This window comes from Lolium perenne, chromosome 7, assembly GCF_019359855.2.
Source record: "Lolium perenne isolate Kyuss_39 chromosome 7, Kyuss_2.0, whole genome shotgun sequence".
Taxonomy (NCBI): Eukaryota; Viridiplantae; Streptophyta; class Magnoliopsida; order Poales; family Poaceae; genus Lolium; species Lolium perenne.
In genome coordinates, this window is record NC_067250.2 from 19680123 (window position 1) to 19752211 (window position 72089).

The 72089-nt window shown below is 46.4% G+C and overlaps 3 protein-coding genes and 1 long non-coding RNA gene across 5 annotated transcripts; 2 read left to right on the plus strand and 2 right to left on the minus strand.

The window, feature by feature from the left end:
• The first annotated feature begins 18731 nt into the window (after nt 1–18731).
• LOC127311225 (E3 ubiquitin-protein ligase GW2) lies at nt 18732–23243 on the plus strand. Its single transcript, XM_051341601.2, has 8 exons — nt 18732–19340; nt 19424–19475; nt 19584–19629; nt 19750–19831; nt 19916–20069; nt 20158–20251; nt 21728–21794; nt 22361–23243. Exons 1-8 carry the CDS (start codon nt 19143–19145, stop codon nt 22907–22909), a joined length of 1242 nt encoding a protein of 413 aa, XP_051197561.1. The 5' UTR covers nt 18732–19142; the 3' UTR covers nt 22910–23243.
• Nucleotides 23244–28080: 4837 nt separating this feature from the next.
• On the minus strand, nt 28081–29448 carry LOC127311224 (uncharacterized). The gene is made up of 2 exons (XR_007857614.2): nt 28708–29448; nt 28081–28627 (listed from the first exon to the last, which is right to left on the minus strand). It is a non-coding gene; the product is annotated as an uncharacterized lncRNA (long non-coding RNA).
• Nucleotides 29449–52310: 22862 nt separating this feature from the next.
• LOC127311223 (protein IQ-DOMAIN 9) lies at nt 52311–55791 on the plus strand. Of its 2 annotated transcripts, none has more exons than XM_051341599.2 (6): nt 52311–52528; nt 53104–53262; nt 54373–54513; nt 54615–54842; nt 54968–55081; nt 55215–55791. In XM_051341599.2, exons 2-6 carry the CDS (start codon nt 53188–53190, stop codon nt 55611–55613), a joined length of 957 nt encoding a protein of 318 aa, XP_051197559.1. In that variant the 5' UTR covers nt 52311–52528; nt 53104–53187; the 3' UTR covers nt 55614–55791. The 2 variants fall into 2 exon arrangements, with proteins under 2 accessions (XP_051197559.1, XP_051197560.1); XM_051341600.2 differs by lacking the exon at nt 52311–52528 and adding an exon at nt 52587–52699.
• Nucleotides 55792–56578: 787 nt separating this feature from the next.
• LOC127311222 (3'-N-debenzoyl-2'-deoxytaxol N-benzoyltransferase) lies at nt 56579–58205 on the minus strand. Its single transcript, XM_051341598.2, has one exon. It carries the CDS (start codon nt 58008–58010, stop codon nt 56634–56636), a length of 1377 nt encoding a protein of 458 aa, XP_051197558.1. The 5' UTR covers nt 58011–58205; the 3' UTR covers nt 56579–56633.
• Between the last annotated feature and the right edge of the window lie 13884 nt (nt 58206–72089).

Below are 72089 nucleotides of genomic sequence, written 5' to 3' on the forward strand. Positions count from 1 at the left end.
TGATATTCCACCCTTCAAGGTAAAAATTGACCCAAGCATCATCTTAAACAATGAAGATTGTCCATGGTTGCGTCGCAGTAAGAAGAAAGGGAAACGGGCGAAGAAAACTCAGAAGACTAGAGGAGATGGAGTATAACTTGTGTATCTCAATATGGAAATCACTTTTGTGTAATGATGTTACTGTATGTAAGATATTAACAATGGAGATGGTTGGCTTGTTTTACTAGTTAAGTCACGGGCTTGCAGGGAAATTTTTCCGAGGCGGAACTTCCGAATATGCCATATATAGGGCATGTGCACCAAGGGCATATTCGAGAAGTTCCGCCACGGGAGATTTCCCAACCCTTTCCGCAACATTGTTAGAGGAGATGGAGTCTTCCACGGGCTTGCAGGAAAAAAATTCCAAGGCGGAACTTCCGAAGATGCCATATGGCGTGTGCACCAAGGGCATCTTCGACAAGTTCCGCCACGGGAGATTTCCCAACCCTTTCCCCAACATTGTTAGAGGAGATGGAGTCTTCCACGGGCTTGCAGGGAAATTTTTCCGAGGCGGAACTTCCGAAGATGCCATAGGGCGTGTGCACCAAGGGCATCTTCGACAAGTTCCGCCACGGGAGATTTCCCAACCCTTTCCTCCATCCATGGTGATGAAACTCTCCATCCATGTTGGCTTGTTGAGCTGCTTCCCATGGTCTATCGATGCTCCTTTTATAGGCAGAGCGTCCTTATCCTGCCGACAGCTTTAGTACCGGTTGCGTACACCAACCGGTACTAAAGGTTACCCATGCGTCCTTATCCCACCGACAGGGCGTCGTGCGCTACATACTTTATCTCATCGAGCAGGGCGTCCTTATCCCGCCGACAGCTTTAGTACCGGTTGCACCCACCAACCGGTACTAAAGGTTACCCACGCGTCCTTATCCTGCCGACAGCTTTAGTACCGGTTGCACCCACCAACCGGTACTAAAGGTTTGCCTCGATCTGTCTTCCCGCCTATTTTCTTCCCGCGCTTTCCACCGGTTCCCGCCTCTGTCTTCCCGCCATTTTTTCACTATATATATGTAGGCTTGGCCACCATTTACATATCACATCTAGACTCATATCTGCAAACCTCATCATTCTCTCCCATGGCTTCCATCGCATCTCTAACCCCCCGGGAGGCGGAGGCGCTTTGCGCCTCGAACTACCCCTGCCCGCCGGGCTACCGCGTCCCGACCGGCTGGTTGCTAAGCGTCGGAGGCGTACCGGTCCCTCCAGTCCCTCTAGGTGTGGCGCGCGAGATGGCCATCACGAACCACTACTACTTCGAGCTCACGCCAGAGCAGCGGAGGAATCCCCAGTGGCATCCCGACTACAGCCCGACTTGGGAAAGCTTCTTCATCAATCGGCGTGAGAGGGCGCTTGCCAGGCACGAGGAGGGCGGCCCGCCTCCTCCGAACTTCAACGAGGCCGGCCGTCGGCTGTGGTGGCGCGGCCGGACTCTCCAGGGCGTCATGGCCTACCGTGGCCCCCGCCTGCGCTACCCTCACTCCCAGCCCACGCGTGCTCACCCGCCGACGTTCGAGTACCGCGACCCCGATGCCAGCGACGATGATGACGGCGACTACGACGACTACAGTGGCGACTACTACAGGGCTAGGCACGAGTATGACTGAATGACTCCAACAGTAGAATTTGGCCATGTATCTTTAATTTTCAGTTAAGCTATGTACTTTTAATTCGAGTTCAATCGTAATAAAATTTCATTCCCGCCCTTTCTTTTCCGCCTTTTTTCTCCCACGCGCGGCGTCGTGGCGGGAAAGTTTCCCGCGCGACATCGGGGCGGGAAAGTTTCCCGCGCGGCGTCGTGGCCGGAAAGTTTCCCGCGCGACGTCGGGGCGGGAAAGTTTCCTGTGCGGACGGCGTCGTGGCGAGAGTAAAGAAAAGAAATAGAATAGAGAAAAGAAATAGAAAAGAAAAACAAAAGCAATAGAAAAAAATAAATAGAAAAGAAATAGAAAAGAAAGGAAAAAGAAAAGTAATAGAAAAATAAATAGAAAAAATAAATAGAAAATAAAGAAAAAGAAACAGAATAGAAAAGAAACAGAAAAAAAGAAAAGCAATAGAAAAAGAAATAGAAAAGCAAAAGAAAAGAAACAGAAAAGAAAAGAAACAGAAAATAAAAAGAAAAGAAACAGAAAATAAAAAGAAAAGAAACATAAACAGCAAAAGAAACAGGAAAGAAAAAGAAAAGAAAAAGAAAAACAAAAGAAACAGAAAAAGAAAAACAAAAAAAAACCTTTGGTACCGGTTGGTACCACCAACCGGTACGAAAGACCTTTCGTACGGTTGGTGGTACCAACCGGTACCAAAGGTGTTTCCCTAGTTAGGACTTAGCGCGGGGCAAAAATTCCCCAATTTCCTTCTTCTTCCCGCGCGCCGGACCTCGCGAGCTCCGTCGCCGACGCCGACTCCGTCATCGCCGTCGTCGTAGCGGCCGCCCTCGCCGTCGCCCTCGCCGTAGCCGCTGCCGTCGCCCTCATCGGCCGCCGCCGTCGTCGCCGCGTCGCCCGCGCTGCTCCACCTCTCCCCGCCGCCGTCGCCCTCACCGAGGTGAGCACCCGGCCCCTCCTCTCCCTCCCTCGCCTCCCTCGCCTCCCTCGCGTCGCCTCCCTGGCCGGCGCGCCTCGCCGGGAGGAGCCCGCGCGCGCGTCGGCTGCCGCGCCACGGTCGCCGCCGGCCTCCCCTCACGCACGCCCGCAGTGGTGTTCGAGGAAATACCCGACCGCCCGCCGCCACCAGCTAGCGCGCCCTGCAGCACATTCGACGAAAAGCCGCGCCGCGCCGCGGCCATCTACCCCCGGTAGCCGCCGTGTGGAGGGTAGGCGCCGGCGGCATGGTCATGGTCGTGCCCGTGCCCGTGCCGCCGTACGTACCCACCGCCGTAGCCGTGCTCGTAGGCGCCGTGCCCCTGTTGCACATACCCGTCATGCTGCTGGCCATGGCCGCCATACCCCTGCTCGTTAGCCGCCGTGTCCGTACCCGTACCCGTGGCCTTTGCTGCCACCGACGAGGTTGGACACGAACCCCTTCACCGCGGTGCGCCTGCCGCTGCCCTGCCCCTGCCGCTGCCGTGCTGCTGCCCTGCCCCTGCCCGTGCGCCGTGCCGCTGCCCTGCCGTACCCTGCCGTGCCGCTGCCGTGCCGCTGTCATGCTAGCTCTATACCATTTCAACACAAGACAACACCATTTGGGTATATGTGAGTGTATGGCCAATTTGCAAATTTGAGCAAAGGCCATACTTTCTTGGTTTGAATTCTTAAAACACAACCCTATACCATTTCAACACAAGACAACACCATTTGGGTCAAAGAAAATCAAAGAAAAAGGGAAGAAAGTGAAAAAACCTAAGTGACATATGCTAATGGTCAAATCTGCCAAAAATAATATGATGCCTACTTTGAGCCCCTTTGGTTAACTATTTCTAAACTAAACTTGCTAATCTTTTTGCCCAGATCAATAGTACTCATAAAAGTGAACAACTTGGTCAAAGTCAACCTTGCTGATTCAAAGTCAAACTCTTAATATAAGCATGCAAAGTGGCAACTTTGAAACAAATTTTAGATTGCCCCAAATTTTGGAATATTCACAAACCAACTCCAAATTGCAAACCAAGACCACCAATTGCCGCCGCGGCATAGAGAGAAGAGCGAGAGGAGGAGCGCCGAGTGTTAGGGTTAGGGTCTGTAGCGGTGCCGAGTCCGTGGCGGTGCCGCCGCGACATAGAGAGAAGAGCGAGAGGAGGAGCGCCGAGTGTTAGGGTTAGGGTCGAGAAAAAGAGAGAAGAGCGAGAGGAGGAGGGGGAACACCGTGTCCGTGGCCGTGGCGGTCCGTTAGGGTTTTTTTGCTTTCTTCATTTCAATTGTTATCCATCTAGCAATCTGTTATATGATCATGACATGATGAATGAAATACAATTGCTTTCTTAATTTTGCAGTGACATTGAGGTATGGAGGGCGACGCCTTCGTCCGAGATGAGGAGGGGGAAGAAGCGGTGCAGCAATTGATCTATGAGAGTGCCCGTGGTCCGGAACCCGACGATGGAGATGACAACGAGTTCCAAGACTTTCTGAATGATTTTGGCGAGGGACTTGAGTCTGAACAAGTTAGAAGAGACAACGAAGTGTCCATCACAAACTCCGGCGAGGTGTATATCTATGTATCAATTAGTCTATATGTTCATCCCTAGATGCATTCATTTATTTGTATTGCACTTATTAACGAATAATTTTTTGTTTTAGCCTTCTGGATCATCGAGCAAGTCTGTTAGATCAAAACGAGGCCCGACGCGGGTGCTAAAGGGCGAGGGCAGGTTAGCCCTCACGGCATTCAAGGATAATGGTGAACCAGTGGAGCCCAAGGAGTTTTGCCGCAAATTTACAAGTCAATCCGGAGTTATTGTTAGGGACCATGTACCGATCAGCATTCAAGAGTGGCATAAGCCGAAGAACCCGGAGAGTGGTGCTAGTTATGTCAACGACAAGATGAAAAAATTTCTTTGGGACACGCTACTGACAAAGTTCAGCCTACCGGAAGACATGACGGAAGGCCAGAAGAATAAAGTCAAGGAATGGACATGGAAGAAGATGGCCATACAATTCCAGAGCTTCAAGAAAAATTTATGGGACAAATATAAGAATGAAGATCCGGATTCGATGATAATCTAGTGAAGATAAAAGATCACCTGGCCGCATTTAAGGAGTATAAGAAATCGTCTACTTTTGTGTCCCGATCGAAGAAAAATACCGAAAATGCTGCAAAGAAGAAACTTCCGCATCATTTGGGGTCGTGGCTACAAGAGTGCCATTCCGAAGTGGACAGCGTTTGAGAATAAACTGATGGATCATGGAATCACTCCACGTACATGGGACTGGCCCGAACGGTCCAAGTTCTGGTTGTTCGCTCTTGGGGCAGGGTTGGACCCAAAGACAGCGTTGATCGTTGCGAAGGGAAAATGGAAGGAAAAAATTGAGGCAATTGTACCGAAGCTTGTAGATGCAATTGAAAAGGTCGAAAGGGAGAGTACATTCCCGATCGAGAGAATGACGAGCCGACACTCGCTCTGGGAACCCTGAACATGTTGGACGGGTACGAGCTCGCCCGTGTCTCACCATGAAGGAAGCGTGGCCGGACAGCGCTGACACTTATAGAAGCCGTTCGCGAAAGAAGAAGAAGGACGCCGACATTGTAACGGAGTTGTTATCTAGGGTGGAGGCTCTTGAGAGAAATCAGAGGGCACCCGATCAGCCGCTGTTTCTACGGGATCCACAAGCCGATGCTGCCCCATCTCGGCGAAGAAGCGATGTCGGTTCCTCGCATCTTGACGGATGTGGACGAAGCTACCCCGGGGATTATGTCACGGAGAAGACAGATTGCGAGCTACATATGTTAATCGGGACCGCGTACGTTAAGGTGGCGGTCGGCTATGTGTACCCAAGTGAAGATGGAGCAATGCACCATCATATGCCCATTCCACCTGGTTGTGTTCGTGTCGGGGTGGATGAAGTTGTTTCGGGTTTTGAAAAAGTGGAGCTTTATATTCCTAGAGGTGAAGATGAGAGGACACTGGCCGATGTCAAGCACGGTTTCGCCCTATGGCCGAAGAAGTACGTCGTCCTTTTGCAAAGGCCACCGACTCCTACACAAGAGCAGCAAATGCCATCGACTCCTCCCCGGTGGCAGTCCTGGTGAGCAGCCAAGTCCACACCTACCCGAGAGGGACCCCGGCGTGAGTCCACCATCTCGAGATCCTCCGCGTAAGACAGCGTCCGTTAAGCGGAACGGTACGCCGCCTAGGAAGAAAGCTAGAAAGGAGAAACAACCGCCGCCATCGAGAAGTTACCTTGGGAAAAACTCCGGAGAAAAACGCGGAGGCCGTTCGTGCCGAGGTGAAGAAATTTTTTGCACCGAAAGTGCCGAGGTACCTTTCGAGAAGACACTAGATCGGGAGAAAGTTGTGCGTACCGTTGAAAATCTATATGACCTGTACCATCGCCGCCATCCGACTATGCGCGTTCTATTGAAAGGTCGTATGACAAGATGATCGAGGCGACAAAACCCGTTCAATCGGGTATCGGGGAGATAAAAGGGATACACGGTGTCTACCAGCTCGGACAACAACCCGTTCAATCGGTCGCCCCTCTCAAGGTGTTTGACGGGAAGACCGTTCAAAGTTCTCGACAAGACGCAACTGATTACGCCTTAGCTGAACGAGCATATCAGTTTGTTCAAGGGAAAGATTTGGTCGAGAATCTCAGGAAGGTACCAACATGTATGCGTAACTTGCATTCGTGGTACCTTAAGGCCTCAAAGGAAGGGATCCAGACTATCATGGTGCGAGTTAGGGAAGAGCACTACTTCCGAGTATCTTGTGTGAACGTTGACTTCGCCGAACTCTTTCAGTTATACAATCTCCGGGCCCTCGACAAATCAATCATCAGTTGCTATTGTCTGTAAGTGATTTATTTATTTAATTTGAGAAGTCGTTCATTGTCTGCAGATTATAATCTTTTGTGCGCTATATTATGCAGATCGAAGATGCTCGAATGCAAAAGGGACGATATCACAGACATTGGGTTCATTGACTCGAACACAATGCATGTTAAAACCATAGAGAATCCCCTCTATAACAAGGATACACCGCAGACTTTGCTAAGGTTTTTGAAGCGACAACGTGACAAAAAGCTAATACTTTGGCCTTACAACTTCGAGTGAGTCTTACTGTCTTATAACACATTATATTTTGCTCACCGTATGTCAAAATTTTAACTAATGACTTATATATATGACACTACATATTGAAACGTGCGTAGGTTTCACTTTATTCTTCTCGTCATCAATTTGGAAATTGGAGAAGTTGAAGTCTTGGACTCACTAAGCAAAAAAAAGGATCTATACGTGTCTTGTTTTTTAATGCTCAGAAGGTAATTTTAATTCTTATCGGTTTGTTTCGTTAATTTTGTCGAGCAGCGTATGACTCTTTTATGCATTTTCTTTTGTCGAGCAGCGTATGGCAAACTTTCATCAAGGAAGATACGTCCCGTGAATGGACACCGAAGCTGCGATGGCGTGCGAAAGTAAGTAGTACTACCTAGGTCCACACACCTTTTAATTATCATACTTGACTATTGTTTGATTGAATTATATTCTTGTAAAGAAATGCCCGCAACAACCTCCGGGGACCGATCTCTGTGGATTCTTCGTTTGCGAGTACATCCGCAGAATTGTCAACGAGAGAACGAATAATGAAAGAAATAAAGAGGTACAAAAACAATCTTCACAAATTTGTTTTGTTATCATAAGTTGTGCTGAGTTTCAGTAATAGTTGTTTCATGTATTCATTTGTATCTTATTCTTTTATAGTTGGCAAGAAAGCGAAACAAGCTCTCAATCGATGACCGCTTCATAGCAATAGGCGAGGAATTGGCGGGATTTTTCCTTCGGGACGTCATACCACAACTCGCAGAGCACCACTATGAATGAAGATGTACATGTTACATATATAGTTGACTCGAAGAGTACCACTATGCTACATGTAATAGACATATATAGACCACTATGCATGCGCATCGATCTTCATGCATAGTGCTACTTAATTTGCGATCTCATGCAATAACATGTGTGTTATATTATATGCACCAACTTGCTATGCATCATCTTGATCTTCATGTACTACCTAAACCCAAACGCGTTTCTGGTGCATCGACGCGATATGAAACAAACCGATATCCCTAAACCTCTCCAAAACCCTAAAAAGCCAATTCTCTGCCGCGGCAGAGATTTGGGCAAATTCCCTGCCGCGGGGGGAACCTTTGGTACCGGTTCGTATTACCAACCGGTACCAAAGATCCTTAGCCCTGAGCTCTCCTGGTGGCCCACGTGGAGGCCCCTTTTATACCGGTTCGTAAGCAACCGGTACGAAAGGGGGGGGGGGGGGGGCTTTAGTGCCGGAAGTTTTATACCGGTTGCAAAACCGGTACGAATGCCCCTCTGGAACCGGTACGCATGGACGTTTTTCTACTAGTGGGGTACCTGGCTGCCCGCACGAGGGCTGCCGGGTGTGCACGTAGCTATAAGAGCGACGTTTTGTGGCTTATCTGCGTGACATCTAAATTCTACTCGCTCAACCAAATGAGCTAGACCGATGGTGAAAACGGTTGCATAAACGACATGGTTTGATAACAGTGGATTGATTAAAGGTTGCCTTGGCGGCAGTGACGGTGCACGTAGCGACGAGATGACAGTGTTTCCTGATGAAATCATAGTAATGATTCGATGACATGTAGAAATGATGACAATGAAGGTAAGTTTGGAGCATAGAGAGCTCGAGTACAGCAACATCCCATCCCTGCGTACTTATTGTCGTGTGGAACAAAATAATCCATCTTGAGTGTTTGGCCAGGAACATGATGACATGATAGAAATAAATACTAGTTTGGCATGAGTCTCAAACAAGAAACACATGATGAGACTTTAGGTCGTGTTTTAGAAGCATCATTTGGTTCTTGTGTAAATAGAGAACATTCCGGCTAGTGAAAAACACGCATTATATTCTACTTGGTTTCGTCCTGTGCCCAAACATGTGGACACCTATGATTTCGAAAACATAATCATGTTATGTTCGGTTCCATAAACTTATTTCAGCATGGTGCCTCCCTCAAAGGAAGTAGTGTATGTATGGTGTTGATAAGGATGAATACTGCCACTGTGTGCATATGCCAATTTATGCGAACGATTGCGAACGCAGCTTGCGATATCAAGTATAGAGGAAAATAATTTATGCGATGAACCGGCACTATAGGTGACAACACAAGTCCGCGCTACAAGGACTTATAATATGTCTAGTGCAGTGGCGGACCTAGGAACTTTTCAAAGCCTGGGCACATATAGCAAGCTAAATACCACAAATTTAGATAACCATATAAACACTAATGTACCACCGATAATAATAGATGTAAAAAAGAACATAAAGCATGAACCTCGCAGTTGCAGGCTGCGACTGTTGAGCAAGACGAACAGGCAGGCACAAATCGATGGATTCATTGATCGATATCACTTGGATCACTTGTGGACGAACGTGATCACCCGAGGGCAAACTGGCCTGTGAGGCTGTGACCCAAACCCCTGAATAGAAACGGGGATGTGGCCGAGTTGTACTGCTAGGAAACGTGCCCAAGCTGCCCCAGTGATAGAACTACGCGTATTTTACAGCTCTCTATGTCAATTCTTGCCGTTCCATCCACATGCATCGCCTAGAAAGCTTGCTGGAGTGACTGTAAGCAACGGCATTGAGCCTGGGCACGTGCCCAGGGTGCCCATACGGTAAATCCGCCCTCTAGTGGGATCATATCTACACACTCCCACGGCCAGGTTAGCTAGAGGAGTTCTGATCATAGTTGCAGGTATATGTATCATATATTGTGATTGTGCTGGTGTTCTAGGCATTGTTGCCATGGTGAGAATGATGGTGTGCATGAGAGCCTGGTAGAGCTCCAACACGGACTCTATTTTCAGACCCAAGAAGTCACCGATGAGTGCAGTAGTTGACTTTGCCCCTAGAAGTGTCGACGGCCTAGGGTCAATGATCAACCACCTGACGCTCTCCTAACGTAGGATTAAGCGCACTTCATAAATACAACCTAGTAAAAAACATTGTTGTGTGTGTTCTCGCTTTAAGGCCCGTACCACAAGCAGGTGCAGAGTGTGCAACTGCACAGGGCCTCCAAATTATTAGGGCCCCAAATTTTCTCCTAAGTACTCACTTTACTAGCATCAATCAAGAATATGCGTGAGGTTAAGTGCTACTGGTGCCTGCTTTCCGAGGAAGCCAACCAGACCGCCAATTTCCCACGCGGGCTCCACATCTCTCAACCTGGTGTAGGACTTCAGAGCTTCTTTTCGATCAATAGGTAATTAGGTACTGTTTCCTCGGTTGTCAAAAAAGGATAGGTACTACTTCCTGTATTCAACAGAACGTGATCCATCCTACTACCGTGTGCTTATTTAAACTTAGGCCATTTTGTTAGTAAAAGAACATAGGATATATACATATCACTTGAAAAATCTATATATATTTTAGATACTAATAGTTAAAGATAAGCTTTAAAAAAGATATCCCTTCTGTTCCAAATTAATCAACGTAGCTTTTGTTAAATTTGATATAGGTACGCATATCATTTTAGTGTTAGCATTTCAATGTGTAGGCTCGCTCATTTTGGAAAGAAAAAAAACGCGTCGCTAGTTTAAGATGGAGAGAATAACAATTCTACGGATCTAATGGTATCATCTATCTTCAAATAAATGTAGTAATTTCAAGAAAAAAATGTTACAAACTCAATTATTGATATCATTTGTCATCTCTGTGAACACTGAAGCAATTGCCTTTCTTTCAAGTTATATCAGAGATTATAATGCTGCAAAAAAAGCTTTATTTAATTAATTCATATTTGGTTAAATTTCATCAAATTGAAATAATAAGTACTGTATTATACCTGGAACGAAAACCAGAATAACCAAAATTTTAGTGATTATTTCTCAAAACAAAACTAAAAAGGTACTCCTACCATATTTAATATTGTACTACGCAATAGAGTTTTTTTCATTGTTTAATTTTCTACTACGCGTCGAGCCCAATATTAGATTTTGCACAGGGCCTCAAAATTTCCAGGTACGGCCCTGTTCGCTTAGTGTACAATGGCTTCACCATAAGTCCAGCGTATACACACCTCCTACTATAGACTATACACTTGCTATTTAACCAAGTCGCTCAATATATCTCTAATCATTCGTTGTTCAATTTCAGCAACAGCTTAAATCTAGTTTCAGACTTCGGGTTATGTTTTCTTGTCATCATTTGGTCCAGGATAAATAAATAGATGATAATTTTGTTGGTAATTTTTTTTCGTTTTGTCTTGTACACCAAACATGTGGAAACTTCCCATTATAGGATGCCTCATGTCATCTACCAACTCAAGCAGGGCCTGCTATAGTGGAGAGACATGGGGCTATATACATTTACGATCATGAATACAGAGCGAGCCTACAAAAGAAACATCATTGATGAATATTTAGCTAGATACTTTGTTTGGTAATCCAGATTTAAATGTATCTATTCACAAAATATGTTTAGATATATTCAAATTTGCGGCAAGAATTATGTAACAGATGGAGTACTTCTCATCATAGGGTGGTTTTTATCAGCCCTTTATATTCGCGTATGTTTCCTCCCTTTAGGTATTATCAACTACTTAGTTTCCATTAAAAATTGAGGCCAGCCTTAAAATTCAGGAGGAGCAAGAAGATGAGAAGGCACCCCCAATGTCCAAACCTCCCACACATTGTGGGGTGTGAGAAGTGAATTTATAGGCTGCTTTCCCCTTGTTGTTATATTCAAAGAGGTCGATTTGAATTGAAAACCTCCACGGCACAAGTGAAGATACTCTACCATTACACCAAACTCTCTCTTCAGAAGCTGCGAGAAGATGATACAAATAATTGTGATGTAGAATCGTAGCAAGGTAGGATATGTCTCGACTAAGAAATTTCCAGATCCAGAAGTGTTTAGCAATGATATGCATGGAATAATAAAAAATGATTGACGGATAGATTAGGAGCTCGAGAGGCTGGTTGGCTCCAACTTGCAAGCAAGTGGATACTCTTAATTTCCCCCTCCCCACCTCTCAGCTCGCTACAGTATCTGAGCTTATCCTCGCTCTCACCGGGCCGCTCCTCCTCCCTCTCCAACGGGCTAGCCGGCCGGAGTTGGAGAGGAGATGGCGCCGGAGTACATAGCAGTAGTAGTAGAGTTAGGTTTTGGTCCCTAGTGGCGTATGGCGTGTATGCCGGGAGAGAGGTGGCGGATCCCATCGGCTGGATCTGGCGCCGCATCGTCTTCTTCCTCGACCTCATGGAGCTCCGGCGGTCGGAGCCAGAGGTGTGGCGGCGGAGGGAGATGAGGATCTCCGTAAATAAAGCCGTCCCCCGCGGATCTGATAGCTGGCGATGCTGCGGTGGTGAAAGAGAAGAGGGTAGCCCACCTGCTCGTCGCTGGCTTCTGCATCCGCAGCAGGGAAGCTCGTTGGCTTCTTCTTGGAGGCTCTTCACGGCGCCGCTATCGCCGTATCCTATGGCTGGAAGGCAACCCCTCCATCGGAGGATTACCACGGCGCCATTGTCGTCGTACTTCATGGCCGAAGGGCGGCCCCTCCTCCCTCGTGTGACGGTGACATGCCGTCCTCAGGGCAACAGGAACCTCCGTCAAGCGTTCATGCCGACTCGGAGGATCTCCTGTTTCGTCGGAGTTAGCTCCCACCTCTGCACCTCAAGTGGTTTCATCCCCGGCGGCGTAGAGGTTGACTCCAGCGAGATTCGTCACGGTGAAGAAGGAGTTGGACCTGATCGCGTTTTTGCGTTTTACTCTAGGGTCCTCAGTGCAATTTGTAAGGGTCAGGTTGTAAATTGCTTGTTTTTCTTTAGGCCTTTCTGTAAAATGTACTCCCTAGGTCCTTCGGGACCTTTCCTATTCAAAAAAAAAAAGTGGATACTCTTAATAGTCACGACTCACGAGAATACGGGTACGTGATTCCAGTGAATGGTTCCCTTTAAAAAATTGCAACCCATTGCACTACCAAGATATATATATATTTTGGAAAGGTTAAAGAATCAAGATATATATCTTTGGGGTAATTCAAGAGTCTATTTTACAATGTTTCCATGATCGAAGATTGCATACCTACATTTATTTTATCTTTATGTACACATAGTACTACCAAGCAAGCGTGTAATTCAGTCTCTTCCACGCTCAGACGAACAATAGAATCTCAGTTTCAGTGTGTAAAACTGCAGTTTCAGTACTCGCCTCAGTTCCGTAGTACTCTACGGCTGCAGGAACACCTGGATTGCCATTTGCCAGAACGAACCTGGCCGGCTCACTGAATCTCAATCATCAAAAGCTAGTCTGATGATTTCTCTACTGCTCGCAGAATCTAGCACAGCGCAGCAACAAGCAACAAGTGCAGGCAGATCCTCAACCACTCCAAAGCCCTTGCAGTTGGGGCTAAACAAATCAAGGCCTCAGTGCTGCAGGCGGTCGTCGTCGGCGAGCAGCCTCAGATCGCTGTCGCCACCGTGCCACTCGTCGATCGGTCGGGTAAGTTCCAAATCCTGAGCTAGGCTGTCAACACCATCGACTCTCGTACGTTGCGTCTGCATTATCTTGTGTACAATGTATTCTTAGAGCATCTCCAGTAGCGTCCCCCAAATGAGGTTTGGGGGACCGCGGATAAGAAATGGGGAAAAAAGTTGTCCAGTCGCGTCCCCCAAAGCTAATTAGCGCCCCATTGTCTCTACCGGGGACGCCGGACACAAAAATAGCATCCGGACGCATGCATGCAGCCCCTAGTCCCCACATGCTAGTCTCTTTCCCCACACTTTCTCTCACCTACTTTTCCCACATGGGATGGTCCCTTCTATTAAAATGCATGCATCCGGACGCTGTTTGAGGGACGCGGCTGGGAAGGGCCTCTTTTTTTTACAGATTTTTTGTCTCTTTTTGTCCGGCGCGGTCCCAAACGTGCCCCAAATCATTTGTGCCGGATGCTTTTTGAGGGACGCGACTGGAGATACTCTTATTTCTTCCCGGAACCAACAACTTGTTTCCTGATACGCTGAACCAACCAGGGAAGAATTGGTACGATGACAATTTGGCCACCACGATCGTACATTCGTACTGACCATTTCTCATGCCCAGCCCCACAACGACGTACCAGCTTGCTACATTTCCAACGAATCGACGAACATGTTCTACTCCGGTTCCCAATTTTTGAACAAGGCATAATTTTATCTTGTAGTATTTTAAGAGCACTTTAACGGAAAAGATCGAGCAATAATATCTTGATTACCAAAATAGGCAGCTACCATGGAGGATCGCTATGCACCCACATCGATCTGGCCTTTGGATCATGCTACTGAATATTTTCTACCATAAATCGACTTAAGGTGTTAAACTTGCCCTTCCCTGAACCAACTGGATGGTGAAAAAGATGGCTTATTCTTTTTTTTTTAACAAAAAAGATGGCTTATTCTTTATGTGGATAGTGGTCTGTGCTCGTCCGGCGTTTGTGGAGGCGGCGGTCATGGGTCTCCGGATGAAAATCTTGCCCGACTTGGTCGGTGCCGACAACGGCGTCGCCTTCGGGCGCCGCTTTCCTTCTTGAAGGCGTTGTCGTGGAGTCCCGACACCCCTCCGCCCATCATTCCAGGGTGAATACCCAAATCCGGCTTGCCGGATTGGATGACGGCGGCATCTTTGGATGTCGTGACCTCGTTGGAGGCGTCATTTTTTGGAGTCTTGGAAGCCACTTGTTGTCGATGCCTGCACCACTGGTTTGGGTCATGGTCTTCGGGTACCGTCGGTGTGCGAGTGCCGGTGGCTTGCTTTTTGCGGCTTGCCTCTCCCCGCGAAACTTGAAAGGCCTAGCCGTCTCTTTCGGCTCTGACTTCCTTTCCAGGGACGTTGACCGGGCAGTCGTGGTGCTCGCGCTTTCCGTCGTGCTGATGTCATTCGACGGCGCTCCATACCTAGTTGAGCTAGGTCGTGTGGCCACGCCGGTTTTCCTTAAAACTGTGCCGTGTAGGTTTTCTTTGTCTGGTTTTCCTTATAAACCGGACACGGGTGTCGAGTTTGTATTGGTTTTCGGTCGGTTTTCCTTATAAACCGGCTAAATTTCCCTCTTCTTAATGAATAGGCAGAGCTCCTGCCAGTTGCTCCAAAAAAAAAAATCTTTATGTGGATAGAGGAATGATGTGAAGTGTTTTTATTTGGTACCGTTGGAAAGATGCCTTGTTCTAAATTAAATGGAGGAACTATGCGTTATTTTTATCCGTACGGTGGAAGAGATAGTTTTTTTAAATCCTGGTGGAGGAACGATGTGTTATTTTTTATCCACTGCGGTTGAAAAGATGGCTCGTTTTTTTATCGGGACGAGAGAAGCGTTAACAGACTCCCGAAGTGTGTAGCTATCTTCGGGTAGATAATCCGTGTTAATTTTAATTATATAGTACTCTATAATTGGTATAGTTAGATTCGTATTAAAAACACTTTATAATGATACCAATTATACAAATACATATTTCCTCCATTTCATAAATGTTTGCCATTGTTTTAGCGCAAATTTAAATTAAAACTACAACAAGAATTATTGAAAGGAGGGAATACTTCTTATATATATATATATATATATATATATATATATATAGGATAAATACTTCCTACTCCTGGGTGTAACTACACACATGTCTCATATACTACCATACGGAAGTATGTACCATACTTTATCGGTTTGAGTATGTTCTTACACTATATCTAAGATATTCTAAACCAAGTTTGGTGAAAAAAAATGCAAGTGAGCATGTAGTTTGCACTATATAGCCGAAATACATGCATATGTATACGTAAAAATGAGTCTACGTAAAAAAATGTACATACTGCCTACAAAGTATTATATATACTACCAAAATACTCTAATATACTTAATACTACATGTACATAGTCTCCGGTATGATAGATACTCTCTAGATTATGATAAACACGTGTGGGTGTAACTACACCCGGGTGTAGTATGAATATGTCCTATATATATATATATATATATATATATATATATATATATCGACGCGGATTTTATACCTACGGTGGTAGCTACGCACGTTGTTATTGCCGTTGGATTCTGCAGATCTTAACGTCTTGATAGACGGCCTCTTAACACCATGTACAAAAACCATACATGTAATCAGGATTGGGAACACAAGAAAATCAAAATCAAAAAAAGGGGTAATGCAACTCCTGATCGACAAAAATAACATCGATGACCTCGCGCGTGCCTCCACCCAGGTTTCTTCTTCCTCCGCAGCGCTGCCTGCTGGATCTCACGGGACAGCCGCATCCTCTTCTCGCCTATGCCACGGTCTGAAACCCACACGACCGCCATTCACGCTAATCAAGAAATAGCCAAACATTAATCCCAACATGGACGAGCTTGTTTTTATTAGTACAACATCCAAACGGAGAGCTAGAGAGAAAATGTCACGGAGAAAGATCAAGAAAAAGGTAACGGGTCTAGCACTTGCATGCGAGATGCGACCGCTCCCTCTGCCGTCCTTGCAAAAAAAAAACTACGCCGGAGCCACCGGCCAAGCTCCCTCCGTCTCCTTGTCATGATCCTGCCAGCGGCGTGCTGAGAGATCCGGCGGACATGGAACTGATTCTCTTAAACCGTGAAGAAATACAAATCGGAAAAAGGAAGCAAAACAGATTAAAAAAAAAATTAACATCGAGCTGATTCACGTAAACGCTGAGGCAAAATCCAGATTGCAAGAAGGAGGTGAAGCAAATCTGGATAAAACAAAGATATGGAGCCGGTGGACAAGTGCCTTCGACGAGTACCGGTTGCATCTCCGGCGGCCGCGCGCATCGCCGGAGGGAGATGGGGCGGAGGGCGTCCATGGCTGGAGATCTGGGCGGGTGCTGGCCGGGGAAGAGGATAACCGGGGCGCCAAATCGGCGGAGGGGGGATGGTGCCCAATGGTGGTCACCGGGGCCAGAGCAATTTGGAAGGGGGACAGCGCCCTCATCCTTGTACAGAAGCTACACTCCTCAAATCCATGAACCTGCTAACAGAAGGACTTATCCAAGAGAGAGAAAGATAATTTCTTTTGGCTGAAACAGATCTAGATCTTGCAATTTCCAACCGCAAATCACATATATTGAAACTTTGAACGAATGGAGCTCATGTGAAACAATTTGTTCTCTACTCCAATCGCGAAAATGCGAAAGAACAGAAAATTGCAAAGGAGGAAATCTCACTGGTAATTGAAAAAAGGAACTCTTCTAGATAAAGGGAGGGCGGAGAGCGCTGGCCAGTGGATCCAGTGACCAACTCAGCCGTGATGAAAAAAAGGGCTTTCCCGTGCCCGTTCCATGCACCACGCACCGCTCTGCATCCACCATCTTCCCTGGGGCTGCGACGATGGAGGTCCTTGGCGGGCAGAGTTGGGGCGGGTGCGGAGTGCGCCGATGACGCACCAGCTCGCTGTGATGTGGGCAGCTAGGGCACCAATCGACGGAGGGGCGGTGCGCGTCGACGCCCTGGACCGGCACGAACAGTACCAGCGGTAGGATGAAGGAGAGGGGAAGGCGGCTCTCGCCATGCGGACGGGAAGAAGGTGGACATGGTGGTTTTATTTTTTACAGTAAAAAGGAGACGCGGTGGTGGTGGTTATGGGGTGCGGTTAAAATATGTCCGTGGTGGGAGGGAGTAGGAGAGAGAAAAAAAGGCTTGCTAACGGGCATGACGGAGTTAAGTTGGATGAAGGGTGGAAATTCTCTATAGTGTTCATCCAATGGCTAGATGAGTGTGCATAGCTACCACCCATGGTAGCCCACTATTTTCCATATATATATATATATATATATATATATATATATATATATATATATGTTTTAATTTTTTTGGAGCAACCGTCACGAGCTCTACCTTTTCATTAAAAAGAAGATAACTGGCCAGTTTATAAGGAAAATTAGCTGAAAAATGATACAAACACGACACACACTTGCTTGGTTTATAAGTGGAGCCAGACACGAAAAACCAACACGACACCCACTAGTTTGGTTTATAAGCGGAGCCAGACAAGAAAAACCAACACGACACCCACTAGTTTGGTTTATAAGCGGAGCCAGACAAGAAAAACCAACACGACACCCACTAGTTTGGTTTATAAGCGGAGCCAGACAAGAAAAACCAACACGACACAATATTTCTAGGGAAAACTTGTTAAAACCAACACATGCCACACTACTTACCTGAACTAGGTATGGAGCGCCACCGGATGACACCAACACGATGGCAATGACGACTGTCTGGTCCACGTCCCCCGAAAAGGAAGTCAGAGTTGAAGGAACACGCCTCGAAGGAGAGCACGGCATCTAAAGACGCCGTGTTCATCCAATTCGGGAAACGGGTTTCAGGTTTTCCTTCGCGTCCACTGCGACCCTCCCCCAATCACCTTCGGCTGCGGGAGCCACCGCGGCGAGGCCAGCGAGAACGGGGGAGGGTGGGGTGCAAGCTTCCCCAAGTCGCCGACACGAGGGCGTTTCTTTATGGTTTAACTTTTTGTTATTAAAAATAAATTATGAAAAACGTGGGCATGTCCCATAAGCATCTACATCCACTCCGGGGAGAGTAGCACAAATGACAAGCGGTAGGAGTAAACAAAGCTGGCCGGTTTTGCGGTTAAGTAAGCTTAGCCACGTCCATGTCATATGGAGCCGTCAAACCAAATCGCCAATTAATCACGCATCATCATCAGCAGCCGAGCACACAACTCTCCTACTCGTAGCGAGATCGATAATTGCTTGCTTGCTTGCTTGTGGACTTGCTTGTCCCAATCTTTGTTCTAATCATCCAACGCGTCTGACTGTCTGTTGCCGAATCAGCAGCTTATGCGGCCCCACACGCAGTGAGATTTAGCAAGAGGAATTAGCAGGGCTTGAGTGTTTGACCCGACAAAGCAGACAGAGATAGAGAGAACCAACAGAGAGATGATAAAGTCAGTCGGGAAACTAGTACAAGTCAGTCAGGGAACTCTAGATAGAGAAAGAGATTATATATACATATACATATACATATATATGTACACAGAAGGAGAGGGAACCTAATCCATCAGGCCGGGGTCAGGTCAGAGGGTGGGAGCGTGGAAGAATCTGCTGCTTTTGGCTCTGCATCTGCGTGCGGTTTCTGGCCAGACCACAGCCAGAAAGCGATTGAGAGCGATATCGTATCGTCACAAATCTTCCTTCCCCACTGCCTTCTCTCGTCGTCTTCCTCCGCCTCTTCCTCGCCGGCGCCGCCGCCGCCGCCCTCGGCCCCTCCGCCCCTCCCTGGGGGTTAAGCGGGTTGGGTAGGTGCTCGGTGGGTGGACGCGGCCGCTGACGAGGGTTTAGGTAGTTAGTCAGTACAGAAGTCGTCTCTCGCGGGGGGTTGGGTTGGAGACTTGGGAGGGAAGGGTCGCTGCGTTGTTGTTGTTGTTGCCTGCTGGTGGTGGTGGGGATGGGCAACCGGGTCGGGGGCCGGCGGCGCCGCCCGGCGGTCGACGAGCGCTACACGGCGCCGCAGGGCCTCTACCCGCACCCGGACATCGACCTCCGCAAGCTGCGCCGCCTCATCGTCGAGGCCAAGCTCGCGCCCTGCCACCCGGGCGCAGACGACCCGCGCGCCGACCTCGACGAGTGCCCCATCTGCTTCCTGGTCAGTCCCCCTGCCCGTCCTGCCTGCCTCACAATGAATCGATAGATGCTAAATTTTGATCTCCCCCCCTTACGCGCTCGCAGTTCTACCCCAGCCTCAACCGCTCCAAGTGCTGCGCCAAGGGGATTTGCACCGGTGAGTCGAGGATTCCAGATGCCTGTGCTCCTCACGCCACCGCCTTCGGCTTTATCCTACCCATTCGGTTGGTGTTTGACTGACTACCTCTCCTGTTTTTGCGTGCAGAGTGCTTCCTCCAGATGAAGTCGCCCACCTCCTGCCGCCCCACGCAGTATCCTTGCCCCATTTCCCATCGCTTCTTACTACCAGGATTACCCTATATGATGTTTGTTCTGGTGTTACGCTTTCGAGCACCACAGCCTAGCCTAGTTGTTCCTTAATGACTTTTAAGGTGCCCATACTGCAAGATGCTGAATTACGCCGTGGAGTACCGCGGCGTCAAGACCAAGGAGGAGAAGGGCGTCGAGCAGATTGTGAGCCACCCTAGTCAAACTCTTCTAGTCGCTGTCTGCTTTCTGCTCTGTTTCTGCCTTGCCAACTGGGGCAATTCTGTGCAGGAGGAGCAGAGGGTGATCGAGGCGCAGATCAGGATGCGGCACCAGGAACTCCAGGACGACGCCGAGCGGCTCAAGAACAAGCAGACGGCGGCTGCTTCGACCGACGCAATAACAATAGTTGAATGCTGTGATACCGGTGGCACATCCACCCCAGGTGTGTAGATTGCTTGCTGTAGGGCTATCTGTTCCTCTCTGATGTTTGGTGAGCGGTTGCTGACTGAACGTATCTGTTTTGTTGTTAGCTGCGGCCGGTGTGCAAGGCAATGATGTGCTCTTGTCTCAAGCACAGCAATCAGAGCTGCTACTGAAGAATGCCGAACGACTAAAGCAGATGCGGTATGTGCTGATTATCCATTTTGCGCCTTCTATCCTGTTCAAGTCGTGTTGTTATGGTTGCTTCTGTGCATTGGGGATTGTTTGTGCTTTCTAGATAAAAGGATGTTGTAGTACTGGAATTATTATTGTTGCTTCATTGTTTGATCCCTCACTGAAAGTTTTGTGGGCAAAGTAATTAATCATCTGTTGCACCTAACTGGAAAATTTGATACATTACAATGTGTACTTATCTGTACTCAAAATATCGTTGCAACCTCACTGCTAAACGTGGCAGCTTACTATATGTAATTTCTGGTAGATGGTTGGCTGCTACAGGGTGATCAATAAGTAACTTCACGTATCTGTATATACTCATTTGTTGTCATGTTTGTTGTCAAGAAAGGTCCTGGCACTACCATGTAGAAAATATTACTACCAGCCAAAGATATTTGTCTATACTCTTCTGTACCCATTAATTGGCATGTTAGAGATGCCCTTGAAACCTTGACCAGGCTGCTCTTTACTTGTACTTATCTCTAGTTAAATATCCTTTCTTAGCCCTTGTGAGAGAATGTCACAACTAACTATATGTAACTCCTGGTAGATGTTTGTGCATTCTGTATGGCTGCTACAGTAGCAATGGTCCGGAATTAATAATTAACAGCCTTTATCAGTTATATACCTGTATCTTGTCATGTTTGTTGGCAAGTAAGGTCCTGGGATTCTGGCAGTACCATGTAGGCATATTACTGCCAGTTTAAGATTTTGTCTATTCTTTTTCTGTATCAGTTGATTGAACATCTTCCAGATGCCCTTGAAACCTTGATTATGTTGCTCTTTGTTTGAAGCTAAATGGTTGTTGAATGATCAGTTAATACAGCTAACCCTGTGTTGCACCTTAGCTAAGCACTACATATATATGTTTATTATAAGTGATCAATTATTTATGCACTTGACTTTTCTAGAATATCTTCAGTTTAGTTGTGTTAAAATAATATGAGAATCTCTACCTATGCATTATGTGAAGTGGATTTCATTACTAGACAATACATTAATATGACACCCACCCTGAAGTGGAAAAAAAAAAGGTTTGACCGTCATTTGTTTTTATCTCACCCTTTTGTATATGAATTTTGTGTTTCTTGGTAGTTGGTAGTCTTTTCCAGGAAAGGTCTATTGAGTTCAAATTTGCACCCGTTTTAAGGATCATAGATACAGTTTGAAAACAGAATTGTGCTGTTTCTCACCTGTTGCTTAGTCTCCCGTATCTGAGCATCTTATTAGTTTCATTATCGCTTTGTCATTTAGAGGAGATACAATCTAGACAATGCAAGCAGTGTTTCTGTCTTAGAAACCATGAGAAAAAAAATGTGCTAGTGAGAAACCATAAGAACACACTTGCTGTCATCCCTTTCCTCTTACTAATTGTATTCGTCTATGTTGTAATTATTGTAGTATTTTGATATTATCATTACCGATGAATTCCTTGAAATGCAGGGAAGGTAATTTCGACATGGACCTTGAAGAAGTTATGCTTATGGAAGCAATTTGGCTTTCTGTACAAGTATGTTAAGATATTGCTAAATCTGTATAACTTGATTTGTTCCCTTTTTCTTAAAGAGCTCGGCAGCTAAGTTTCAGAGAGGTTTATACAGGGATAGGTCACATTTTTTGCTTCCACCTCACATGAAATGATATGTTCATTTAGTGTAGTTGTAAGGATAATGATTGTATGAAATCTTAATAATACAGCTTTGACATACTAGGTACATATTTTGCTGTTCATCATCTTGATTCACATAATAGCTGCTTTTCATTTAAAATCATCATGTGTTTATTCATGTTTCATTAGTTGATTCAATATCATTTTGAGTTACATGCAAATTAATGTAAAAATTCCTTATATTATCATAAATCAAGTTGTTGCTCGTCATTTGATGTGTGAACCTGCATATGTTACTTTAAAACTTATGCATACCGACCATTGTCGTGTCTGTGGCTAGGTGGCTTCCATCTGTATAGTTATACATTTTGTAATGAAGAAAACACCATTAGACTGAGTTGTACACACTGCTTGTGTTAATTTGGAAAGGACAATACTAACCATGTTGTTAAAATTACCATGTGCAGGATCAGGAAGCCTTAGGAAATCCAGGCAGCACAGGTGCCATACCACCAACACTTCCTCTAAGATGTAATAATGCATCTGTGTCGGTTCCAGCTGAAGCAGCGCCTTCTGGTGGATTTGCTTGTGCGGTCGCAGCTTTAGCCGAGCAACAACATATGCTTGGAGATTCTTCCAGCACTGCCACTTGCCAAACATCAAGACATGATATTCTCAGCAGGTCACAACGGTCTTTTACAGACGATCTGAGCATAGCTGGGAGTAGTTCATCAGGAACCAGAGTTGAAGAACCATCAAATAGCAGAACGCGGCAAATAAGAGAGGGTGCGGAGTACTCTAACAATGACGGGTGGTCAGAGGCGGCGGAGGCCGGTACCAGTTTTGCTGGCTCTGATGTTACAGTGGAGGCTGGGGCTGCCAATCTGGCTGCTTCAGATGTATCTAGCATTGGCACTGTCCCTGATAGCTTTGAAGAGCAGATGATGCTGGCCATGGCTCTTTCGCTGGCCGATGCTCGGGCAGTTGGGAGCTCTCCAGGGACAACTTGGCGGTAGTTGCTCTACCCCTTCTATTTATTTGTTTAGGTTGTCTGGTATCATTCCTAGATTTCCTTCTGTCACATAAAACATAGGATTAGATGGGGGTGGGTGAACAAAGATTGGCTGTGGAATTTGTGAATAGTGTGACTGGAGATAAATCTGCATATTTGCAGGTGGGCTTTTCTTTTCTTCTTAAGTGTAGAAACTAGGCTCTGTCAGGCATACTTCTGCCTGCATAAATCGCGCCTTTGATGATGTAGAAATGGTGTAAATGCAGAGAATCGCTCTCTTTCCATGTTCTGGGTTATTCCCTTGAATGCGGTGTAGAGCATCTTACACCTAAGGTTAATTCTTGTCTATCTTGTTTGAAGTCTAAACTTTTTTGCATTGGGCCAATGTTTATGAGATCGGCGATTGTCCCCTGCACGATGTCATTAGGTATCTTTATGTTTTATTGCGTCTGCCCAAACTGAAACACAATGTTTGTCAATGAAACTTAGTGGTTGTTTGGATACGTGGTGTACACAAAACCAGGTTTCTACAAACTAGGAAAACTGTTTAACGGAATAAAACTTTGTTTGGCCCCGCTAAACAATCCGTGGATATAGAAAATCTGGTACTGGGAATCCTCAGATTTCGTGTTTTTAGAAAAACGAGTATTAGCCGTTTTTCCATAAACGCGATCCCCGTGTACTCGATCTCAACAATTTCTGAAACCTTCGCCGGAGATAGCCTGACTTTTGCCGCCTCCTACAGCTGTATTCCGCCATGTTTTCTTTCCTATAACACGAGATAGACATCCTTCAAATCTCCTCGAATTTTCACAGGCCGGTGACGCCGACGAAACGGAGGACATCCGGCCGGCCGGCCGCCGGTGCCGGATGAGAAGCGACGTACCAAAACCAGATTAAAGGGCCATGAATTCCACGTCTCCATAGCCTCAAAGGTCACAGATAGCCACGCTAGAAGGTACAAGCCTCTGGTTAGCACCTCCGCTCGTCCGGCGCCGGGATAGCTTGGTTGACAGGGACGAAACAGCGATGCCGTCAACTTCGAGTAGCCGAGGTCCTCGGTCAAATCCTGTGTGGCGGCTTCGTGGGCGGCAGCCTGCGGATCAAGGTCGAGCACCAGATGTTGCTGGTCGGAGCTTGCCTGGGTCGCATCCAGGTGAGCCAGCCGGCGGCGTCCCAGCGCGCCGGCGGCGAGGCCCGAGGGGAGGCAGCGTCTCAACGAGAAGTATGGACAGGGGAGGCAGCACCTCAACGAGGCTGCATCTAACTGCCCTCCTCTCTACGGAAAGCAATGAGGAAGGTGGACGAGCCTAATACTTTTTCTTCCCCCAAACATGATTCCCCGTGAACCAATTCTTAACCGTAAAATTAGTAAAACTGGTTTTCCTAAAAATCAGCCTAATACTCGTTTTCTAAAAGCTGATTGCTAATCCTAGCTATCCAAACAACCCCTTAGCAATACTGTGTGTCATGGACGTTAAAGCAGGACATGCACGGGTTGGGACAACACATTTCTCCAATGCTATTCCTTCGTCAGTTTCAGTATCATTCCTTCCATGCTCAGCTGAAACTCGAGGTGTTTCATTAATCAAGGTTCTCGGTCCTTTGGACCGCTGTGCACAAGCTAGGTGGACCGGTGCACACAAGGGATGCGGCGACGGGGAAAACGATGTGAGTGAGCCTGTAGGAATTATCCAGGTTGTCAGGCTGAACTGAAGCGGCACAGGTCGCTGCTGGGTCTGCTGTGCCCGAGCAGTTGTACACATACAGCACGTCCTGTCTCTAGCTTCTGCTTGCAACAATCTGATGATCATTCGTATGCTTTGGGCAATGCCGGGCTTGGCAATTTGGAAGTCTAGCCTGTGCATCACAAATTCCTCAAAATTCCTGCTCTTATATCAGCCCAATCTGCTAAAGTAGAGCAAGAAAACCACGCAGGTGCTGGGAGATATACTCTCCTGCAGAATCAGCACGAAACACACGAATAGGTGTGGAATACTAAGTACGAACCATGACTGTAAAACGCTGATAAATAGAGAGCACCTCACTGCGAGAGTGCATAAGAAACAACCAGGTGTAACGTGAAAAATCATCAATAACAAAATATAGTATCGATGACCCCCTTTCAAAGGAAAGGGACCCGGACCCCAAACATCTGAATGAACTAAATCAAAAGGTCGCTGAGATACAGACGCACTAGTAGGATAGGGAAGCTGAATCTGTTTACCTAACCTACAACCCTGACACGAATGCAAAGACACGTCTCCTGAGACAGACCCCAGAAGACCACTACGAACTAATGACGATAAAAGGGAGCCACATAGGTGACCCAGCTGATGATGCCACTGCTGAAAGGATCCAGTGACAGAAGCAGCAACTGCAGGAGAACTGGCAGATGAAGTGTCAGCAGAAGGAACACGAAGCTAGTCTAACTCTCAGAGCCCCGGGGACTCAAGGATGCGAGGGCCAGCTCCAACCAGGGCCTGTGTACGGCGGTCCTGAACAGCACAAGAATCAGCGTCAAGAATGACGCGACAACCAGAATCAGTAAGCTGACTAGCAGAAAACAGATTCATCTTAAGACTAGTAACATGAGAAACATCAGGAACAGAGAAAGAAGAGGTAGAAAGGGTGCCTCGACTGAAAACAGGAAGATAGGTACCATCAGCCGTGATAACACGGACATGAGAAACAAGAGAGCGAAGAGCAGAAAGAATAGAAGACGCATAAGTCATATGAAAAGAAGCTCCAGAATCCAGATACCACGGGGATGACATACCTGACTGTGTAGAAGGTGGTGGTCGCGCGGTGCCAGAAGAGTCAGACACAGAACCAGCAGTACCCATCGAGGAAGAGCCTGTAGCAGTGAGCAGACCACGAAGACCACGGATAATATCCTGATCAGATAGCGCAACAGCAGAAGATCCTGAAGAACCAGCCTGACGACGAGTATGGTTCCGCGGCCGTAAGCTGGGATCCCTCTACCAGCAAGTAGAGACAGTGTGGCCAGTCCTGCCACAGTAGGTGCAGGGAAGTGCTGTCGAACCACGAGGCTGCTGGGGCTGACTCTGGCCCTGGAATGGAGGAGTAGAGAGTATCGGCGGTGCTGGAGACCGCAATGAAGCCAGCGGCATAGGAGGTCCACGAGCAGTCGGCACAGGAGGGCCACGAGCAGCAAGAACAGAGGGAACCTCAAGAAGACCAGCACCACGAAGACGAGTCTCCTCAGCACGAAGCTCAGCAAACACCTCAGAGAGCGGAACACGACCAGGGGCAAGCAGATGTGCACGACGCGGCTCAAACTACTTACGGAGCCGCGACAAGAACTCAAAAACGCGCTAAAACTCCAAGTCCGCGCACACAGTCAGACAACAGGGACAGGTGGTACACACAGCTGTACGAAGAGAATCAAGCTGACGCCAAATAGCAGCACTCTGAGTGTAGAACTCATCAATAGTAGAATCGCCCTGCTGAAGGTCATGCTCCTGGCGGACCGCAGATAGGTAAAGAGCATCCCCAGACGGCTGATAGCGTTGACGAAGAAAAGCTCACTGGGCAGCAGCAGTGGGAAGACCTATGAACTCAGCAGCATACTGAGGCAGTGGAGGTGAGAACAACAGCAACACGAGCATCCTCATCTATCCACTGAGTGTAGTCACTCAGATCCAGCTGGTAAGTCGCGACGGCAGTAGAGTGGTCCTGGACCTTGCGGTCATAATCAGCCAGAGCAGTATAATCAGCACTCGTGGCTGCATCCTTATCCGCCTGAGTAGCATCAGGGGCAAGGGCAACGGGGGTCGGTGCAGTAGGCGCCGTAGGAGCAACGGGGCGCGGCGGACAGGAGACCTCGCCAGAAAGCACACCCCAAAGAAGAAGACCGCGCATGTGGACGCGCATGAAGGCAGCGAAATCAGGATAATTCGCGCCATCAAAGATCACCGGGCAGCGAGGAATCGCAACATAACCCGAAGAGGAAGACATAGCTCTTTTTTCGTTTTTTTCCAGATCAGATCGGAACTAATCAGATCGAGAATGCACGCGAGCACTGAAACGCGGCGTAGGCAGAGACAGGGCCGCACGGGCGGCCAGGAGCAGCGGCGGGCGGCGGCCGGCGAGGAAGGACGGCGGTCGGCAGGAGGCGGCCGACGAGGAAGGACGGCGGGCGGCAGGAGGCGGCCGGGAAGAAGAAATCCGACCGGGGGCGGAGCGGGAGACGGCCTGGGAGATGGCCGGGAGATGGCCGGCGACCGGAGGACGGCCGGGAAGGAGAGGAGGCGGCGACGAACGGCGGCCGGAGGTGCAGCGGCCGGAACAAGCAAAAAAATCCATCCGTACGGACTAGAAGAGGAAGAAGACCAATTTTTGCTCTGATACCATGTTAGGGCAATATGCTTGTTGTATTACCAGGGGTCAAAGACCATAATATATAGTACATGTACATGTGCAAATATGCAGGAAGCCCCTAACATATGGGGAAACTACAATATACAGATATATACATCTAACAGAAACCAAGCCAAACTACGATCAAATCATCACGCGGCATGAAAATTTGCACGCCAGAGAGGTTTACGATCTCGCCACCTTAGCTGTTGCCTGCCCTAGATCCGCAGTGGTTTGATGGGTACCCCACAATGTCATGACATGTTTTGTCGGCGTGGTGTTGGTGGGTCGTGTTTGGAGTGTATGTTCACGTCGCTTTGTGGTCTCATGTGTTAGCTAGACTGCTAGAGAGGGTGTGGTCATTTTGTTTCGGGTCTCTGTCTAGCTTGGATGTGGCCATGTGGGTGTGTGAGCTTGACCATGTTGTAGATTTTCGTTCGATTTTTTCCTAAAAACTGGACACTCTCTTCTTAATTAATAGATATGAAATTCTTTTGTCTCCGTTTCAAAAAAAAAAAAAAATTGCACGGCTGCCCTGCGGTTGGACCGGACAAACTATATTCTGTATATGATTGTAGGACCGGGCTACGCGGCGGCGCCGCACAATGAGTCGTTCCGTGCGGCGGATTCTATACCAGGTAATTATCATCCCAAAACCGCGCATGCGGGCTCCTTTGAAAAAAACTAGGCTAAGACGCAGCACAACAACAGCTTGGCATGTAGCGTGTGGCAGAGCGCATGCACATGCGAAATCTAGTTAACAAAAGTAGCTCATCTAATTATGGAAATGAATTAAATATTGGTAAAAGTAGGCAGTGCTTGCATGTCTCACAAATAAGTGCAAAGCATGCATGTCTTACAAAAATGATCATGAAAAATCAACTACTCAGTTAATTCGGCTTAACTGCCAGATTAATTAGGCTTAACTACCAGATTTAAAGGAAGAATTGCCAGAGTACTAAGTAAAGTGATAATTAGGAGTTCAAAGACATGCTCAATTGTTAGTACTAATTTCTGGATTAATTGGATACAAATTGCCCGGTTAGTTATGCCTAGTTGTCCGGTTAGTTAGTCCTTGCGGAGTAATTGCAGTCTCATTAATCGGGTACGAACTGCTAGATTAATTGAACCTAATTACCAGATTGATTAAGCCTAATTCCTTAAATAATTAAGCCATATGCTCCAACCACGCACTGAGCTGTGGCAGCGGCCCCCATGGAAGCTCTGTGCTCGGCGGCAACGGAATCCTTCAGCGCTGCTCCGTGCTTGGCGGCGGTGAAAGCCTCCTATGCGACTCCACGCTCGGCGTAGCCGGCCTCCAGCGCTGCTCTATGCTCGGCTAAATCGTGCAACCACAAGTAATTAATCTGGGAATTACTGCTAAACTAATCTGGCAATTAGAAAAATGACAAACACTACCTAATTAGCAAAACCAGATGTAGTAGTAGGGGGAAAATCCGTGCTCATCCACCACAAATCTCGCCGGCGTGCTAGTCGTCGGTGTCGAGCTCGCCGCTGCGTGCTTGTACACCTCCTCCTCATGTTCGTCAGCTGTGTCTAGCTCGCGCCCGTCGACGACAGCCTGGCGGAGCCCTCCCCGCTTCGCGCTCGCGGCTCCTCCTCACGCTCAACAACAACATCCAATGATCAAACTCGAGCTCGACGGCGGCAACATCCTCCTCAAGCTCGACGGCAGCGGAGCTCTCCCCCCGGTTTGTGCTAGCGTCGGCAGCGTATCCTCCTCGCACTCATCAGCGGTAGCCCGACGGAGATCTCCCTGCGACGCGCCGGCTTCTCGTGCTCACCAACGAAGGGCCGGCAGAGCCCTCCCTGCGCAACTCCTCTTGGCGCTCGCCGGCGACGGCCGGGCGGAGCACTCCCTGGGGTAGCGGCTCCTCCTCGCGCTCATCGGCTGCGTCCAGGCGGAGCACTCCCTAGGTCGCGCCTCCTCCTCGCCGCGGCTCGCCGGTTGCATGTCCGGCGGCGGCCGTTTCCTCTAACCTCCCCAAGCAACGCTTTCCGTGCTGGTGTTCTGACTTCTGAGAGAGAGAATGAGTGGTCCTGTGTTTTTTAGAAGAGGAAAGGAGTTCTGGTAGGGGTTCTGTGGTTGAGAGCACTCCACGCGTGGCTCTTAGGGAGACGGATGACTTTTTTCCGTCGCACGCTTCCTTCGCTGGTGCGGCGCTTCCGTGTATCATTTTCCATGATTGTATCCATACCTTCCTCTGGGGGCACTAATTTTTGATTTCATATTTCAACACCCGGTAAAACTAGGAATGAAATCCACGCTAAATATTACATGTTGTAGCGTTCACAGATTTCAGAGGGGGTGGTTCGAGAAATCCTCCCCATAAAAGTTATCTGAGATTTATTTAAATTCAAATGTATCTATACACAAAATAGTATCTACACGTATTTAAGTATTATGAGATGGAGAGAGTATACTTTCCCCATACATATGCATAGCCAGGTTTCCACTCTCTCGCGATATTATGCAGCCGACAAATGATCTGTATCCAACCTTTCACTCTATTCTGCCTGTTCAGGTACCAAAAAACAAAGAAGGCTGCAATTCAGGATCAACGCGTTTTATGCAGCCGACGAATGATCTGTATCCAACCTTCCACTCTGAAGTACAGTATCATCTCAATTTCATTTCATATTGCCAGTCACGCCCACATGATTCGTATCCGTAATGCAGGTACAACACATACGATTAATCAAACCATATTTCGTAAATAAAAAATCCCAAGATGCTACGTCGTCATGCTGGCCTGTCACTCTCGTCTAATTTCTTATGCAAGCAGTACTCCTAATCCCCACCAGCTGTTCCAAATATCTCTATATCTTTTCAGTTCAGTTCATGTATATAGCCGTTGTGTTGTCACCATGATTGGCGGCAGCAAGCCAGCAACAGCTGTGTGTCCTAATCCCCACCAGTTGATCCAAATATCCAATGCAGATATAAAAGGGGATGCATGCCGCGCCCAGTAGGATCATTAGAAATGGAGTTAGCTGTAACGTAAATTAATTAAGACGAATCACAAAAACGGTTACACTAATCAAATTATTGTACTCCGTACTATAATACGGATTATCATACAGTTGGATAGTTAGATGCCAATCAATGTGTGCCCTTATGAAATTGTTGCTAACTGATTCCAGGGCCCAGCCGACGGCTCTCACTGACGTACGTACGTGCGTGCACGTAAATCAGGAGCAGGTCCGACGAGAAGATCTCGACGGTGATTGGCAACCCGACCATGATCTGCAGGCTGCAGCCCTGATACGAGCCCCACCGGCAGAGACCAAAGCTCCCCTGAGCTTTAAACATAACACCTAAGCTCAGTTTTAAATTAATAAAGCCACAACGGTAGAGTATAAGGATGCTGAGAACACCTTATAACCCAAAGAAGCTACAAGCAAAAACAACAGGAATGAAACACAGCTTGCAACACCAAGACCCTCTTCAACGATCAGCAGCCTGACGCCGGTGGAGCTCGAGAGGAAGACAGCAAGTGTGGCATGACATGGAAAACCCCACGGAATCAAGCATCAGCCTCAGCCATACCATCGCCGAAGAAGGCTCCGTGCCTCCTCGCCCTGGCTCGAAGGGTGCCGTACCGTCGGCCAATGGAGGTGCTCCCCTGAGCTTGACTGCACACTAACAGCGACGTCCGAGGAAGAAAATCCAAGCACACCGATACCATGCCACACACACTGAGAAGCACAACAACAAGCCGAAGCTCGAACACGTCGGAGACGAAACAGTTGAGCATGTAGGAGAAGAGCACAGACACACCTCCGCACACACAACCTGCGCCCACAACCTACCCAAGCTCCCCAAGACCACGCCTTCAGCAAGCTTAGCGATGCAACAACGACACCGCGGCCCAATCTAGGATTAGGTTTTCACCCAGGGAGCAAGGAGGATGGGGGAGGGACAGTACCTTGATGGCGCCCCCAGCAGGGAAGGCGGCGCCCATGGACGTCGCCGCTGTCGTGACCGGTACCACCGGTCAGGGATTTATCTTGGTCGCAGAGTCCCGCCGCTAGCAGCTCGACCGAAACAGGAGGAACTAGCACCTTCAGATCTGGTGTCGGGGACCACCGAGGGGGCCCCGGGCCACGGCCAGCACCCGCCGGCTCCGCACCGCCCACACGGCCGCAGAAGCCAGCCCGCACCCGCGAACACTGCTCGCCACCGAGTCGGATTCGCCGCACCACCAGATCAGGGCTGCCGCCCTAAGATCCTGAGCCCCACCGAGGAGGCCGCCTGTCGAGTCCTCCCGAGCCCACAACGGAGCCAGGCCTATCATTGACGCCGGAGGAAGAATCGAGCAGCCTCATCAGCCACGGCGAACCCGACGTGAGGCTCCTCCATCCATACGCCGCGCGGGGAGCCAAGGGCCCAGATCCCCGCCGCCCCCATCACCGGCGTCACGAGCCAGGCCCGCGACGCCTCAGGGAGCGACGATGAAGGGGGGACGGAGGGGGAAGGAGCGGCGATGGCGGCTGTTAGGGTTCCCCCCCCCCCCCCCCCCGGGTCGCCTGGAGGAGGCGACGCGAGGGGAGGACCGTTTCAATCCTAAGAAAGTGTATGTAGCCGGGGGTTCCAGTTATCCTTATCGGGACGTCAAAAACCTGGTGCAAATATGCAAAGCATATTTAAGTCGGTTTTGTAATGTAACTTTTGGCCTAGTGAGAATTACTTTAATTCTTAGTCGATTCCTAGACGTCGAATAGCTCCGTTCCTTATTTTAGTTGCGAGTTGCAACATAGATTGCAGCCGAGACTTTCCAGCCGAGACTATCAATTTGATCAACATAATATAAGTTATATATTACAAAACATGTATTATTAGAAACCTGAAATGTCATACTTTCTAATGGTATATTTGTGTTTGATAATTTGTATTACGTTGGTTAAATTGATAATTTGTATATGGGCTGCGATTGAGGTAACACTCGTGACCATTGAATTAATTTTAGAATTCAACCTAGTTATAAGTTACAATATGAGTTGTACCTGAAGGTTAAGTTCATTCGTCGGCTCAGAATTGATCACTTCCTTTTTTCTTAAACAAATTGGGGCATTGTGGTGTTCGCCTAATTTGATATCTGCCGTTTATACAAAACTATACATCAGGTTCCTAATCAGACGGTTAGTAACATTGTTTACTCTCAAATTTTTCTTGATTACATACCATCAGTTTCCAGCTGGCCCTGAAGTGCTAATCCCTTAATCAAATCAATGCATCGATTGGTTGCATTCCGTTGAGTACTTACGCGTGCTCCGCACATCGACTGATCGACCTGCAGACATTTTCACATTACCTTGCATTGCACTACACACATTTGGATAAATGAAACGTAACAATCATCACCCATCATAATTGTACACCCGCGATCTCGACGGCCTGTCTCCACGATAGTAACAGCCACCAGCAGGAAATCATGCAAGCGCAGCCGAATTTGGCATCATGATGCAAATTAACTTGGATTTTTATTTTGTCGTTAGCTTCTGGGTTGCATCATTGCACGGTGTTTATTCAATAGAACCTGCGCGGCACCTTAGTGTTGTTAATTGATTTTTTCCTCTCTCTAGAATCATAGTTGTCTTGGTTTGCGTCTATCTAGTTCCTTGGATCACATATTTTCAAGTACAATCCATTTTTTGTGTGTAGCCATTGTGACAACATTAAGCACATGCTTAATCTATTTTACCTATGCCTTATCCTTTAGTCATGACAGTTCTTCTTCGGTACACCATCATCAGACTTAAACACAACAAGGGGTGAGATTGCTATGTATCATTTCATAATTAAGTGTATGGTGATCACCATCGAATAATAAATAACGAATTATTAATTCGTAGTATAGCCGTGTACAATCGTGTATGGCCCGTTTGATATGTACGCATACAAAACTAGTGGTGGCCCCGTCCTCTCAGTATCGTCGCTCTACGGTGTTTACCATTACAAACGATGATGTCCTTCATCGACAGCGCACCCTCGAAACGGTAGCTTAGCGTCAAGATCATTGGCACAATCGTCAGATACGATTGGATATATAAGCTTGGATCTAGATCCGGACAGGACAACCTCATTAAATCAGGATAATTACGTGCAAATGATCATACTGCCCTTCACAAGTTCGGGGGGTGTACGGATGCGGACCACTAGTCATTGAGTTTGGGAGAAATTAAGATTACGTATGGATAACAAGATGCATAGCATCAATCCCTCATACCTTCTGTGTTAAATACCATATGTAAGCGAAAAATTAGCCCAAAGAAGAATGGAAAAGGACTATACCACAACAGATGTTGTCTAATTCTATGAATTCTGATTGTTTTTAGTACTCCTGCTGATTCATAATAAGTCTTGGTGGTTTAGTATAACTTCAGTACAAAGTCGTACTAAACCATCAATATTTATTGTAGATCAGATAGAGTACTGATTTTCAAGGTAACACAATATTTTGAACAAAACAACGAATGTTCAACGACCTTTGAAATAAATAAATTCTTGCAAAATTTATAAAAGCTTGGATTTAGATCCGAATAGGACAACCTCATTAAAATGGATATCAAGATGCATAGCATCAATCTCTCATACCTTCTGTGTTAAATACCATATGTAGGTAATTTAAGCGAAAAATAGCCTAAAGAAGAATGGAAAAGGACTACACCACAACAGATGCTCTCTAATTCTATGAATTTTGATTGTTTTAAATAGATTCATAATAAGTCTCGGTGGTTTAGTATTACTTTAGTACAAAGTCGTACAAACGACCGATATTTATTATACACCGGAGAGAGTACTGATTTTCAAGGTAACAAAATATTTTGAACAAAACAATGAAAGTGCACCGACCTTTGAAATAAATAAATTCTTGCAGAAGTTACAAAAATCAAAGTGCGGGTCCATTTTCTAAGAAGATAGACCCCATGATAGAGTTTGGCATAGAGACCCATATTTCGCGGGCTCTGCCTGGTCATGAACTTATGACAGTAGTATTCTCCCAAAAGAGAAAAACTCATGGCAGTAGTACTTATTGTCTTTCCCATGCTAACAATGTGATCTAACTGTTGATGATTATTATTAGATCGGTTAAACTTTTCGCTAAAAATAAAACAATGTGATCCAACTGTCACGTGACTGACTAGGCAGACAATTCAGACTACCCACAATGGGAGTATCATAGGTAGTATCATGCATTTCATGCATGCAAAACGCTGATGTGGCACTGCAATTATGGATGAGAGAGAGGATACTAGTATCATAGGTAGATACTGTATCATAGCACATACTTCTAGAAAAATTAATGTCAAGTAAATCTTGTACATATATTTGCATTGAGATTCTACAAAACAATTAATATATGTAGACTATGATACTAGTATATGATACCATGCATTGTGGAGATAGTAACATGTAGTAGTATCATACGCATGATACTTCTATATGATACTATGCATTGTGACTAGTCTCAAGCATCTCCATGCATACGCAGGTGCGGCGAGACCCTTCCTCCCTGTCCGGATCGGCTGTCCCGGGTCCTTTAATTTTGGCGGCAAGCAACAGCTAGTGCAACGGAGGTCTGTTGATTACTCATCAAAAGGAGTAGTACAGTACAGTCCTGCACAATCAATCAATTGTTTAAATAAGATATAAGAGTAGCAACTAAACACTGCTGGATACAAAAGCGTCAGAAACCGTGCAAACAACCGAAAGTTTGGCACGTTGTCCTGCTCAAGTGCTGCGCTGCACCATTTTGTGTTCTCCTATCGCTTTCTCAATCTTTAGCCACGCCGAATTCACAAAGGACTATCGTGGTGGCACATAGTTGTGATAAACAACGAGTCTAACCCGACAAATCTACTGCCTTCGGCTCCGTCAATAAATTAAGGTGGATTTTTTAGTTCATATTAATACGTGCAGCATTGTGGCCAAGTCTAATGCAGTTGAACGAGCTTTCGTAGAACTTGTTCGATGTTTCGCTTAATACTAAGGTTGTATTCGCAATTTTTAGGTATGACATATGTGTGTGTATGTGCTTGAAGTAGAGAATAACAAAATACAACCAGAATTGACGAAAATGCGTTCGCGCAGCTGATCTCGGGCGTTGTGGATATCTGGGCCCTTGCATGGCATAGGGATGTCCATCCCTGGGTCCCACGATTTTGACTACCCACTTTACAAGATTCCCTTCTCTAAATACACTACCAATTGAAAAACTAGCACAACTTTCACGTAATAAATTCAAATGAATTTTTATTTTCATATTCGACTTCCTCGCGACGAGCTCTTCAAAATGAGTCTAATATTCAATATTTTAAAAGTTATTTTGTAAACTGCATCTATAGAGTTCTCTATTATTGGGGCATACAGTCCGGACACTACGTCCATGTAGTCCTGCGAAATATAGTACTGATTTTATCAAGTCCTTCCAAATTTGTTTGAATGGTACATGTAGTATTTGTGAAAAGTACTTCTATTTTTGTACATATGACAGCTGCAGATTTCCTTTTCACGTGGGAACCATTGGCACGAATCTCGAAAAAGGCTAAATAGAGACGGTGGACATGATATCAGCTTCGCCCGAGATCAGCTGCGGAATCTGCGCGTCCCAGAATTGAGGAACAACACCGCCATGGTCGACGGATTGAATGTACAAATTAAGCAACCCCACCCTTAGGACGTGAATTTAGGTTTTCATCTATCAACGAGTATCGGGCTTTGTGCGGTATCAAGATTTAAATCATGGTACTCAAACGAGCACTGGGGTGCATGTAGAGGACGAGAGAAGTTTTATTACAAATTTTCTTGTTTGTGTGCGTTACATTGCAAATACCAAGAAGCTGTACACTTTTGTGGTTATATTCTAACAAAATAATAGGTGAAACAAAATTAATTTATACAGGTAAAACAATGAGAACAAAATGTGACATGACTACCACCGTCGGGAACCAACTAGTGTTTGGATGGTTGATGGTATGGTTATGCCGCTAATTATTAGGGTATCTCCAGCGGCGCGACGCAAACGGACGCTGAGCGACCGTTTGTGTCCGCCGTGACCGGAAATGCGTCTGGCACCACCTCCAGCGGAGCGACGCAAAGTGACCGGGCCGTCCGCGGAGACGCAAACCTGGCCCAAATATGCGCCAGGTTTGCGTCTCGGCGGACGCGGAAAATGTCCGCTCGGTCCTCGCACGGGCCCACCTGGCAGCGGCACAACTGCTTCGTCTTCCGCGGTATTACTTCTGGGCGGCGCGCAGTAGCCTTTGCAGGGGCCGCGTTAATGACGTGCCTCGGCTTCCGCGAGCGTGCGCAGTGATGACCCACAAGTATAGGGGGTGTATCGTAGTATTTTCGATAAGTAAGAATGTCGATCCCAACGAGGAGCAGAAGGTGTTGACAAGCAGTTTCGATGAAGGATTCACTGTAAATGCTCACAGACAAGTATTCAGGGGGTTTTGATGTAACAGTTGAATAAAGTACGAGTAAGTAAAGTGCGAGAGTAACAATTGCAGCGAGTGGCCCAATCCTTTTTAGCACAGGACAAGCCGGTTTGTTTACTTATAATGACCAAACGTTCTCGAGGACACATGGGATTTTAGTCTAGTGCTTTCGCTACATACGGCTAAATAATCTTCATTGTTATGATAAGTGTTGTGTGGGTGAACCTATGCTAATGTACCGCCCTTCCTAGGACTAATACATACTTGTGATTATACCCCTTGCAAGCATCCGCAACTACAAGAAAGTAATTAAGAATAAATCTAACCACAGCCTTAAACTCTGAGATCCTGCGATCCCTCCTGCATCGATATACCAACGGGGGTTTAGGTTTCTGTCACTCCGGCAACCCCGCAATTGGCAAACGAGTACAAGATGCATTTCCCTAGGCCCATAAATGGTGAAGTGTCATGTAGTCAACGTTCACATGACACCACTAGAAGAATAACACCACAACTTAAATATCATACCATTGAATATTACTCATCCATAGTTCACTACTAACATTTAGACTTCACCCATGTCCTCAAGAACTAAATGAACTACTCACGAGACATCATATGGAACATGATCAGAGGTGATATGATGATGAATAACAATCTGAACATAAATTTGGTTCAATGGTTTCACTCAATAGCATCAACAACAAGTAGGAATCGATACCGGGAGAGTTTCCCCTATCAAACAATCAAGATCAAACCCAAATTGCTACGGCGGTGACGAGGTGCTGCGGTGGAGACGGCGGTGATGATGGTGGAGATGATGATGATGGTGATGGAGATGATGTCCAGCTCGATGACGGTGACGATGGCGTCGATTTCCCCCTCCCGGAGGGAATTTCCCCGGCGGATTCCTGCCCGCCGGAGAGCTCTTTTCTCTCTGGTGTTCTCCGCCCCAGAGGCGGTCAGTAACTCTTCGCGAGGTACCCTCTGTGGCTTAGGTTTTCGGGACGAAGGGTTTCGCGAAGAAAAGGAGGCGAAAGGGGCCGTGGGGCCCCCACACCACATGGTGGCGCGGCCAGGCCATGGGCCGCGCCGCCCTATGGTCTGGGCCCACCCTGGGTCCAGCTGGCTCCTCCTTCTGGCTTCCTTCGTCATCTTGAAAAATAGGATTTTTGGTATAATTTCCTTCCACAGTTGATCTTCCGAAATATCGCGTTCTGACGGTGCTTTTTCCAGCAGAATCCTGGCTCCGGTGCTTGATCCTCCAATAATGATGAAACATGCAAAATAGATGAAATAACATAAGTATTGTATCCAAATATGAAATATATCAATGAATAACAGCAAATTATGATATAAAATAGTGATGCAAATTGGACGTATCAACTCCCCCCAAGCTTAGACTTCGCTTGTCCCCAAGCGAAATCGAACTCGATAAACAGACCACATGTTTATGGAGTGAATAGTCGATAAATAAAATACGGACAAGAAGCATCATATTCATTCACACAAGACATTATAGTAAACAACTTCCTCATATAATTCAACTTGAAACAAGTATAAGGTAATCACAAATAAAGGTGCATAAGGAATCATAGTTGGTGATGGCAAACTTCGTTCTTGGTCAGAGAACAATTAACAGATTATATTTATCTCATTGAGCAGCGCTCTCATGTTAAAGTTTATAAGGCACAACTTGCATACTCAATCTTAATGGTCTCCTCATGATCATTGATACTTGCAAAGCTATATTCATTCAGATAAAACTTGTACTAAACAAGGAAGAATAAAAGGCATGATGAAGCAAATCACAATATAATGGTTTGATCACAACTACTCAAATGCTTGCTTGAGATGGAGGGAAATAGGTTTACTGACTCAACATAAAGTAAAAGACAGGCCCTTCGCAGAGGGAAGCAGGGATTAAATCATGTGCTAGAGCTTTTTCAGTTTTGAAATCATATAAAGAGAATAAAAGTAACATTTTGAGAGGTGTTTGTTGTTGTCAACGACTGGTAGCGGGTACTCTTACCCCCTTGCCAAACAACCTTCAAAGAGCGGCTCCCATATTATTTTCATTTTGTGTGGCACTCCTTCCAACCTTTCTTTCACAAACCATGGCTAACCGAATCCTCGGGTGCCTGCCAACAATCTCATACCATGAAGGAGTGCCTTTTTATTTTGGTTTTATTATGATGATGACACTCCCCCCAACCTTTGCTTACACAAGCCATGGCTAACCGAATCCTTCGGGTGCCGTCCATCAATCACATACCATGGAGGAGTGTCTATTTAGTTTAATTAATTTGGGACTGGGAATCCCATTGCCAGCTCTTTTGCAAAATTATTGGATAAGCGGATGAAGCCACTAGTCCATTGGTGAAAGTTGCCCAACAAGATTGAAAGATAAAACACCACATACTTCCTCATGAGCTATAAAACATTGACACAAATAAGAGATACTAAGTTTTGAATTGTTTAAAGGTAGCACATGAAGTATTTACTTGGAATGGCAGAAAATACCATGTAGTAGGTAGGTATGGTGGACACAAATGACATAGGTTTGGGTTCGGGTTTGGATGCACGAGAAGTATTCCCTCTCAATACAGGTCTTTGGCTAGCAAGGCTAATTAGCAAGCATAAGAGTTGAAGGAAACAAACAAATATACATGTGATAGAGACAATCATGCATCTTCCTTGTAAGCACAAACAATTTTAATTTCAGAATAATAAGCTATGAGCTAACAAGAAAGAAAGACAATGAAACAACTACATGTATTTCTCTTTTCTACTTAAACCTCAAAGTGTTGTTGCTATTGACCAATGCTAAGTTTGCCAAAACCAAATAGATTCATTCAATGCTCCCAAAGTGATACCAATACTAACAACAAGGTAAATCATATAATAGGGATTGCAAACTAGAATAAGATGTGCAATATGTAAATGATAAGACTTCTCATTAATATTCCATAACGATAACTCACACCAAGGGATACATGGACAACCAACTAAAGGAGAGATACTTCCAAACTGCAACCCATCTTATATGATAACTTCCCTACTCATGATATGACACTACTTGACAATGAAAGTAAAAGGTAGTGATAATGTGATACCGCGGCACTCCCCCAAGCTTGGAACAAACCAAGGGGATGCCAATACCGATGATGAATTACTCCTTTGGCGATGGTGGTGATGAATTCCTGACAAGCTTCTTACAGATCTCCTTCAACTTCAGTTTCTCAGCTTGGCAATTCTGCACTAAGACTCGAAGATATTCATTGTTATCTGAAGTTGGCGATGATGACCTTGTGATGTGAATCGAATGGTATTCCAGTATTCTTCGGAGACGGCAATTCTCCTCCTGGAGTATCTCCACTTCTCTTCTTAGAGCCCGATATTGATCACAAAACTCATCGGTGGTCCGTAGAGCTTCTTCCAACACAGGGAAGGAGTCGAGGCTAAGAGCGGGTGGTAAAGGTCCCTGCAAGTTATGAGAAAAAGAACGTCGAGTGTCAACAGATCCCACCAAGATTTGCTTGCTCCCAATGGCTTGCTGCTCTTGTCTTGATGGCACCCTCTTCACTTCTTCCTCCGAAAGCCCCTTGCCCTTGTTGTTGGAGGCCATGGTGCTTCTAGACCGAAAACAGATCCTGGCAGAAACAGCTCGAAACAAAACACGTCGAGAAAACGATAAACGGACCTCCAGGGGTCCGGGGGATTATATAGCAAAAAATTTCGCGACATAAGGAAAGTACCAGATCGAACCAGAGTCGGAAAGGGGCGACGAGGCGGCCAGACCATAGGTCGGCGCGGGCCCAGGTCAGGCCGCGCCGGCCTATGGTGGCACCCCCTCGTGCGTCCTTTCCACTCCGTTTCGAACTCGTAATTTTTCATATTTTCCAAAAACAGCAAAAATATTGTTCGGAAAGTAAATTGCGTACTTTTCATCACCAGTACTGTTACCTATTCAAAGTCGAGTTCTGGCGGACTGTCAATTTGTCCTTTAATGAAAGCCTCTGGTGTTCCCACTTGAATAATATCAACATCAACATTATAAGAATCACCTGAGATATAATGCTTGAGTCTTTGTCCATTCACCACTTGCGTAGCATTGCCTTGGAGAGAGCTAATTTTAATTGCTCCTGAACGATACACCTCCTCAACAACATATGGTCCTTCCCATTTCGAGAGTAACTTCCCTGCAAAGAGTCTGAGACGAGACCGATACAATAGGACTTTATCCCCAACATTAAACTCTCTTTTGATGATCCTCCTATCATGCCATTTTTTAACTTTCTCTTTAAAGAGTTTAGCATTTTCATAAGCTTCACTTCTCCATTCATCAAGAGAACTCAATTGCAACAACCTCTTATCACCAGCTAGTTTAGGATCTTTATTTAATTCTCTAACTGCCCAATAAGCTTTGTGCTCTAGTTCTAAAGGTAAATGACAAGCTTTTCCGTAAACCATTTTATAAGGTGACATTCCCATGGGATTTTTATAAGCAGTTCTATAAGCCCATAGTGCATCCTTCAATTTACTAGCCCAATTCTTTCTACTTTTATTAACAGTCTTTCCCAAAATAGATTTAATCTCTCTATTTGATAATTCTACTTGACCACTAGTTTGAGGATGATAAGCGGAAGCAATTCTATGATTAATACCATACCTAGCAAGAGTTTTTCTAAAACCTCCATGAATAAAATGAGAACCTCCATCAGTCATAATATATCTAGGCACTCCAAATCTAGGAAAAATAATGTCTAACAGCATTCTTAAAGAGGTCTCACCATCAGCACTTTTTGTAGGTATTGCTTCCACCCATTTAGTAACATAATCAACAGCAATAAGTATATGAGTATTACCTTCTGAAGAGGGAAAAGGTCCCATGAAGTCAAATCCTCAACAATCAAATGGTTCAATAACAAGAGTATAATTCATAGGCATTTCATTACGTCTGGAGATATTACCAACCCTTTGGCATTCATCACAAGATAAAATAAACTTTCTTGCATCCTTGAAGAGAGTTGGCCAATAAAAACCTGATTGTAGAACCTTTTGTGCGGTTCTTTCTCCGGCGTGATGTCCTCCATAAGCACTACCATGATATTTACTCAATATCTCTTGTTGTTCATATTCGGGAACACACCTTCGCAGAATACCATCCACTCCTTCTTTATATAAGTGTGGGTCATCCCAAAAATAATGCCTCAAGTCATAAAAGAATTTCCTCCTTTGCTGAGCTGAAAAGGTTGGAGGCAAGTACTTGGAAACAATAAAGTTAGCATAATCAGCATACCAAGTACTGTCTCGCGAGCTCACCTTTATTACAGCCAATTGTTCATTTGGAAAACTATCATTAACAGGAACAGGATCATAAGCAATATTTTCCAATCTAGACAAATTATCAGCAACAGGATTATCAGCACCTTTCCTATCTACAATATGTAAATCAAATTCTTGCAAAAGAAGTACCCATCTAATAAGCCTCGGCTTAGCATCTTTCTTTGTCATAAGGTATCTAATTGCAGCATGATCAGTATGAATCGTAACTTTTGAATCAACAATATAAGATCTAAATTTATCACAAGCAAAAACTACAGCTAATAATTCTTTTTCAGTTGTAGCATAATTTCTTTGAGCAGCATCAAGAGTTTTACTAGCATAATGAATAACATTCAGTTTTTTATCTACTCACTGTCCAAGAACAGCGCCTACAACAAAATCACTAGCATCACACATAATTTCAAATGGTAAGTTCCAATCAGGAGGTTCAACTATAGGAGCAGTTGTTAAGGCTTTCTTTAGGGTTTCAAAAGCTTCCTTACAATCATCATCAAAAACAAAAGGCACATCTTTTTGAAAAAGATTAGTAAGAGGCTTTGAAATCTTGGAGAAATCTTTAATAAATCTCCTATAAAACCCAGCATGACCAAGAACACTACGAATACCTTTAACATCCCTCGGATAAGGCATCTTCTCAATTGCTTCAACTTTAGCTCTATCAACTTCAATACCTCTCTCAGAAATTTTATGTCCCAATACAATTCCTTCATTAACCATAAAGTGGCATTTCTCCCAATTAAGAACAAGGTTAGTTTCTTCACATCTCTGCAAAACTTTATCAAGGTTTCGCAAGCAACTATCAAAAGAATTCCCATAGACGGAAAAATCATCCATGAATACTTCCACAATACTCTCACAAAAGCCATGAAAAATAGCAGACATGCATCTTTGAAAAGTAGCAGGAGCATTACATAAACCAAAGGGCATACGCCTATAAGCATAAGTTCCATAGGGACAAGTAAAAGTGGTTTTCTCTTGATCTTTAGCTTTAACAGCAATTTGTGAAAACCCAGAATAACCATCGAGAAAGCAAAAATGAGTATTTTTAGACAATCTTTCTAACATTTGATCAATAAATGGTAAAGGATAATGATCTTTCTTAGTAACTTTATTAACTTTTCGAAAATCAATGCACATTCTATACCCTACAACTACTCTTTGAGGGACGAGCTCATCATTATCATTAGGCACAACAGTCATTCCTCCTTTCTTGGGAACGTAATGCACAGGACTAACCCATCTACTATCAGCAATAGGATATATAATACCAGCTTCAAGAAGTTTTAATACCTCATTCCTTACCACTTCCTTCATCTTCGGAATTAGACGACGCTGATGTTCAACAACAGGCTTTGCATCATCTTCCATATTAATAGCATGTTGGCAAATAGAAGGAGAAATCCCCTTCAAATCATCAAGAGTGTACCCAATAGCTCCTCGGTGTTTCTTCAATATTTCCAATAACCTTTCTTCTTCAAACTCTGAAAGCTTAGAACTAATAATAACAGGATATATTTTCTTATCATCAATATGAGCATATTTAAGATTATCAGGTAAAGGCTTTAAATCAAAAACAGGATCTTCCTTTGGTGGCGGTGTTGTACCCAAATCTTCCACCGGTAAATCATGCTTGAGAATAGGTTGACGAAGAAAAATTTCCTCAAGCTCATCTCTTTCTTTCCTAAAAACTTCACTCTCGCTATCCTCCAAATGTTGCTGCAAAGGATTGTTAGGAACAAGAAAAATAGATGCACACTGCTCCATTTTAAAATCATCACTAGGCAAATCAGCTTTATAAGGAGTTTTGGTAAATTTAGAGAAGTTAAACTCATAAGATTCACCAGCAAATTTAGTCAAAATTTTCTCTTTCTTGCAATCTATAATAGCTCCACAAGTATTTAGAAAAGGTCTACCAAAAATAATAGGACAATAATCACTAGCAGCAGAACCAAGTACCAAAAAGTCAGCAGGATATTTAATCTTACCGCATAAAACTTCCACATCTCGAACAATACCAATTGGAGAAATAGTTTCTCTATTAGCCAGCTGAATAACCACATCAATATCTTCAAGTTCACAAGAATCAATTTCGTGCATAATCTCCGTGTAAAGCTCATAAGGAATAGCACTAACACTTGCACCAATATCACATAATCCATAATAGCAATGATCACCAATTCTAATGATAGCATAGGAACACTAACTTGTTTGGGTTTATTAGGATGTGAAACAATATTAGAAGCATCTTCACAGAAAATAATATGACCATCCTCCACATTTTCAGTCACAAGATCTTTAACTATTGCAACAGCAGGTTCAACTTTTATTTGTTCTTCAGGTTCTATAGGTTTCTTTTCACTTTTATGAACCGCATTATTTATAACAGAGTACTCCTTCATTTTAGCAGGGAAAGGAGTTTTTTCAATATAAGCTTCAGGAATAACACGATCAGCAGTTTCAACTACAACGCATTTATTAATAGATGAATCAATTTTATCTTTATACGGTTCATGATACTTATCAAAATTCTTCTTTGGCAATTCATAATGAGAGGCAAAAGCTTTATAAAGATTTGCAGCAACTTGAGAATCAAGACCATATGTAGCACTCATATTACGAAATTTATCAGTATCCATAAAAGCTTCAATGCATTTATAATCATAAATTATACCTGATTCTCTATCCTTGTCGTTCTCCCAACCTTCAGTATTTTCTTGGATCCGATCAAGAAGGTCCCTTTTAAACTCTTCTTTGTTGCGTGTAAATGATCCAGAACAAGAAGTATCCAGCAAGGTCTTGTCTTGAAAAGAAAGTCTTGCATAGAAATTATCAATAATAACATTACCAGGAAGCTTATGAATGGGGCATTTGAGCATTAAAGACTTCAATCTCCCCCAAGCTTGGGCAATACTCTCTCCATCATGATGCCAAAAATTATATATGCGATTCCGATCCTTGTGAATTTCACTTGGAGGATAGAACTTAGAATAAAACCGGGGCACAATATCATTCCATTCAAGAGAATCCCCATTATCCAGTAATTTATACCAATGCGCCGCCTTACCAGACAGCGATAAAAAGAATAGTTTCTTCCTCACTTCATCCATTGCAATACCTGCACACTTGAATAAACCGCATAATTCATGCAAGAACAATAAATGATCTCCAGGGTGGACAGTTTCATCCCCTTCATAGCGGTTATCCATAACACGTTCAATAATTTTCATAGGTATTTTATATGGTATCACTTCCTCACCTGGCGCCTCATCCACTACCGTTGCAGTAGTAGTAGATTTCCCAAATAGAAATTGAAGAGAAGATCTCTCTATAATGACTTATGGCAGCAGGCAGAAATAAAATCAGCACAAACAGTAAAGGTTTTCCTTACCAATTCCACTTACCAATAGCGCTTCACTCCCCGGCAACGGCGCCAGAAAATAGTCTTGATGACCCACAAGTATAGGGGGTGTATCGTAGTATTTTCGATGAGTAAGAATGTCGATCCCAACGAGGAGCAGAAGGTGTTGACAAGCAGTTTCGATGAAGGATTCACTGTAAATGCTCACAGACAAGTATTCAGGGGGTTTTGATGTAACAGTTGAATAAAGTACGAGTAAGTAAAGTGCGAGAGTAACAATTGCAGCGAGTGGCCCAATCCTTTTTAGCACAAAGGACAAGCCGGTTTGTTTACTTATAATGACCAAACGTTCTCGAGGACACACGGGATTTTAGTCTAGTGCTTTCGCTACATACGGCTAAATAATCTTCATTGTTATGATAAGTGTTGTGTGGGTGAACCTATGCTAATGTACCGCCCTTCCTAGGACTAATACATACTTGTGATTATACCCCTTGCAAGCATCCGCAACTACAAGAAAGTAATTAAGAATAAATCTAACCACAGCCTTAAACTCTGAGATCCTGCGATCCCTCCTGCATCGATATACCAACGGGGGTTTAGGTTTCTGTCACTCCGGCAACCCCGCAATTGGCAAACGAGTACAAGATGCATTCCCCTAGGCCCATAAATGGTGAAGTGTCATGTAGTCGACGTTCACATGACACCACTAGAAGAATAACACCACAACTTAAATATCATACCATTGAATATTACTCATCCATAGTTCACTACTAACATTTAGACTTCACCCATGTCCTCAAGAACTAAACGAACTACTCACGAGACATCATATGGAACATGATCAGAGGTGATATGATGATGAATAACAATCTGAACATAAACTTGGTTCAATGGTTTCACTCAATAGCATCAACAACAAGTAGGAATCGATACCGGGAGAGTTTCCCCTATCAAACAATCAAGATCAAACCCAAATTGCTACGGCGGTGACGAGGTGCTGCGGTGGAGACGGCGGTGATGATGGTGGAGATGATGATGATGGTGATGGAGATGATGTCCAGCTCGATGACGGTGACGATGGCGTCGATTTCCCCCTCTCGGAGGGAATTTCCCCGGCGGATTCCTGCCCGCCGGAGAGCTCTTTTCTCTCTGGTGTTCTCCGCCCCGCAGAGGCGGCTGTAACTCTTCGCGAGGTACCCTCTGTGGCTTAGGTTTTCGGGACGAAGGGTTTCGCGAAGAAAAGGAGGCGAAAGGGGCTGTGGGGCCCCCACACCACATGGTGGCGCGGCCAGGCCATGGGCCGCGCCGCCCTATGGTCTGGGCCCACCCTGGGTCCAGCTGGCTCCTCCTTCTGGCTTCCTTCGTCATCTTGAAAAATAGGATTTTTGGTATAATTTCCTTCCACAGTTGATCTTCCGAAATATCGCGTTCTGACGGTGCTTTTTCCAGCAGAATCCTGGCTCCGGTGCTTGATCCTCCAATAATGATGAAACATGCAAAATAGATAAAATAACATAAGTATTGTATCCAAATATGAAATATATCAATGAATAACAGCAAATTATGATATAAAATAGTGATGCAAATTGGACGTATCACGCAGCTAGTAGGCGTTGCACTGGCAGGCCATTGAAGACGAGATGGCGTCGGAGCCTCTTAAAGGGACGCTGCCGGCGCCCATTTCCCCGACCAAAACCATTGGCAAAATCCCACAGTAGCCACCACACCGACGCCATGGGGAAGAAATGCTGGCCGTTCCGGAAGACGAAGAACGACCAGGAGGCTAGCGGCTCGCGTTCCGGCAAGAAGGCACGGGTCGGCCGGTACGTCCGCGTTGACCTCGCTCGACAGCTATGGGAGGAAAACCGGCCGGTACCATGGCCGGACGCGAACTTGCTAGGAGGGGGCTGGTACCTGAACTCGCGGCGCGTGCCGATCCCCCCCCCCCCCGTGCCGCGCGAGGGCCGAGAGCGGCGGGACGAGGTGCGGCGCCGCCGCGCGGTCTTGCCGCCGGATCTGCGGAAGGATCCGGCGTACGCGCTAAACTCCTACAACTAGATTTCCTTCGGGACGTGGGAGTTCGACGCGCGGCGCCGCGCTGCCTACCTCGCCGACATAGACTACTTTGAGCGCGAGATCGCCGCCGAAGAAGAAGAGAATGACCACGAGGACGCGGACGAGGACGGCGACGAGGACGAGGACGGTGACGTGACCATGCCGCAGTACGACCATGACGACGGCGGACCGGCGTGGGATCCGGAGACCCAGCCGCCGGACATTTCAGAGGAGGAGGCCATTGCCATGGCACTGGCCAACAACGAGCAGGACGAGCTCAACGAGCTCGCTTTGTGGGACGGGCTCGCAATCCAGCTCCGCGAGTCAGCCCTCGCGCAGGGGAGGCCGGCGACTCCTCCGGCCACGCCGACGCGTTCCAACGTCCGCGCTCCGCCTGCTGCTCCAGCGTGGGATCCCTGGCCACAGCCTCCTGCCCGTGCGGCGGTACCTCCTCCACCGCCGGCGTACGAGCTTCCATGGCCGACGCCGCGGCTGATTGACCTCGTCAGCGACGACGACCAGTAGACAGCGCGTATTTTAGCACGCCTTTCTGGTTTTTCTATGTCCCTTTTATTATCATGTAAATTATGGCGTATGAATGAAAAAAAAATTATGCGTCGTGCCGCTGGAGCCACCCCCGACGCAAACAGACACCCGGACGGTTTCGACTATTTGGCCCGACGCAAACGGACACGACGCGTCCGTTTGGACGTCCGAAATGCGTCGCGCCGCTGGAGATGCCATTAGGAGTAAAAGCTAGGGACCAGGATATTTCATGGGCACTCTTTCAGTGGGAGGCAACATTGGTATCGATAGCGGTTCGTCATGTATGTTTTGTCAAATTTTTTTCTGTGGGTAATCTAAAAAAAAATGACTTGTGCCTCATTTTGATGCATAGGCAGGGTGACTTCGAAAAGATATATGTTTCGTCAATCTTAAAGCTGTATGACTCCGGTCTTCAAGGCACTTAGTACAGTATATACCCAATATTGAAGTCGTATTTGTAACGGTGCACATCTATAATTAATATACCCATAATGTTTTATTTTAAAGGCCAACGGCCGTGTTTTGTTTAGAGCACCAATTGCCTTTTCTAGCCGGAAAGATAACGTTCTTATAACAAACCAGAATTCTTCTACCCTGTCAAAGGAAAAAAAAAAACTCACCATAGTTCTACGTTTCAAAACGGAGGAACCAACGGGCATAGAGCCGAAAACGTGCGACCAACCATGCATCGTCTCCGAGTATCAGGTGCGGTGAGAGCCTCCCTGATCGGCTCCGCCGTCGCTATTGGCGCCAGCCACGGTAGGAGAAGAGAGAGAGAGAGAGCAATCCAAACGCACCAACCGTTGGGGATCCAACGCGCTCAACTATCTTCTTCCTCTTCACCATCCCATCTAAATCTGCTTCTTCACACCTCAGAACGCTGGCGAAACCAGATCAGACTTCAGACAGCATAGGATTCTTCTTCTAAAGAGAGAGACATTCAGATTAGCATAGGAACCTAGGAAAAAGGGCAGTCTTGTGTGCGTGAGATACCTCCAAAGTCCAAACAACAAGTTGCTCCGATCCTGATTGTCTACCTTTCTTTTGGGCAAACAGCTGAATTATCGACATCTGGTCCACATGCATTTCATTCTGTATCCTGCCGCGCGCGAGGTTCTTTCGATTCACTGTATTTCAGATAGCTGGTGCTGATTGAAGAGATGCCAACATGGTAACTACTCGCTTTGTTCACGTGTTGAACCCCTAACATGCACAACTTTTAAAACTGTACTAGTCAAAACCAACAAAGTTGTATTGGACATATACAACATGTTTAATTTGATGATATATTTTCACCCAACGTTTGCCTTTACGTCTTTCCGGGGAGTAATAACCTACTATCTCTGTTCCGATGAATAAGCCTTGTAAATTTAGTCAAAAATTAAACCTTACAAAATTTGAATAAATTATACACATCTACAACAGAGAAAATATATTTTACGGTGAATGTACTAATATTGAACTTTACGTCTTTTCGGAGAGTAATAACCTACTACATCTATTCCGATGAGTAAGCCTTATAAATTTAGTTAAAAATTAAATCTTACATAGTTAGAATAAATCAAAGAATAAAACATACACATCTACAACATAGAAAAAATATATTATGAAAATATATTTTATGATGAATCTAATAATATTCAATTGGCATCGTAAATGTTTATTTATTTATTTGTCTATAATATTGATTAAATTTAGATAATGTTAACTTTTAACTAAAATTACACGACTTATCCATTGAAACAGGGGAGTATTTTATGCCACATAGCCAGGTACAGAATGAGAACTGGGTGGATGGTTAGAAATGCAATGATATTCAACCCACCAAGGATTAAATCCTAGGTTTGACACTTTGGTGTCTCATGAATACGAAAACAAATTAGTGGGAGGCAACGTTTACGTTGATAGCGAGGCATTTGCGGTGACTTCATCAATTTAAAAACTCGTGGGCTCAATATTTTAGACTCAATCTTTCTAAGGTGCTAATATGGGTAGAATTACCTAAATTTGATGATTGATCGTACTAGAAAAAAAGAAGCATTAGTGTATTATTGATATAGGTAATTGTATGCACAACACCGAAAATACAAGTACGGAGACTCAAATTCGGACGAGCTGGGAGCTATCACCAGCTTAGTGCCACCATGCTATGCCTTGGTTCACGACGTACTTACGTTTCATAACTTTATTGAGCTAAATACACCACTAGTGCCAATAGTTGTACGTTAGGTGCACTTTAGTCCTAATAGTTGTAAAACGGGATGAGATAGTCCCAAAAGTTGTCCCAATGTGCAAAACTAGTCCCAACTGAATGTAATGCTGACACGTGGCTTCGGTATTTTCGCAAAAGGCCCCCTATACATTTTCTATACCACATCTGGCCTATTGTTTGTCGACCCCACCTGTCAGGTGAGAGGAAGAATAATAAAAATTGAGAGTGAAGGTAGTGATCGAACACGCGACCTGCAGGTTACACGGCCAGCAAGAACAAACCACCAGCTCAAGGTATTCTTTATGTTAATGTATAGACCGTTAGCTTATTAATATTGATACAATTTTAATTTGCCTGCCCAAGTCGGATTCCTATGGACCTGTTTGGATTATGCCCCCGCGAGGCTTACCAAACCAGGGCGTGCCAAATAATTGGCGCGGCTTTCCGTCAACATTTTGCCCAACATTTAGCTAAAAAAGTGACCGCGTGACCAAATAGTTGGCTCGGATCCAACAATTTGGCCTCAATCCAAACAAAAGCCTACTCATGTGGGCAACGTCAAATTTTTGGCTGGGCAGTAGCCGGCTCCAATCCAAACAAAAGCCTCCGCATGTGGTCAACGCCAAATTTTTGGCTGGGCAGCTGGCTCCAATCCAAAGAGACTTTATATGCGGGATTATGCTGTGGACATTTAATATTGACGCGAATGATGTGGCATTCATAAAAATCTCACATATTAATTAAGCTTCTGAAAACAAGCTCCTTCTAAGAAAGTAAGTTCGTCGCTCGCTGCACCGGCATGTTGTATGAGCATGGTAGGTTGGTAACTGGGTTGTTCGTACACCGAGTGTCTCGTTCGGCTCAAGCTCAAGTTCAGTTCTTCTCTAATTCGAGTAATACGAAATGGCAGCCGAAATTCTATCAGTTTTATACTCATGTAGTAGTTAAGCTAGCGGATAATTTAGTTCGGTGTTCCGTTTAAACCGATATGCATGAGTAAACATGGTAGACAGAAAGCAGTGTAGCAAAAGTGTATGTATTATCACTGACGTGTTCTAAAATCATATGATTAAACGTAGGCTTGCAAACACCACTGACGTGTTCTAAAATCATACATGATACGTGCTTGTATTGTACAAGTAATACATGGCTAGCTAGCTGAAACAATACGAAAGCACGTGTAGCAAAAGCGTATGTATAATGTGTACTTGCACTATGTATGATGCATGTACTGGGTTGGTACTTACCGTCAAACGGGAGTGAGAAAATAATAAATAAGGTATGTTATCTATTTAGCTGAATCCGAGAGACCAGACAAAATTTCTTGACTTTCATAAACCTACTAAAACATAAACATTAAGATCTTTGGCGCGACAGAGACAATCATTTGTTCTGATGGTAACAGCGTCCGTCATTCGGCTGGTAGGTCAAGGGTTCGAATACTTCGACGAGCATGTACATTTTTATTTCTTTCCTCTAACGTGTTAGGTGGGACCCACATTCCTTAGGCATCACCAAGTTCAGATATAGTAGTATAGAAAATGTGTAGGGGTCATTTCGCAAAAATATCAAGCCACGTGGCGGCAATAGAAACAGTTTAGGACTACTTTTGCACATTGGAACAACCTTTGGGACTACCTCACCCCATTTTGCAACTATTGGGACTAAACTGTACCTAAATTACAACTATTAGGACTACTGGTGTATTTAGCTCAACTTTATTTTAACCTAGTACACCAGTTGCACATGGAAAACAGGTACACTGCAATCTGCAGAAGATCCATAACCTCCGGTGAAGCGGATCACCGTCAAAGTCAAAACGAGTTACCTCCTTGTCCCCATTTTATATGGCAGCAAGATCAGAACAAAAATATTTTAACTATGGTGGTAATCCCACTACAATAAAAGCAGTACTAATCTCACACTGCAAAAAAAAAAAAAAAAAAGTAAGAAATAGCAGGTCAGCCGAGTCATCATCAAAGAGGGGCTAAAGCGAGGCGACGGGGGAGCAGCACACTGGCGAAGGACGATCTGAACTTACACCCAACTCCAAGAGAAGACAACCCTGCACCTTTCCACCTTCCCCCTCCCACCACCTCCCCACGCGACTGCGCGAGGTCCAGGAGGAGGAGATCCGTTGCTTCCAGTGGCGGCCTCCCTTTCTTCGGCGACCACCGCGCCCGCTCCTCCGGGAAAGCAACTCCTCATCGGATGCTAGGCTGCCACCGCGCGCGACGGCCACCGCCCACCTGGTACTTTTAGTTTCTGCCCCCCTCTCTGTTTCCTGCTTCTTTCCCTGCTCTGCGCCTGGTTTCCTGGGCGTTCTTGGTTCGTGTTCTGCTCTGCACTCCTATGCCCTGTGATGGACGAGCCATCGGCCCGGTTTGATTTGATTCATGGGGAGTTCTGAAGAACTTTGTCAGGTTGGAGGGAGAAAGCTCCAATCTTTATTCTTCCAGGAGCCTTTCGCAAATTTCCATGGGGTTCTTCTTGGGTTCTGTTTTTTTGCCCTCATTATTGCTTCAGTTTCGAGTTGACCTGCCATTCTTGTCCAGTTCCTGAAGTTCCGGATGCAGTTTTCTTGTGATTTTGCACACACGCAGAAAAAAAGAGAATTCATTCCTCGCGTTCCTTGTCATTCAGAAACATGGGTTTGGTTTTTTACTGTCTGTACATGAGTCTCATAGGGATTCAGAACAGGATACTACCAAACTTATTCATCTAATTAATCCATCTTGCGCAATCTAGTACTGCGATTTTTGTCTTCTTATATAACCAAAAAAGAAGCATTTCCTAGATACTAATGTATTCTCCTTTCGTTTTCCAGGTGAACTAGGCAACAGGATTGTTTAAGGCAAGGCAAAGGGGATTTGAAGAACACAAATTCGTCTCCTGAGGTGAACTCCGGGCCATGGGGTCAGGGGACTGGTTCAAGACCATCATCAGCAAGAAGAAGTCGAAACGGGGCAAGTCAAAGCACGCAAAGGTAGGCACCCCCCTCCACTCCATTAACCCTCCTGTTTCTTCCCCTGTCTCGAGAACACAAGAAAAATATTACTGTATCAATCTTCAACCCAAACTTCCAAGTCCTGCACACCCTGACCCCCTTGCATGACTTCTAAGCAACCTGAGAAAAAGATGCCATCGATTTCATTCCATCACATTCCATCATTATGATTATTAACAAGGCCCTGGACTGCCATCACTGGCCTCTCTGCAACTTGGGTGTCTTGTTGCTGTGGTCATCATAATGGAAAGTTGGCCACAAGGAAAGCTTGAATTGTTTGCCGATGGCAATAATGGAAAGGTACCATCGACGCTGATTTGCAGAACAGTATGTCTGAGGCTTCTGTAAGTTGGGTGCTGCCTTGGATGTTGGGATAGGGACCTTCTGCCTACCCCTACGTGTGTGTGGTATTTTGGTGATCTACCTGACCCTACTCACTGCTATCAGGATATCTGAAATCGTCAGCATGGATGTTGGATATGCTAGAATCAAAATATTACTCTTTGGTAGCTGAGTCCTATGTTGATCTTTTGTGTGCTATGGTTCGGAAACCAAAAATGTTTGGCCACTCTTCACCACTGTGCAACCAACAGTTTGTGTTAGATTAATTTATCAGAATCCAGAAACTTGTGTTCCTTGGGAAAAAAATCCCACTTATGGTATTTCCCTTGTTATTGCCTCATTGTTATGGACAAAAATCACTTCTCACATCGACATCGGACTGGTCTGTGAAGGTAACTTGACTGTTGAAATGAGTTCAGGAATAATAGACTGGACTGTTGAATTGATCTTTCATAACTTTCTTTTTCTGCCACAAGAATTTCGAGACAACAAACGGCCTAACATGCATCCATTTCTTGACTCGTTCCTCGTAGTACAAAATTGCCGTATCAGTAAATATTGCTACATTCTGGTCAAGACTGACAATGAAGCTTTTGTTGTTGTTTTTTGTCATACCAGCTACATTACGTTGTTATCTGTTTGTTAGTTTTCACTTGAACATCTACACATCCTTGGATCAATTAAGTCATGAATCTTTAGAAAAGATTAAATTGCAGTCATTCTCATATGCTTCCTTTTACAACGAAGGTTGCTGCTCAACGCAATGGAGCCAACCTGCCACAGCAAAAGCCCAACAGTGGCCCTTCTTCCAGCAGCGACCCTGAAGACAACGCAGCACTAGAAGATTGGGCAGCTACTCGGATTCAGAATGCGTTTCGGCGCTACAAGGTACCAGCAATAATGTGTTGCAACGCCTTCATTTTGACTATTTAATGGAGAGAATAGCTAAGAAATAACATTTTCGCTGGATAATCATCACTTAAATGCAGGCAAGGAAAACTCTCCGTTGTCTGAAAGGACTTAAAAGACTGCGCATTGTTGGGCACAGCAATCCAGTGAACAAGCAGACTACCGCCACGTTGAGCTACATACAGTCTTGGAACAAGTTACAAGCTGAGCTAACACACCGTCGTGCTTTCATGGTTACTGAAGGGCGCAATAGGAAGAAGAAGGAAGAGAATCAAGTAAAACTTGATGCAAAACTACAGAATTTGCAGGTAATCTTCTTCATTACACTAGCTTTATTTTGTCATCATAGAGTACTCCTTGGCTACCTTCACCAAAGAAGAAAAGTAAAGAGTTCCTTGACATTTTGTTTTGTTCGTCGGGGTGTCTGTACTAGGTTGAGTGGAACGGAGGCTCGAAAAATATGGGTGAAATGCTGGCCATGATACATCTAAGGGAAGAAGCAGCAGTAAAGCGTGAGCGAGCCATGGCATATGCGTTTAACCATCAGGTTCATACTAGCTGCTAATATCCATGCCTATTATTTCGATACAGAACTGATGATTAGCTGTTCCATAGAGCATTGTAACAGTGTTTCTATATGTATCTCAACAATGTAAATCCTATATTCTACCCTTTCGCAGTGGAGGGCAAGGTCTGCCACAAGCCTTGGGAACTTCAATTACGGAGTTGGTAACGGTGGCTGGGGCTGGAGCTGGATGGACCGCTGGATCGCTGCACGGCCATGGGAGCCCCGATCTATGGTCCACCCTGAGAACCCAAAGAAAGGGCAGTCAAAGAAAGATAGCATCAGCACAAACAAGTCGGCTCTGAAGCTGCAAGGCGCAATCAGTCTAAGCAACAACACAAATGACCGGAAAGTTCCGAAGAAAAAGTCATCCCCCTCTCCCGACAAGAAGAAGCCAATTGCGAAAATGGAGCAGAAATCAAAGGTGGCTGGCCCTCCCAGTGCAAATGCAAAGGATATGAGGAAGAAGCAAGTGAAGCAGCAACAACCTCCGGTTCCTGCGATCACTGCTTGAAATCCGCTGCGAGATGGTTACTGGTCATTGTAAGATACATCCTGTGAAGTTCTCTTTCTTTTTCCACCCTTTCTTCGTTTGTCTCTTACATTGTTGTTTTTACATGAACAAGTGACCAATGTAGAATGTGTTTGGTTTGGGCGATTGCACACATATCTAATGAGAGTGGTTTTGGTTAGGATAAGGATCTCTACTATTTATTGTGTGTGGATGTGTAATATGTCTACCAGCTGGATTAAAATGGTTTTGTTGGAGCAAAATATTAAGTTCATATTTTGTCCAAAGCCTGGGCATAATGCAAAAAATGATGTCACTTCTAAAGTAATTTTCTAACAAGTGGCATCAAATAAATATTTTGTCCAAAGTAGCATTTTTACAAAATAGGGCAACTAGATGATGAGTCCAAGGAAAGGGGCAACAATTTAAAAAAAAAACTTTGCACAAATTGCAAATTAAGGGTTAAAATGTATTGCGCATTTTCACTTTCTTATTTTCCTATTTACATTGTGTTTGGAATTATTTGATCATTTGTCTTTTAGAGGATGGATATCCGAGTGTTGGTAATTGAAATGTCAAATTATTCATTTGAATATATGGTTATCTCTCTGTTTTTGCCATTTTACCAAGAGAGTAATTCCCATAGGCATTCCCTATGATTAACCATACCAGTAAAATTGGAGTTAAAGAGATGAGAATACAACGAAAATAACTACATCATCCGATCAATAATATGTGTTAGAGGTTTAGTTCAAATTTGAGCGGGAGTAGATGATTTGGTTAAGGGACAGGCCTAGAGTTTTCCCTCCTTTTCGAAAGAAAACATGATTTAGTTAGGGGCACTAGGAAGTAGGAAGTGACCATCAGCGGAGTCTATTAGTGGTGGCAGCGAGGGGTTTAGGGTTTAGGGAATTAGATTCAAAGAGAATGAGGGGACCCATTACAGGAGAAGGTGGTGCAAATTTAAATTGACAAATTTGGCTAAATATAAATTCTTGACGAATTTGTAATAATATCCAAGTTTTACAGTTTTCCAACTGAAATGCAGTCACTGTGTTCAGGCTGCAACAGTATCTCTTCCATTTCCTCTTTAAACCGGGGCACCGCCTCCTCCCGCACGGCGACGAACACCTTGAACCCACGCCGCCGCCGCTCGTCGGTGGCGCCGTACGGCAGCAGGAAGCACGGCTCCACGCTCCCGAGCAGCCGCCACGAAAGCGGCAGCACGGCGTCCGGGCCGCCCCACCCGAAGTCCACATCCGAGTGGCCCAGCCGCCGCCAGTCCGTGAAGGCGCTCACGCCGCGCCGCCCCGCCGTGACGCCCTCCCCGCGGTGCAGCTCCTGAAAGTCGACGTAGGACCGCACGTACTCTTCGTCCACGCCCCGCTTGCTCTTCTTGACCAGGGAGACCGTCTCCGCTAGCGGCTGGCCGACGAGGTCGCCGGCAGCGAGCGCCACGTACACCGGCACGCACACGTTGCCCCAGTACCCCTCCGGGAGCGGCGGGTCCAGGAGCCCGCCGATGTTCATTGAGTACACCATCTTCACGGTCTCGTCGGGGGGTGTTTGATTGGCTTTCACCCTGGCGCGCCAGATGAAGGCGGCGAGAACCTCGAAGGTCGTGAGCTTGACGCCGGCGTCGGCGGCGAGCCGCGCCCTGAGCGTCTCCACGCGCGCGTCGCTGACATGGAAGCACACCCGCGCGAGCCGCTCGTGTCCGTCGCCGTACGGCCCGCGCCGCGCGACGTCTTCGTCGGTCGCGAGGACGGCGTCGAACGGGGTCACTACCCGCGGCGGGTTGCGGGGGCCCAGGAGCTCCCGCCGCTCCCACACCGGCATCACGGCAGGCTCCTGCCCTCGCGCGAGAAGTGCCGCGGCGGTGAGGAACTTGGTGGACCCCGCGCCGTCGCAGAGCGCGTGCGCCACCCGCATCCCGAGCGCGACGCCGCCGCACGCGAACCGCGTGGCCTGGAGCGCGAGCGCTGCCGGCCCGCCGTCTCCGTCGCGCGGCGCGAGGCGGTCGAGCAGCGGCGAGTCCGGCGCGTCCGCGTCGACGTCGGCAAGCGACAGCTCGGACGCCGCGAGCACGAGGGTGACGGCGTCGTCGCCGGCCCCGGAGAAGACGAGGTGGCCGTCGTCGTGGCGGATGGAGCCCGCGAGCTGCGGGAAGAGCGCGAGCGCGGCGGCGAACGCGTCCTGGAGGGCGTCGAGAGGGTCGAGGGAGACCGGGTGCGGAGGGAAGAAGCGGACCGTGCGGAAGGAGACGTCGAGCATGTTGCGGTCGGCGTCGAGGCCGGACAGCGGCAGGGACGACGCGGGTGGCTGGTTCGCCGGGGAGAGCTTGACGCTGTCCAGGACTCGCAGCAGTTGCTGCTCCTGCTGCGGCGGTGGCGGCTCCATACAGACAGCCGGCGGCACCTCCCTCTGTGCGCGCGTCTGGCAGCGGCAGTAGCGGAAGTGATCAAGCGATGTCACGGCGGCCGGCGGTTGGAGGGAGTGGCGGCGATCTTTCACGCGTGTTTAAAAGCTGGGTGGATCGAAGTAGGTGACTTGGCTGTGTGATGAATGGGTTGGTAGAAGAAAAATCTGTGCGGTTGGAGGACGACGAACTGCAAGCAGTGACGTGGAGGACGCCGGCGCCAGTGGTGTCAGGGGCTGTGCGCCGACACGATTTTAACTTGAAAGCCCAACTTGATTTTAGACGACTTCTACAAAATTCACCGGAAAAAGTTAAACTTGGTAGTATTTTTGATTTAAAAAAATATATATTAATACTAAGATGATAGTACTAAATACATAACCTCTGCAACATTATAACATCTAACAAAAGAAGCCCGGTGACACGTCTAGCAATCCACTGTTACCATCATTGTTGGGTTAGCAAACCACATCAGCACTAACAACACTTCTAAATCACGTAGGACCCACCTTTAGCGATGGATAAGACAACGTCAAGACAACAGATCCAATTAACGAGAACCGAATCTCAACGCAGATCGTGTGGCATCTAGAGGGTGCTCACGTATACACCTAATCACCAAATCCCCTCTCTAACGTCTAAAGCTAGTCTAGAGATCAAAGATGCACATAGCCACACAAAAAAGTGACCCGCCGTAACGATTTACAACTACTGCATTTCGCCTATTGTGAGATACCTTGGGAGTCTAGTCGATCTTCAAACATGACCTTTTTGATAGTCCCCACGGCAACATCTTGATAATCGAGGCCATGGAGGTGCCAATGTCGACGTAACCAAGGTGCCGATCTTAGGACATCTCTAGCGGGCCGATGCATGTCGGACGTTCGAAATGTCCGTTTGCGTCGGCCCGCGGACGTCATGTGGCCCAGGGCGATTGTTTGCGTCTGGGGTACCTCTAGGGTGCGGACGTATTTTTTTAGCAGGGATAGCATTAAGCTCGCTAATGGTGTTTTACGTCCCGTCGAGGACTGCCGCCGGCGATTAAATGTTACCGCGCGACGACGATCGTTCTCGCGCGTGCCCAATACATTGGCAAGTTTCATCGGCATTTTGCGCGCGCGGGAAACGACCTGCGCGCCAACGCCGTTTCCTGCCCCGTCGTGGCTATATATGGTGGACACCGGCGGGGGCGACGGGCACACCTCAAGCTAAACCCTACCATCCATCCATGGCCGGGCAGAACCTTAGTTGGGAGCACGTTGTTCAGATGTGCCGCCACTTCCACCCGGAGGAGGAGGAGGTAGTCGCCGCCGGCGTTGAGGCCCAACAGTTGGACCTGGAGGCGGCGGAGGCGGCAGAGCGCGCCGAAGGGCGCCTCGCGGCGACCAGGGCGGAAATCGCCAACGCCATGGCCGAGCTCGCCGACGCCAGGGCGGAGCTCGCGGAGGCGCGGGTGGCGATGGCGGCCCCTCCGGTGGCCCCACCAGCGGACGCCGTCATCCACGACATCGCGGACGACGACGTCCCCATCCCCGACCGCTTCGACTGCTCCAGCGGAGGGGCCCTTCTCCCGCGCAGGTCGAGCATGAGAACCGGGAGCTGGCGATCGCCATCGCCGCCAGGGACGAAGCGGTGGCGGAGGTGGCTAGTGATGGCGTGTATTTCACACGTTCGTTGGGCAACCCCAAGAGGAAGGTATGATGCGCACAGCAGCAAGTTTTCCCTCAGAAAGAAACCAAGGTTTATCGAACCAGGAGGAGCCAAGAAGCACGTTGAAGGTTGATGGCGGCGGGATGTAGTGCGGCGCAACACCAGAGATTCCGGCGCCAACGTGGAACCTGCACAACACAACCAAAGTACTTTGCCCCAACGAAACAAAGTGAGGTTGTCAATCTCACCGGCTTGTCAGAACAAAGGATTAACCGTATTGTGTGGAAGATGATTGTTTGCGAAAACAAGAGAACAAAGATTGCAGAGATTGTATTTCAAGAAAGAGAATTGGACCGGGGTCCACAGTTCACTAGAGGTGTCTCTCCCATAAGACGAACAGCATGTTGGGTGAACAAATTACAGTTGGGCAATTGACAAATAAAGAGAGCATGACCATGCACATACATATCATGATGAGTATAGTGAGATTTAATTGGGCATTACGACAAAGTACATAGACCGTCATCCAACTGCATCTATGCCTAAAAAGTCCACCTTCAGGTTATCATCCGAACCCCCTCCAGTATTAAGTTGCTAACAACAGACAATTGCATTAAGTATTGCGCGTAATGTAACTAGTGACTACATCCTTGAACATAGCACTAATGTTTTATCCCTAGTGGCAACAGCACATCCATAACCTTAGTGGTTCTTGTCACTCCTCCAGATTCACAGAGGCATGAACCCACTATCGAGCATAAATACTCCCTCTTGGAGTTACTAGCATCAACTTGGCCAGAGCATCTACTAATAACGGAGAGCATGCAAGATCATAAACAACACATAAGCATAGCTTTGATAATCAACATAACAAGTATTCTCTATTCATCGGATCCCAACAAACGCAACATATAGAATTACAGATAGATGATCTTGATCATGTTAGGCAGCTCACAAGATCCGACAATGATAGCACAATGGGGAGAAGACAACCATCTAGCTACTGCTATGGACCCATAGTCCAGGGGTAGACTACTCACACATCACACCGGAGGCGACCATGGCGGCGTAGAGTCCTCCGGGAGATGATTCCCCTCTCCGGCAGGTGCCGGAGGCGATCTCTGGATCCCCGAGATGGGATCGGCGGCGGCGGCGTCTCCGGGATGGTTTCCGGTATCGTGGTTCTCGGTACTGGGGTTTTCGTCACGGAGACTTTTTATAGGCGAAAGGGCAGGTCAAGAGGCGGCACGGGGGCCCCACACCACTGGGCCGCGCGGCCAAGGGGGGGGGGGCCGCGCCGCCCTAGGGTGTGGCCCCTCCGTGGCCCCTCTTCGTCTCTCCTTCGGACTTCTGGAAGCTTCGTGAGAAAATAGGCCCTGGGCTTTGATTTCGTCCAATTCGAGAATATTTCCTTACTAGGATTTCTGAAACCAAAAACAGCAAAACAAAGAATCGGCACTTCGGCATCTTGTTAATAGGTTAGTTCCAGAAAATGCACGAATATGACATAAAGTGTGCATAAAACATGTAGATAACATCAATAATGTGGCATGGAACATAAGAAATTATCGATACGTCTGAGACGTATCAGCATCCCCAAGCTTAGTTCTCGCTCGTCCCGAGCAGGTAAAACGATAACACAGATAATTTCGGAGTGACATGCCATCATAATCTTGATCATACTATTTGTAAAGCATATGTAGTGAATGCAGCGATCAAAACAATGTATATGACATGAGTAAACAAGTGAATCATAAAGCAAAGACTTTTCATGAATAGCACTTCAAGACAAGCATCAATAAGTCTTGCATAAGAGTTAACTCATAAAGCAATAATTCAAAGTAAAGGTATTGAAGCAACACAAAAGAAGATTAAGTTTCAGCGGTTGCTTTCAACTTGTAACATGTATATCTCATGGATATTGTCAACATAGAGTAATATAATAAGTGCAATAAGCAAGTATGTAGGAATCAATGCACAGTTCACACAAGTGTTTGCTTCTTGAGGTGGAGAGAAATAGGTGAACTGACTCAACATTGAAAGTAAAAGAATGGTCCTCCATAGAGGAAAAGCATCGATTGCTATATTTGTGCTAGAGCTTTGATTTTGAAAACATGAAACAATTTTGTCAACGGTAGTAATAAAGCATATGTATCATGTAAATTATATCTTACAAGTTGCAAGCCTCATGCATAGTATACTAATAGTGCCCGCACCTTGTCCTAATTAGCTTGGACTACCGGATCATCACAATGCATTGTTTTTACCAAGTGTCACAAAGGGGTACCTCTATGCCGCCTGTACAAAGGTCTAAGGAGAAAGCTCGCATTGGATTTCTCGCTATTGATTATTCTTCAACTTAGACATCCATACCGGGACAACATAGACAACAGATAATGGACTCCTCTTTTATGCATAAGCATATAACAACAATTAATAATTTTCTCATTTGAGATTTGAGGATTGTTGTCCAAAACTGAAACTTCCACCATGGAACATGGCTTTAGTTAGCGGCCCAATGTTCTTCTCTAACATATGCATGCTTAACCCTATGGTGGTAGATCTCTCTTACTTCAGACAAGACGAACATGCATAGCAACTCACATGAAATTCAACAAAGAGTAGTTGATGGCGTCCCCGATAAACATGGTTATCGCACAACAAGCAACTTAATAAGAGATAAAGTGCATAATTACATATTCAATACCACAATAGTTTAAAGCTATCTGTCCCATGAGCTATATATTGCAAAGGTGAATGATGGAATTTTAAAGGTAGCACTCAAGCAATTTACTTTGGAATGGCGGAAAATACCATGTAGTAGGTAGGTATGGTGGACACAAATGGCATAGTGGTTGGCTCAAGTATTTTGGATGCATGAGAAGTATTCCCTCTCGATACAAGGTTTAGGCTAGCAAGGCTTATTTGAAACAAACACAAGGATGAACCGGTGCAGCAAAACTCACATAAAAGACATATTGAAAACATTATAAGACTCTACACCGTCTTCCTTGTTGTTCAAACTCAATACTAGAAATTATCTAGACCTTAGAGAAACCAAATATGCAAACCAAATTTTAGCATGCTCTATGTATTTCTTCATTAATGGGTGCAAAGCATATGATGCAAGAGCTTAATCATGAGCACAACAATTGCCAAGTATCACATTACCCAAGACATTTATAGCAATTACTACATGTATCATTTTCCAATTCCAACCATATAACAATTTAACGAAGGAGAAACTTCGCCATGAATACTATGAGTAGAAACCAAGGACATACTTGTCCATATGCTACAGCGGAGCGTGTCTCTCTCCCATAAAGTGAATGCTAGGATCCATTTTATTCAAACAAAACAAAAAACAAAACAAACCGACGCTCCAAGAAAAAGCACATAAGATGTGATGGAATAAAAATATAGTTTCAGGGAGGAACCTGATAATGTTGTCGATGAAGAAGGGGATGCCTTGGGCATCCCCAAGCTTAGACGCTTGAGTCTTCTTGATATATGCAGGGGTGAACCACCGGGTGCATCCCCAAGCTTAGAGCTTTCACTCTCCTTGATCATGTTGCATCATACTCCTCTCTTGATCCTTGAAAACTTCCTCCACACCAAACTCGAAACAACTCATTAGAGGGTTAGTGCACATTATAAATTGACATATTCAGAGGTGACACAATCATTCTTAACACTTCTGGACATTGCATAATGCTACTGGACATTAGTGGATCAAAGAAATTCATCCAACATAGCGAAAGAGGCAATGCGAAATAAAAGGCAGAATCTGTCAAAACAGAACAGTTCGTATTGACGAATTTTAAAATGGCACCAGACTTGCTCAAATGAAAATGCTCAAATTGAATGAAAGTTGCGTACATATCTGAGGATCATGCACGTAAATTGGCTTAATTTTCTGAGTTACCTACAGGGAGGTGGACCCAGATTCGTGACAGCAAAGAAATCTGGAACTGTGCAGTAATCCAAATCTAGTACTTACTTTTCTATCAACGGCTTAACTTGGCACAACAAAACACAAAACTAAGATAAGGAGAGGTTGCTACAGTAGTAAACAACTTCCAAGACACAAAATAAAAACAAAGTACTGTAGGTAAAAACATGGGTTGTCTCCCATAAGCGCTTTTCTTTAACGCCTTTCAGCTAGGCGCAGAAAGTGTGTATCAAGTATTATCAAGAGATGGTGCATCGTTATCATGAGCTCCCCCATCCATAGTGGTACTAAGGGCTTTGTCAATTTTAGGCCTATAATAATACTTCTTTGGTCTAGGCACTTTAGAGACATACATAAACTTTTGCTCCTTACCCACATAAGCTTTCTCCTTATATTTAAGAGAAGAAAATGTTGAACCCAAGGTTCCCATAGCTTTTTCAAGTTCATCAATCCTATTGATTTGATCATCATGGTCAGCATTAGTTTCTAGGACACTAATTCTTTCATCAATTCCTCCTAAGGATTTATCAAGTTCATCAGTTTTATCAAGTAATATTTCCAATTTAGCTTCAATACTTGGAAAATTTTTCTCTATGGTTTCCAATTTTTTCATAACATCTTCAAGAGAGATTTCAGTTTTAACTTTATCAACAGGGGTATTCCAAATAAGCTCTCAATAATGCAACTAGCTTCTAATGCAGGAGTACTTAGGAAGTCACCTTTTGCGAGACTATCAAGAACATATCTATTCCAGCTAGATATACCAACATAAAAATTCCTGAGTAAAATAATGGTGGAGTGCTTCTTAGTGCATCTATTATGAGCATCGCTAATTCTATACCAAGCATCTCTCAAACATTCTCCCCCTCGTTGCTTAAACGTGCGAACTTCAACTTCAGGATTACTCATTTTAGTAGCAGTAAATAAAGCAAACTAGATAAAGTAAATGCAAGTAAACTAATTTTTTGTGTTTTTGATATAGCAAACAAGATAGCAAGTAAAGTAAAACTAGCAACTAATTTTTTTGTATTTTGATTTAGTGCAGCAAACAAAGTAGTAAATAAAACTAAGCAAGACAAAAACAAAGTAAAGAGATTGAGAAGTGGAGACTCCCCTTGCAGCGTGTCTTGATCTCCCCGGCAACGGCGCCAGAAAATATGCTTGATGGCGTGTATTTCACACGTTCGTTGGGCAACCCCAAGAGGAAGGTATGATGCGCACAGCAGCAAGTTTTCCCTCAGAAAGAAACCAAGGTTTATCGAACCAGGAGGAGCCAAGAAGCACGTTGAAGGTTGATGGCGGCGGGATGTAGTGCGGCGCAACACCAGAGATTCCGGCGCCAACGTGGAACCTGCACAACACAACCAAAGTACTTTGCCCCAACGAAACAGTGAGGTTGTCAATCTCACCGGCTTGCTGTAACAAAGGATTAACCGTATTGTGTGGAAGATGATTGTTTGCAGAAAACAAGAGAACAAAGATTGGCAAGAGATTGTATTTCAAGAAAGAGAATTGGACCGGGGTCCACAGTTCACTAGAGGTGTCTCTCCCATAAGACGAACAGCATGTTGGGTGAACAAATTACAGTTGGGCAATTGACAAATAAAGAGAGCATGACCATGCACATACATATCATGATGAGTATAGTGAGATTTAATTGGGCATTACGACAAAGTACATAGACCGTCATCCAATCGCATCTATGCCTAAAAAGTCCACCTTCAAAGTTATCATCCGAACCCCCTCCAATTAAGTTGCTAACAACAGACAATTGCATTAAGTATTGCGCGTAATGTAACTAGTGACTACATCCTTGAACATAGCACTAATGTTTTATCCCTAGTGGCAACAAGCACATCCATAACCTTAGTGGTTCTTGTCACTCCTCCAGATGCACACAGGCATGAACCCACTATCGCGCCTAACTCCTCCCTCTTGGAGTAACTAGCATCAACGTGCCCCCAGCATCTACTAATAACGGAGAGCATGCAAGATCATAAACAACACATAAGCATAGCTTTGATAATCAACATAACAAGTATTCTCTATTCATCGGATCCCAACAAACGCAACATATAGAATTACAGATAGATGATCTTGATCATGTTAGGCAGCTCACAAGATCCGACAATGATAGCACAATGGGGAGAAGACAACCATCTAGCTACTGCTATGGACCCATAGTCCAGGGGTAGACTACTCACACATCACACCGGAGGCGACCATGGCGGCGTAGAGTCCTCCGGGAGATGATTCCCCTCTCCGGCAGGGTGCCGGAGGCGATCTCCTGGATCCCCCGAGATGGGATCGGCGGCGGCGGCGTCTCCGGGAAGGTTTTCCGTATCGTGGTTCTCAGATCGGGTTTTCGTCACGGAGACTTTTTATAGGCGAAAGGGCAGGTCAAGAGGCGGCACGGGGGCCCCACACCACAGGGCCGCGCGGCCAAGGGGGGGGGGGCCGCGCCGCCCTAGGGTGTGGCCCCTCCGTGGCCCCTCTTCGTCTCTCCTTCGGACTTCTGGAAGCTTCGTGAGAAAATAGGCCCCTGGGCTTTGATTTCGTCCAATTCCGAGAATATTTCCTTACTAGGATTTCTGAAACCAAAAACAGCAGAAAACAGAATCGCACTTCTAAGATCTTTTGTTAATAGGTTAGTTCCAGAAAATGCACGAATATGACATAAAGTGTGCATAAAACATGTAGATAACATCAATAATGTGGCATGGAACATAAGAAATTATCGATACGTCGGAGACGTATCAGCTAGGGACAGGGCCCGCTTCGTCGCCCAGCTGGCGGGGTTGCTGGCGGCGGCCCAGGCGAAGGAGGAGGCGGCGGCGGTGGAGGAGGCGGCGGCCCTGGCGACGGAGGCGGAGGCCAACTCTATGGCCAGGACAGTCCTGTGGGACACCTCCCTGGCCGAGGCCCTCGAACGCCGCATGCGGCAGGACGAGATGTCTGTTCGCCGCCGTGCGCGGCGCGTGGAGTGCGTGAAGCGCTCCCGCTTCGACAACGGCGCCGGCCCTTCCAGCGGCCCGTAGTAGGCCGTGTGACTGCGAGTAAACGAGGCCGGTCTAGGTCGCGCGACGGCGAGTAGGTACGACCGTTGTAGTTTTAGGTTAACTCGACTAACCATCTCTGTAAAGATGGTCCTTTTGCCCAATCAATAGTAATGAAAAAATCTTTTGCTTACCTACTCACTGCCGACCGGGCCCGGATACACCCAACACGGACACTTTGCGCGACCGCGGAGCGTCCGCGGAGACGCAAACCTGGCGCATATTTGGTCAGGTTTGCGTCTCCACGGACGATCCGGTCAGTTTGCGTCACCCCGCTGGAGATGGTGCCAGACGCATTTCCGATCACAGCGGACAAATACGGTCGCTCAGCGTCCATTTACGTCGCGCCGCTGAAGATGCCCTTAGCAATTGACATTTTTCAATCACCAAAGCACGCAACCTTCTACTGTGTCAGCAATGCATCCGCAACAAAGAAGCGCGTCATGGTGGACCAAGAGGCAGGGGCGGTGCCCTTTGGGAACGAGACACCCAAAACTTTGACGTCAATCATAAGACAGCGCCATAGAGGTTTTAGACTAACGCGGCAGAGGAACATGAATGGGCGCATAACGGCATCTCCAGCGGCGCGATGGCGACCGTTTTCGTCCACCGTGATCGGAAATGCGTCTGACACCACATCCAGCGTAACGACGCAAAGTGACCGGGCTATGCGCGGAGACGCAAACCTGGCCCAAATACGCGCTACGGATGCGTCTATGCGGACGCTCCGCGGACGCGGAAAGTATCCGCTCGCGTCTGGCGGACGTTTTGTCTGGCCCGTATGGCATGCGTCTTCTCCGCCAGTACTGGCGCCGAGGCGTCGCTTCGAAAATCTGCGGCCGCGTAAATGACGATGCCTCGCGTGGCGCGCGACCATCGCCTACCTCTGCGCACGAAGTAATGCCGATGCCACGCGTGCCGCGGCCCTCGCCTTGCCTTCGATCTATATAAACAGGGGCGGTAGCATCTCATCTCCTCTCCACTAAACCCTAGCCACCGCACAACCTCCACCGTAGCGCCGCTGCCGCTCAGACTCCGCCGCAGCCACCATGAGCAACGCCGGCCGCGGCCAGGCTGCCACGCCTCCACCTACACCTACACCTCCCACTCCACCTCCCCCGGCCTCGAGCTCCGATGAGGAGTTCGACTCCGACGACAGCACGTGCGACCTCCTCGACTCGGTCAGGGACGCCAAGTACCTGGCTGACGCGGAGAAGGAAGCATAGGAGGAGCGAGCGGGCCACGCGGCGTTGGACGCCGAGATGGAACAGCGCAGGATGGCGGCCGCCGCAGCCGCAGAGGAGTTCGACTCCGACATATCATGGTCTTCCGATGACCCTGATGCGCCTACCCCGGAGGAGAGGGCGGCGAAGCAGAGAGCAATAGTCGAGTCCTTCGAGACACTGAAGGACGACGCCGCGAACGTGAGGCTGGAGCAGTGCTTGCAAGAGGACGCGGTGGCGCACGGAGCCATAGCAGCCGCACGGGAGGCGGCGGAGAAGCAGGCGATGGAGCGACACAACGACGGGGCCGACCCATCCGGAAGCAAGTAGTCTAGGCTTCTAGATCTACATTGTATAGTTTTTATGCATTTAAATGTACTACTTTTTATATTTTTAAATACGTTGCCAATCTAAAAATGGATCGCCCCGTTGGAGCACACCCAGACGCAAACGGACGCGCGAACAAAATATGTCCGCGGGGCGACGCAAACGGACGCTCGCGACCACTTTTGGCCGTCCGAAATGCGTCGCCCCGTTGGAGATGCCCTAAGTGGAAATCCTCAAATGAAGTTTGCTCCCCTCGAAGAGAATATCACCTTGTGTAGCCCGATTAGAATCAGCCCGACAAACTAGCTAGTCGACCTAGCATGCCACATCTCTTCTTGCGAAGGCCAAGGGGCCAACATCACACACAACACGCACCACGCCGACCCAAGGGACGGGTGACATAGGCATCCCGAATGGGCCTGCCGAATAAGGTACCCGAGGTTATCTGGAGGCCCACGACTCGGAGCTTTCAAGGCCCAGAAGCCCGGTGAACCTCGATAAGGAATATAGAGTTATATTAGGAATCATGAATCATGTAATCATACGGGAAAGACTCGGATGACTTCCCAGAGCTTGTAACTTGTACGACACGAAATCCCTCGGCTCTTTCTCCTATATAAAGGGGAGCCGAGGGGAGGAGAAAGGATTGAATCTATTGCCGACATCAACCCTAGTTTCTTAGTCGAGCACCTTTTTCGGCTGAACCTTCGAGATCCACTTGCCCTCTACTTTCTACGAAACCCTAAGTCTGCAATCCGTAGGCATTGACAAGTTAATCCCTTGTCAATTGGCGTCGTCTGTGGGAACTGGAGGCTGCAAGGAGGTGATCTCGATGGCATCGTCAACATCATCTACGACAAGCAGTACTATGGACGGAGGTAAACGGATCCAACCTGATCTCGACGATTTTGTTACTCACCCTCCCGCCCGTTTGCATGCATATGCCGATCTGGAGGAGTCGATGGAGATGATGTTCGGGAGTTTCCGCTTTCGCGTCGGGAAAGAAGGATCGCATCGTCTCGTTGCACCGATTTTTTCGGGACCGTTAGCGGCCGATTCCAATTTCTCGGGATCATCATCATCATCGATCGAGTCAGGCGACGAGGAGGTTCCTCCACCAAGCTTCACCAAGCCCGCCGTCGGCGGGGGACTCGTCGATCAGTTCGGCGACATGACTTTCGGGTCGTTCACGGATTCCGATCTGGGTAGCGACTCGGAAAGCATCGGCAACTTCGACTTCATCGACAGATCTACTTCTATTAGGGAGGTCTTCGCCGATCTATACGATGGTGTCACCGACCCTGAAGATGATGAAAATACAACTACAATATATCATCAAGTCTGCGCAATCGGGGAAACAAGCCGCCAAGAGGACGAAGCGTCGGAGGCTTTTGATGATTTGAGCAACTCATACATCGATCCCGCAGATCTCACGCATGGAACAGGAAATAAATACATCGGGTCTACGCCGCGAGAGAAAATACAGCTGCCCCGCAAGCAGCTTGGGATAGAGCTCAGAGAGCCATGAACGGTACATAGCCGATGACCACCACGGCTACACCGGAGGCATTGCAAGCATATCAATATAAACTCGCTCGTGCTGGACGAGAGCTAGAAAAACAAAGAAAGTTACTCGATGAAAGAAGAGCAGCAGCTTCCGCGTCAAGTGCGCACAGGGACAACCTGAGTCGACAATCAGGAACTTTGAGAAATAGTCACAGAGACGCCCGTGCAAGAAATAGATCGCGATCGGCAAATGTTCCCGATCATGAACCAGAAAACTTGATCCAAAACCTCGACATGTCCTTTATGTCGATAGACACGAGAGGGCACATCATCCCAAAAACGTCGGAAGCAGGATATATGGCGACACATGCCTTCATACTGACATCTAAACCACCTCTGGGAGATCCGAGGGAAGCACTGTACCACATGGCTATGGCAGGAGTCGACGTTATGGGAACAACAATAGCAGGTTCGAGTACACCGCAACCCGAAAGTGCTCCACGAAGAAATAGTCCAAGGCAAAATAGTCCTCGACCCACTACGGTGGCGGAGAGAGATCCTCCACGAGAAGGCGATGCGAGAAACACGGTGAGGCAAGCACGAGTCGACAGAGCACGACAAGAGAGAGATCGGGAAAACAAAACACGAGTGCGTTGGCATTCACCTGAAGTTAGTGATGAGGATTTATGCACGCTCCATTGCTTTACCCGACGAGTTCGCAAAACTAAAGTACCTTCCAGCTTCAAGTTATCCGACAGCTACAAAAAATTCGATGGATTGCAAGATCCTGAGGATTGGCTAGTGGACTACTTGGAGATAGTGAAGCTGATGGGCGGAACCAGGGCAACGGCCATGCAGAGCATTCAGGTCCACCTCAGCGAAGCCGCAAGATCTTGGATGAAAAAGCTACCGGAAGGATCCATCGACAGCTGCGAAACTTTCGAGGACTTGTTCATGAGGAATTTTCATTCCACGTGCAAGAAACCTGCGTCAATAGAGCAGCTAAGGACCTGCAGGAAGAAGTCGGACGAATCAATGAGGATGTACATCCAGAGTTAGAGCATCATAAAAAAAACTCGGTTCAGAACGTGTCAGATGAAAGAGCGATAGACGCATTTATCGCAGGAATCTGAAGAAGATATCTAATCGAGGAATTGGGAAGGTCCAACCCAAGAACAATAGCTGACCTCATGGAGATAGCGAATCGCTGGGCTGACGGGGAAGATGTTGTTCATAACAAACGGCAGAGGTCACCCAAGGAGGATCGTAACTGGAATAACAATCAAAATAGGTGACGTTTTCGACCCTTCACAGGTTATGACGGTCCCAGCCAAGTGGCGGCTAGCTTCCGAGGAAATAGTGGAGGAAATCATCGGGATGATTACCAGCGGAACAATGACCAGCGCAACGATCATAGAGATGCACCGAGTTCCAGCAGGCAAAATAACCGGCCTAGGTTCCCAAGGCCATAGAACATATCACCCGAAGATTTGTTGAACGGGCCATGCTAGATGCACTTCTACCTCGACAATGAGGGAAAGAGACAGTCGGGTCATCTTTAGAAGGATTGCCGAACTTTTCAAGCTCTGCGAAGATACGCGGAAAACACCAACACGCAAGCAACAAACAGGGGGTACGTGCAGGGGCCAAGGAGTGAAATTCACCTGCCACCACCACCCGCGATTACCAGCGCAAATCAACATCAGTTGCAACTTGCGGCACCTCCAAGCAATGATGGTGACTTCATAGACACAACGGGAGCAGTGTCGATGATACAAAAATGCAGACCCTCGAACACAGCGCAGAAGTTAATTTCGCGACATGTGTTTATGGCAGAAAAGTCGCCTCCACCAACCATTGAGTACCTCAATTGGTCGGGACAAGCCAGAGGATTCACCCAAGAGGACCACCCACCTCAAGTTCCACGACCAGGGCAGTCAGCTATGATCTTACCAGCGGTGATTGCGGGTTTTGAGGTCTCCCGCATATTCATAGATGGAGAAAGCAGTTTAAATCTCATATACGCGGATACGCTGCGGAAGATGAACATCTGTCTAGCAAATTTGACACCAACGGATACGCGTTTTCATGGCATCACACCTGAGAAGCCAAATTATCCTCTAGGAAAGATCCTACTCGACGTACAGTTTGGAACACGAGAAAACTTCAGGAAGGAGAAGCTGGAGTTCGAAGTTATCGATTGGACGTCACAATATCATGCTCTCCTAGGACGACCCGCATACGCCAGATTCATGGCTGTGCCGCATTATACATACCTGCTATGGAGGATCCACGGACCCAATGGCCCAATCACAGTCAAATTAAGTTTCGCTCTAGCGGATAAGT

Bases quoted from the DNA above. Each gene is read 5' to 3' on its own strand.
- LOC127311225 (XM_051341601.2), top strand. From the start codon at position 19,143: ATGGGCAACCGGGTCGGGGGCCGGCGGCGCCGCCCGGCGGTCGACGAG. The intron at 19,832-19,915 runs GTGAGCCACCCT...AATTCTGTGCAG, and splicing joins AGAAGGGCGTCGAGCAGATT to GAGGAGCAGAGGGTGATCGA. The intron at 21,795-22,360 runs GTATGTTAAGAT...TACCATGTGCAG, and splicing joins CAATTTGGCTTTCTGTACAA to GATCAGGAAGCCTTAGGAAA.
- LOC127311223 (XM_051341599.2), top strand. From the start codon at position 53,188: ATGGGGTCAGGGGACTGGTTCAAGACCATCATCAGCAAGAAGAAGTCG. The intron at 54,514-54,614 runs GTACCAGCAATA...ACTTAAATGCAG, and splicing joins ATGCGTTTCGGCGCTACAAG to GCAAGGAAAACTCTCCGTTG. The intron at 55,082-55,214 runs GTTCATACTAGC...ACCCTTTCGCAG, and splicing joins CATATGCGTTTAACCATCAG to TGGAGGGCAAGGTCTGCCAC.
- LOC127311222 (XM_051341598.2), bottom strand. From the start codon at position 58,010: ATGGAGCCGCCACCGCCGCAGCAGGAGCAGCAACTGCTGCGAGTCCTG.